We start from the raw sequence: 72,089 nt of genomic DNA on the forward strand, positions 1-72,089 counted from the left end.
GTTTGAATGCCATCATACATGCCATCACCCCAAATATTTAGCACCATGTGTCAAATTGCACTAAGTCTAAAGAATCTTGGGATATCTTAGAAACCGTATTTGGAGGAAATACTAGTGAGAAGGAATCTAGGCTTCAAAACCTTAATTCCGATTGGGAAAACCTTCGTATGGCAGATGAAGAAACATTTGATGAGTTTAATCACAAAGTGTCTGAGATTGTTAATGCATCTTTTGCATTGGGTAAGACTATTCCTGAAAAGGACATTGTGATGAAAATTCTCAGATCGTTGCCATCAAGATACGATTCTAAGAAGCATGCCATCGTTAAGGGAAATAACCTTGATAATCTCTCCATAAATACGCTGGTTGGGAAACTTAAGATCTTTGATCATGAACATTCATCCAAATCTAAGGATGTTGCGTTCAAAGCACTAAAGGACACCAAATTACTTGATAAAAGTAAAAAAGTGTATATCTCTGAAGACGATCACTCTGAGACAAATTCATAAGATGAAGATCTTGACAAATCAGTCTCGATGATCATAAGATAGTTTAGGGATCTTCTGCTGAAGAGAAGTAAACGGTTCTCCAGAGATAAGCCTAAGGCGTCATTCAAACCTCATAATCGTTTTCCTCCTAATAATAGGAATATTGATGAAACTGATGACGAGGATATTCCTCAGTGCTTTAAGTGTAAAGGTTTGGTCATTTTGCAAAAGAGTGCCCAAATCGTAGAAAATACACTGGGAACAAAGGTCTTGCTGCAACTCTTGATGAAATGTCTGACAATTATGATTCTAATGAAGACGAGAAATCAAGTGTTGCACTTCTTTTTGAAAATATTGATTTTGATAATTGTATCAATACATACATCAATGTTGATATTCTTTCAGAAGATAATCTAACTAATCTGAAAGATAAAGTTGACCTAGTCTTTGGAAACTCTGTTTGTAATGTTTAAGGTTCCACTATGTGCCTAGCTACGTGTACATCTCGGAAGCCTGATTTTTATCCAAGTTTGACGTGTTCATATTGTTCTCTAAAGGGTCATGAACTTTCAAGGTGTTACAAGTACAAACACCAACGAAGGCACGTCAACAAACTTCAATTAAGAGAAAATCATTTAGCAAGGAAGCTTAAACTTGTTCAGAAGACCGCTGAGGTATGTAGGATTTTATCTTCGTCTAAGAAGTTAGTTTCCAAGGATAAACCAAGACCATTAGAAAAGAAAGTATGGTCGAGTCGTTTTGATAGACAGAGGTCTGTAGATTCCTCACAAGAGGAAAATGGTGGAAAAATTGTTGTTCACCGCAATACAACTTGATTGTATTGTTGAAATCTTGTCTCATGTGCCTGATCAAAAGATACAATGATTTTGTACGTCTCAGGCTTTAGGAAAAGTTTTTTTTTTCTTTGTATTTTCTTCTTGTTTTTGTTTTGTCTATCAAACAAAAGAAAGGGGTATTATCGACAATTCTACTCTTCATAGGGTTGAGAGTTGGTCGTGTGCGAACCTTTTTTAAGGTTTCGAAACCCTACATTCCTTTTTCCTTCTCTGTAACCTCTTTTTATCTCAAGACTACTTGTTGAGAAAATTGTGATTTCCTCTCACAAACCCATACGTCTATGGATACTCCAAGCATGATGTCTTCTGATGGAAAATATATTAATATGATTGTTAAGCCATCAATCATGAAGGAAAAAGAAAAATCTCCATTATCTCCAACATTGAAAAGAAAAAGAAGGAATGTGAGGAAGCCAAGAGCCGTTATTTCAAATTCTCAGAAGTTTTCTGATGTTCTTGAAGTGTTGAAGGAGATGCGAAAAGAGATTCAACAAATAAAGGCTTTTGTGTATAAGACTCATGAGATTCAGAAGGCCCTGGTTCGACAACATCAGCCAATAAGGTTTATAGATATAAACTCCTACCTTAATGAACCTTATGTTCCAATGGGGGTTGACGACAAGGAGTTCGGGGACGATAAAGAATTCTTCAAAGGTCTTATTGCCTAGTAAATCTTCTATGTTTCTTGTTTTTATTTAGAAGAATAACTAGAGTTTGGAATAGCCATTATTGTGATTACACATAACTATGTCCAACGTTTTCATCTTCATGTTTTTAGGTTTATTTGTTTAAATTCTAAAACTGTTGGAAGATGATAATTTGCAGTATTAATCTTTATGGTTTCATATATGGCAATTTGTTGTGGGATATGTGTGTTTACATTCGTGAACTTGATTGTCCCATACCTTGTCAAAAGTAAAGTCGTTCATAAGTTGATATGCATGTATTGATAAAAGAATGAATTGACTTTTGACAAATACAAAAGTTAAGCCTATTATGTCAATTTTTGATGGAAGATAGGTTAAAATCTTTTGGACAAGGATTATGTCTATTAGATGTCATTGTGCAAATGGTGATGGAAAATAGAATGAGTCCTTGTTTATTCCACGGTATAAGGTCGATCTCCGATCCACAATTTTTGTGTACATACTGTGTTGTTCCATAAAGTGTCTTATGTTGAGCTCTATCGACTGGGTCATTTGTGTGGCCTAGTTTTTGTTCCATGATGTACTTTATGTCGAGCAAAATTCAACAAAATTAATCATATTTTTGGTTATTTAGTTGTTGCTCCATAAGTTTTCTTATGTCGATCATGACCAATTAAATTGATTACATTTTGTGGTTAATTTTGTTGTGTATTCCGATTAGATTAATTATGGGTTCTCTTGTGATAATTTTTAGTCTCCATAAGTTCACTTATGTTGAGCATTTCCGATTAAATTAATCATAGGTTCTCTTTTGGTTAATTTAATTGAGTATTTTTGGATTCAAATTCATACTCATATGTGATTTGCTATGTCCAAAGAAATCCTTCTTTTCTTTCGAAATTAAGGTCGCTCTTGTTGTTATTTCGGGAATGACATCATATGAGGGGGAGTTCTTAATTGAACTTGTGCTTAATTGCCAAATCTTTTTGTGGGGAGTGCGGCTGTGCAATATTATAGGCGTTATCTTGTATCTTTAAAACTCCTTGATGAATGCATTTATCTTGTAAGGACTCAAGATGATATATGCTTTCTTTTGGTCATGAAATGTCTTTTTCGGAAATTTCATTAGGATCCCATTCTTGTACCTTTTCCAATTTTATTGACAAAAAGGGGGAGAATTAATATGTAGTTCACACTACAAATACATATGATTTTCGGATCATTATGTAAGGGGGAGTGGTTTCCATGTGATATGGAGTGTTGACTAAGGGGGAGTGACATATCACCATAGTATTGTTGTTAAAGTTGTGATACAATTGAACTTTGACGCTGTGTAATGATACTATGATACTGTATGACAATGATTGAGAACTCTTGTTTTCTCGTTGTTATAGCTACGGATTTTCAACAACGATGATGCTAAGCTTACAACCTTTGGGATCATTGGAGTACTTGGAAGTGACGAAGATTTCGAGTAATGTTGAAAATTAGGCATGTGGAATAGGAGCTACAAAAGTTTATTTATATATTTTTTGTATTCCATATGTATTGATAGTTTTGTCACTAAGATTGACAAAGGGGGAGATTGTTAGAGCATTGCTCGGTCGAACTCGCATGCGTTGCTATCTCAAGCATATTTTTCAATGTTAGTGATCAAAACTATAAGTCTTGATTTCTAGTCTACTATAGCTAAGGTCTCGGACTAGGATAGAAAGTGTAATTGAGCTCAAGAACTCCATGGCAATCATCATACAATAGGAAGGACTACTCAAGGAACCGGTGGATCTTCATCGACTAAAAGGTACGTGGAGACTTGAACTTTTCTATCACTCAAAAGTATATTTATATCCTATCTTGAGACAAAAGTCGTTTTGCTATATAAACTTAGATTATACACATTTGGTATTTCGATCCGATTTTACCTCGCCTATCTATTTCTCGAAATACGTGTTGGTAAAGCTTTCGCTTTAGCCAAGTTCATCTTTTCCTAGTGACGAAAGTCATGTTATGTTTCCATCACTTTGAAAATTGCTTTGAAGAAAAATGGTTTGTGAATAACAACTATATAACGTCCTCTGATAATGTTTCAATGATTGAAATGAGAGTTTAGATTACATAACCATTGGAGGATATAAGCATTGTTGTGGAAACATACATACATATATATAAGTCCTTATTGCTTGAACCGAAGTTTGCGAACTTTGTTGATCAATTGAACCAGAATAGTGCGTGAGATAAGTCCGCGAACTGGCGAAGTTCTCAAACCCGAGAATTTCTGCTGGAGTTTGTGAACTCCATCCGGGAACTTAAGTCCGCGAACCCAGTCCGCGAACTTGAGTAGGTTATATCTAAAAACGATGTTTGTGAACTTATCTTTATATACTAAGGAATGCAATTGCAAACCGTGGCTATTTAGTTCATGAACCGATTCGAGTGAATCAAATCGTCTTTGCTTCAATTGTGTCTTGTGTAGTACATAAGATTTCCTTGCAATTGAACAACTCTCTAACTAGTTCATTTGAGTCATTTGAACTGGTTATGGTGAAGAAGAATATGGTTGATATGATGGATAACCTTTTGGTTAACTATTGTTGAACCAACTAATGTACAAGCTTGGGTACGGTTACACAAGCTTAAGAACGTGCATTTCATTTGTGTGTAACAAGCTATGTTTTCGATCTAACGGTTGGGAAATATTAGATTGAATCTAATCAGGTTTTCATCTAACGGTGAATATTGAATGCTTTGTTACTAAGCTAACATTGATTGCAAACCCTGATTTAAAAGACTATATAAGGGAAAACTCTAGCAACTGGGAAACCTATTCCCCACACATTCTGTGTGATACTAGTTGTGCTAAGCTAGAGTCGATTCTTCTTTAACCTTTGGTTTCTTCTTCTAAACCAGGTTAACGACTTAAATACTTCATTGGGATTGTGAAGTCAGACCGATACTAATTTCTTGTAGTTGTGTGATCTGATCTTGCTGTTCCTATCGTACGAGTAAAATTGTAATAATATGCTTGAGATTTCTATTTCCGATAGGGAAGATAAAAAGTAATCACAAACACTTCGTCTCATCGTTTGTGATTCCACAATATCTTTTCGCGGTGCGTCGATTAAGACTATTGTGAGGTGATTGATAATACTAGGCTGTTCTTCGGGTATATAAGTCCGGTTTATCAATTGGTTCATGTTCACCTTGATTTATCAAAAGACGGAACAAAACTCGTAGGTATATTCGTGGGAGACGGATTTATCTATTACCGTAGACTTTTCTGTGTGATACAGATTTGTTTATTAAAGTCTTCGACTTTGGGTCGTAGTAACTCTTAGTTGCGGGTGAGATCAGCTAAGGGAATCAAGTGCGTAGTATCCTGCTGGGATCAGAGATGTAAGGAGCGCAACTGTACCTTGGATCAGTGTGAGATTGGTTGGGGTTCAACTACAGTCCAGACCGAAGTTAGTTTGGAGTAGGCTAGTGTCTGTAGCGGCTTAATACAGTGTGTGTTCAATCTGGACTAGGTCCGGGTTTTTTTTTTTGCATTTGCGGTTTCCTCATTAACAAAATTTCTGGTGTCTGTGTTATTTCTTTTCCGCATTATATTTGTTTATATAATTGAAATATCACAGGTTGTGGGTTGTTCAATCAATTAGGATATCCGACCTTTTGGTTGTTGATTTTAATTGATTGACACTTTGTTTATGGGTAAAAACTGATTCTGCTGTTTTTGGTAAATTTGGGTGTGTTGATGAGAAACGAATTCAAACCCTAAACAATGCACTGCGCGGGAGTACTTTTAGATTCAAGAGATCAATCTGTAAGACTCTGGCCTAAACCAAGAAATGGCCGTTCCAGATTCAATTTGGTCACAAGGTGAAGGAGAAGGGTTGATCTTAGGGAGGGAAGCGAAGAAGGTGTTTGAGATTATGAAGGTGTTGGCTGTTTCTGACTTGTATCAGAATGTCGAACTGGCTTGCATAATGTAAGCTATCAGTTCTGAGTGTTTTTCTGTATGCTGTGTTGACAACACTTGTGTTGTTCGTATTGTTTGGAAATAGGTTGGAGAACCTATTTATACAAGTCATTTGAGCGCGATCCTCATCTCCTAGGAAGTGGAGGAAGTTGAGTGATGGAGTAGTGGGGTCGTGTAGGTGATTGTCACACGATCACGCCTTTGCCCACTTTCCTCATCATCGTTAATCGTACATGCTTCCTGACACGTTCTCGTAATGGGCGCGTCGCACGCCGCACGCTGTAAACCGCCAGACCAATAACCCAGTAAGTATCCCCCAGTTTGTGACATGTTTGATGTCTCGAATGAGTGGGTCAAGTCGTGGGACCTGCCGCAAGAAATAACATACGGTGCTATTAGGTTAAATAACTAAGTTATTTAAGGAATTGATATTCATGAAATATCGTGTATGCTCGATGCATGTAATGCATCGCTTTTAATCAAGAAACTCAAAACAATCGATATGTATGAAGCATCGTTGTTTTAAAGCTTGATTGAACAAGTCGCGGATTAAGCATCTTAAAATGGAAGCACGTCCAAATATCTTCGAGTGATCGTTTGGAGGCCGCATGGGCGGGCCACCATCTGGTCGATCACTCCCTGCGGCAGAGTGGCGGACGGTAATCATTGAGACACTTCATTGATCGCCTAACTTTAATCCAAGCGTCCGACCAAGATGGAAAAGTTGGACGGACGAGATGATTTACGACACATATTTGATGTCGTTGATGGATTTTAGGGTTTTTTAGAGGTGCGCAACATCCCCTCTTTGGCTTGATCGAATCCAAGCATGGGCACTAATTTTGGAGGGACCGACCAGGCATGCGGGGAGACGGCCCGCTGGCGTGCATGTCTACACCTCTCGGTCCCACAAAGATTCGACCTAGGCCACTCAATTTGACCGGCAAAGATGAGTGGTCGTGATCGATTTGCGACAGAAATACATTGCCACAAAGGTTTAAAAGTCGTGTGGCATGCCACCTTTGGGCGTGGGTTTCGAGGCGCCGTGCCTAGTCTGCATAGGCCGGTCGATCACACGCAAAGGTGGGTCCATAGTGATCATGTTGACATCCTTGGGACCTCTTGAGTCTATATCTACACCCTCCATTTAGGATGGAGAAGATGGATGGTCATGATCGAACTACGACAGATGTGCATTGCCGCAAACCCTAATTAGGGTTTTCAATCAGTCACGCACACATGACTTTGGCCAAGCGGTTTGGCATGCCGTGATCCTCCTATTGGGAGATCGATCAAGTGGGGCCCATGTTGGGCTGACGGTGAACGCATGTGCACCTTCCTGATGGTCCTAAATGCGATCTAAGCCATCCGAATAGGCTGGCTAAGTTGGATGGTTGTGATCGATTTAAGAAACTAGTGGACTTCCGCGACCCTTAGAAGCATCACGCCTGTCATGGTTCGAGCAAACGTTTCATTGGTCCATGGCCTTGCCATGAGAAACCAATTGGGTGAAGGAAAAGTGGGCCCACCAACGTGTGCGTTAGCGCTTCCTTGATCATTCATGGGATGATCTAATCCGTCCAACTAGGCTGGCGAAGTTGGGCGGTTGCGATAGTTTTAAGACTTCCCTGCTCGTCGAGCTTCTCCCAAAACAGCACGACCATCCTGCGTTGGGTAGGCGTTTTGACGGTGCTGGTAGATGTATGTGTGGTGTTCGCCGGCTAGGGCACTCGTGGGCCCGCTGGTGGTCACTATAGCAATTGCCTTGTTCTGCTAGGAATATGCCATGCTTATTAAATCGCGCGGCTAAACTGTGTTGCCGTGATTGTTTCTGAGACTGACATTAACAGTCTAGACTTTCTTTAAGAATAAATGTGTGTTCAGACACGCTAACTTTTATTAAAAGTATGTGAACGCGTTGATCTCTTTGTTAGAGAGATGTAGCTTGTACGAGTATTTTTACGCATATCCCAATACTAGCACTTCGGGAGATTCATGCTACTATGCTGAGAGTGAGCATTTATCGTCATGTCATGTCAGTATTTAGAGTTCGCTGAGAACATAGCATGGAAAAATACCAGGCGTACAATGCATTAAATGGATAATGCTATTAGGAAAATTCATAGAATATTCGGGATTATTGCACCATTCTGAATGAATTCCATACATATTGAATTGCTCAATGAGTGAAGAGGTTTTTTGCATTCATCACTTATTAGATGGCTTTATACCCTTGTAGGGCGTTAGCGCATTAAATACAGGGTTTCACAATTTTAGCCCTATTCGAAAAACCACCATCAACATTAAGTCCCCTGCTTAGCACGTAACAGTGACATTGTTGAGGGGTAAGCAATAGATGGTGACGGTTAAATATAAAACTTATTAGGCAAGGTAGATAGATGTTACCAGGATAGAGGCCGTCTAGGTCTTTGAGAAAGATACGCTTAACGAAGTATCAAGGCTTGCAGTGATTGTCCTCCTATCATACGTCAATTGCCTCCAGGTATATTTCAAAATTTGCTAAACTCCATTGCGCTCGATTGAGAGAGGCGTTGACTTAAGTTACTTGGAGTCCGGACTGCTGAGTCGCAACGAAAATCTTCTTTAAACTCCTGAACATTGACTGGAATGGAATTGCATTCATTCTGACCCTTTATATCATAGGCTCATTGTTTCCCTTATGATTGCGATGGTGAAATGCTTGTATCGGCAAAATCTTCCGGAGTCTTTGAGTGAAGTAAACGAGCTGAGAGGCATTCTGTTGCCGACGTGCTGCTATCAAGTCTTCAAGGACTTCGTTCTAAGCGACATCCTTTGAACCATCTTCTAAATCTTGGATGGTTGTATGGAATGGGATGCGATGAGCAGTCCCCAATTACACTTCATATTCGATGGCGTGGATGGATACGTTAAACCATCTCCGATTTGTACTTTTGGATTCTTTAATGCACATGTACGTCTTCATGTTGGGAATTTCTGCAGCTCGTAAAGCTTCAACAGTGATGATGTTGATACTAGAAATAAACCGGTTGAGGCACGTGAAGGCATCCTGGCATTCCCCAGGTGTAATTATCCCGAGATTATTTTCTCTTGAAAGACATAATTCCATTACATTCGCTGGTAAGGTTGGAGTGTCTTCAACCTCTGAAGCGGCTTCGGGGGAGAGTGCTGAAGCAGCTTCGAGACAGAGCGTTAAAGCGGATTCTTATGGAGAGAGCGTTGAAGCGGCTTCTTATGGAGAGAGCTCGTTGAAGTGTCTTATAGAGAGAGAGAGCGTTGAACAGGCTTCTTCTAGAGAGAGCGTGCGTTGAAGCGGCTTCTGGAGAGAGCGTTGAAGCGGCTTCTTCTTCAGTTTGATTTTCCCTTGCAAATTACATGCTTCTTGATTGACCGTCTCTCTTGTGTTGAAGAAGTCCTTGACTGACGGCGAAGGAATTTCATTCTGAGCCTCAGTCCCCGAGCTTGATTTACCTCTGTTCGTGGTGGTTGTTTCTATGGTGAAGCTCTGGCTGGTATCAATCAACGAGCAACAACGGTTCTTGGCAGAAACTGTGATCATAAGAGACTGGCAAGGAGAGGCGTGGTATCTACTTGCACGATCTTGGCAGTCTTCATATAATGGTAGAGATCGTCTCGTTATTAGAGGGAGAAGCTGATGATGGAACCGATAGCTTCCTTGATGTTTACTCATGGAACGGAAAGGAGGGAGACAGTCTCCTGACCACGAGTATCTACTGAGCTTTCAACTTCATAGATGTTGTCACGCTGGGTTTCTGAAGAAATAATTTGGGAGAGAGTTGGAGTTGAACCCAATGTTGATGAAGGTAGTACGAGTTGCTGATCATGAGGTCGTCTTTGCTCCTACATTGCGTTTCATAGAAATACAGGCATATCGCTGGTCTTTAAACAATACATCTGCTCCCTCGAATATGTCTACATCTTTGGGCATCTTGGAATCATAATGACAGCGGGCATGCGTCTCTCCAAATTCAGCATCTTTGAGATGGGTAGTGCTAAGCAGTCTCCAGCGACGCTCCTTTTACTTTATCATCTTTGGATCGTGTCTTTGAGGAGTAGGGAAGTCTCCTCATGCGAATGACTTAACTAATAGGTTCTGCAAATATGATGAAGCTCTTGACATGGAGAGTCTGTGTGTACCTCTTAAGTCTCAGGCGCAACCTCCTTTGGTGACGCAACTACTTTTTCTATGGGAGACGAAGTTCTGAAAGCGTCCCTCATAGATGTTTGCCGTCGAGCCAGATATGAAATATCTTGGACGTTGTTTTATCATTGTGGCAGTCGTGCATGTGATACTGGAGTTGAAGTGGGAGATTTTGGACGCACAGGATGTTGTGTCTCGGTGGTTTTTCTCTTGCTGCTGCAGTGAAACCGCTTACAGAAGGTTGAAGGTTGTATTGCTTGTGGGTCCGTCGTGCCGAATAAGCTTTATCCTCCATTCATGTCATGAGCAGCGTGACTAGGTGCACTGTTTCTGAGGAGGTGGTTTCAAACTGGGAGTTCTACTGAGATGTGTTCAATGCTTTCTGGTTTTATGAAGGATTTTCTAAAATCCATAAGCTGCAAGATTAAACAAGCAAAGTTCCCTCCGTTGACTTCATTGCTCGGCAAGAGGAGGAGATCGAGAGGCTATCCTTGGAATTGAAGCTGAAACAGGCTATTCTCCGCAAAATGAAAGGCGCTCTTTCCAAAAAGAATGAGTTGTTGCTGAAATAATTCCCTTGAATACTTGCACATTTTCTTTTATATTTCCCTTTTAGGTGTCTTGAGTGATGTAAGGAATTCCTTTCACAGTTTGATTTTCTGGTTTTTGAACTAGTAGATGATTGAAGTTTTGAATTGGTTTATTTTTGAGATAATTTTATAAATGACTTTCTGAAAGGAATTATGTTTGAATCGGCTGAAAGCCGACATTCTGGTTTTGAATACGATCATTCTGAGTATCTCGTAAAAATTGCAAATGTTGCATAAAAAGGGAAACATGTAAAAGGAAGATAATGTGGTGTCTAAGAACAACTGCATCATTGACTCCCTTCCTCGATGTGGGACGCATGCGTAAAATCCCCAAGATTAAAATGTAAAATTGTTTATCAAAACTTACCTGTTCACAAGATCTCGAGACTTGAATTCTCCAAGGATGATCGCTTCGAATCCAAGTTGTTATGGAGCGCCTCGAGAAACCCGTAGTTGGTTCGATCACTTGGATGAAACTGCGCACGTTAATCTTCGGAGAAAGGGGGTAACTCTCCTGAGTTAATCTTCTTTTGGAGAATATGCTTCAGGACGTTGCGTTCACTGGTAGAGCGATGAATGAATCTATGGCAGTGGCAGTACCTCGGGTCCGTCATCTCTTGATAATTTGGAGGACGCTATACGGGAGGTAACCGAACTTCCCCGTATCGCACCCAAACTTCTAGTAATTCCATAATATTCCTTGTTGGAAATGGGAAGTGCGGGTATTCCAGATCTGGTTTCTCTTGCGTTAACGACTGCCAACGTGAGAACTTCCGTGGACTTTAGTACGAAGCTCGTTTCAAGGGAGGAGTAGAGACGCGAGCGTATGTTGACGCAAACACAGATCGTTTAGCTTGGCGATCTTGTAGACGCGTAACTTTTCTCAAGGACTCTGCATAGGTAACAGTAGCACTATGAGGTGGTGGAACTAAGCACCGTTCATTAGTGCAATCTTTGTTTTCTTGAAGGCCTTGGTTGATTTCTCCTTCTTCAGGTGCTTCTGGCAGAGAGTATGAGCAGTTGAGGCTGCGCATTATTGAATAACCCTCCAGACTTCTGCGAGGGTCTCTTGATATAAATTTTTTAACAAATCTTCGTAAGCTGGGTGCTTATCTTTTATGTCGTCGGTACCATGACTCTCTTGGCGAGTCGTTTCCCCGTGAAACTGTTTCATCTCTTTGCTGTTGGTTGAATTTTGTGGATTGTTTCTTTTCTGCTCATGTTTGATGTCTGCATTGTTGATGGCATTCGCTGGGTGGATGCTTGCCGATTCCTCTTACATTCGGTTTACATTCCTTAGAATATGAAGCATCTCGCCTTGCTGTTTGGCGATGTTATCTTGATTCGAGAGAACATCTTCTAACATCCTGTCCATGTCTTTCATAATGATTGGATTCTGATCACTTGTAATTTTCTGAGAATTCAACTGGTAGGGATACATCACGGAGCGGAAATTGAGATAGGTAATTGGAATGAAATCAGGTTAATGACTGAGTTTTAGAACTAAGATCTACTCGTTCTCAATTTAGCAAGATTGAAATGAATATTGAAATCAATTTTTTGCAACCGAGAGATCAACCTCCCACTGTGGTCGCCAGTTGTTTGAGGGTGAAAACCGTTTTCTGCTGGTTTTGGTAAATTTGTGTGTGTGTGGATGAGAAACGAATCTAAACCCTAAACAAATGCAATGCACGAGAGTACTTTAGATTCGAGAGATCAATTTGTACAATTCTGGCCTAAACCAAGAAATGGCCGTTCCAGACTTGCTTCGGTCACAAAGTGAAGTAGAAGGGTTGTGTTAGAGCATTGCTCGGTTGAACCCACCAAGCGTTGGTATGTCAAGTTTGGTTGTCATATTTTGTGAATCAAAACTCATGTTAAGAGTCGCTTTATTATGTACTAGAGTTAAACTTCGTATAGGTTAGCTTGAAAGCATTAGGATATGAGACATTACAAGTATTGTGAAGTCTTGAAGATGTGAAGAAGCAAGGAGCTACAACGACAACAATCATCCTTCCACCTGAGGTTAGTGATATTTTACTTGAACTGTTTCATTCCCTAACATATCTTTCAAGTCGTGCATATTGAAAACATAACTGCGAAGCATATATGAACTCTAGATAGACATAGTATTAAGAAATACAATACGAGGTTTATTGCTTAACCATTAAACTTTGTAGATAAGACATCGCCATAATAATTTGAATGCTATTGTGATTATGTATGGTTATGAGGTGAGGATTTCATCCTAGGGAACAATGTTTACAAGTGTTCTAAGAAAGTAACTTCATAAACTTGTTTGTGAACCGAAAAGGAAATTGCCAGGAGTTCTTGGTTTTGTTATTCATTGCATATCTTATGAACAACCAATATCTGTGATAGAGTATAACCGCTCACAACTTGTTGTGTTCTTGGTAGAACTATTCACAAAGTCCTGACTTTTGTATTGGTATAACTTTTATTGGTAAAACCAATCTTAAGTAATCACCTGTGGTATGATCGGATTATGTCTGCCTCGGCGAAAGGGAACCGATCCTAGTAAGGGAAAGGGAACTGATCCTTGTAAGGTAAAGGGAACCGATCCTAGTAAGGAAAAGGGAACCGATCCTTGTAAGGGGTGCAGTACATCAAGGGGAACCGATCCTTGTATGGGGTGCAGCAAGGTTTATAGCAGAAAGGGGAACCGATCCTATGAACATGTGCAACACATATAAGTTAGATACCATATATATATATATGTGGGGAACCGATCCTAGTACGTAATCAACCGAATCTTTGGGAAGCTAGTGTGACTATGCGTAGTACTCACATGGAGGTAGAACCAAAACTTGTTTTGGTAGAACCGTAAACCCATGATTGTGATTGAATGTTGGTTTGATAAATCACATAGTTCTTGAAAGTCAGATGAACCAATTCTAAACTTGTTTGGAAGTGTGGCAAATCGGTTTCAAGGTTGTAAGTGTGAAAGAGAACTTACAAAGTAAAGATGTCGACAAACTTTGAACATGTGTTGTGAATGTTTATTTCTATAATTGTTCAAAGATATTCCTTAACGGCTAAGGGAAGAGAATCCCAGGATCGAAACATAAGTAAGTTAAGAATCTTTTAATTAAGGTTATTAATTTCACTTTGTAGGGAAATTACAGAATTAGTAATGTGCATTTACTAATTAGATTTTCCGAGAGATTTCAATTGTTATTTTTGAATAGAGCATTTCCAGGAATTATGGAAACCGAATTTGTACTTTAATGAATATCTTGAGAATATTTTCGGTTTTTGAAATTCCTTGGTGTCCAAACTTCCTTGACTATAAATACACGAAGTTTTCCTTTCTAGCAAACTAATCCTTCGTAACAACAGACTTCCTCTTTTATCTTTGTTACTGGTGTAGCCGCCTATCGGAGAGGAGAGTAATCTAATTAGGTGAAATCTCTTACGACCGCTCGTTTAAAAGTCTTCTTTGGTATTGAGAAGCTCTAGCGCGACCCGTTGGTGGGAAACTAGATAATTGCGGTTTATCTTTGTTTTCGATTTATTTGATTAACTAACGGTGGTTGAAATCTTATTACACCTAGTTTGTTTATTCTTGAGAATCTTCTCTTCTGATATAATATTCACTCAAACTAGTTCAGAGTTTTGACAGGGATCTTTAGACTGTTGTTAGTTCTAAAGACGATTTTGTGATAATCCATTGTTAACAGACTCCGTTCTGTGCGTGATTGATCACAAGAGATTCAAGTGATTATGTGCAGGTTTTTATTGAAGATTTGAAGACAAAGAAGATATTGAAGATCTGACTTGGGTTTTATAATCTTTGGTGTGCACAATACTTTTTTGGGTAAAAGAGGATCCAATTAATAACCAGTTTATCCTTGTGGTAGATTGGATTGATTAATTGAGTAGATCGGCATCAACACGGTCCTTCGGATTAAAGGAATTGTTGGCTTAATCTTAATCGATTACCTTTGGGTGATTGAACATAAGATAGATCTAGACCCGACGAAGGAGTTTATGTTAAGATAAACGGAAGAGCCTTTGTCCGACTCATATCACTTGGTTGAATAGAGTTGATACCAAACAGATTTCTTGTTCCTTTACTGTTTGGAATACGAACCAAAGGGATTGTTCCAAGTACGTGACTTATTCATAAGTCGGAGGCGTGGGAATACAGACAGAACTAGGTGAACTCTATGATTAGTTACTTGGTCTCAACTATACAAAGTTAAGTGTAATTTTGTGTAGCGTCTTAATCCTGAGAGTATTCAATTCTGGACTAGGTCCCGGGGTTTTTATGCATTTGCGGTATCCTCGTTAACAAAATCTTATTGTGTCATTTACTTTTATTTTCCGCATTATAATTGTTTTATTATAATTAAAGCAAATTACACAAACTTTAATTCATATTTACTTGATAAGCAATCTTATTGTGTTTGGTTAAGTCCGAACCTTTATATCAAGTAAACATACTTCGTTGTTGTATTGTCTCGATCTTGTATCCATAGACGATGACACGAAGTGTGAACCGTTAGTTGTATTGTCTTGACTCAGTCCATAGAAAATCACTTTTGGAGAAAGGACTTATAGGTAGGAAAAGTTTTAGCTTGAGGTATATTTGGGTACCCTCGCCTTTTCAGGTTGATCTTAGGGAGGGAAGCGAAGAAGGTGTTTGAGATTATGAAGGTGTTGGTTGTTTATGACTTGTATCACAATTTCGAACTGGCTTGCATAATGTAAGCTATCAGTTCTGGGTGTTTTTCTGGATACTGTGTTTACAATACTTGTGTTGTTCGTGTTGTTTGGAAATAGGTTGGAGAACCTATTTATACAAGTCATTTGAGCGCAATCCTCATCTCGTACGAAGTGGAGGAAGTTGAGAGATGGAGTAGTGGGGTCGTGTAGGTGATTGTCACACGTTCACTCCTTTGCCCACTTCCCTCATCATCGTTAACTGTCCATGCTTCCTAACACGTTCTCGTAATGGGCGCGTCGCACGCTGTAAACCGCCAGACCAATACCCTAGTAAGTATCCCCCAGTTTGTGACATGTTTGATGTCTCGAATGAGTGAGTCAAGTCGTGGGACCTGCCGCAAGAAATAGCATACGGTGCTATTAGGTTAAATAACTAAGTTATTTAAGGAATTGATATTCATGAAATATCGTGTATGCTCGATGCATGTAATGCATCGCTTTTAAGCAAGCAGCTCAAAACAATCGATATGTATGAAGCATCGTTGTTTTAAAGATTGATTGAACAAGTCGCGGATTAAGCGTCTTAAAATGGCAGCACGTCCAAATATCTTCGAGTGATCGTTTGGAGGCCGCATGGGCGGGCCACCATCTGGTCGGTCGCTCCCTGTGGCAGAGTGGCGGACGGTAATCATTGAGACGCTTCATTGATCGCCTAACTTTAATCCAAGCCGTCCGACCAAGATGGAAAAGTTGGACGGACGAGATGATTTACGACACATATTTGATGTTGTTGACGGATTTTAGGGTTTTTTAGAGGTGCGCAACATCCCCAATTTGGCTTGATCGAATCCGAGCATATACACTAATTTTGGAGGGACCGACCAGGCATGCGTGGAGACGGCCCGCCGGCGTGCATGTCTACACCTCTCGGTCCCACAAAGATTCGATCTAGGCCACTCAATTTTACCGGTAAAGATAAGTGGTCGTGATCGATTTGCGACAGAAATACATTTCCGCAAAGGTTTAAAAGCCGTGTGGCATGCCACCTTTGGGCGTGCATTTCGAGGAGACGGTCCCTAGTCTGCATAGGCCAGCCGATCACACGCAAAGGTGGACCCTAGGTGATCACGTTGACATCCTTGAGACCTCTTGAGTCTATATCTACACCCACCGTTTAGGCTGGCGAAGATGGATGGCCATGATCGAACTACGACAGATGTGCATTGCCGCAAACCCTAATTAGGGTTTTGAATCGGTCATGCACACGTGACTTTGGCCAAGCGTTTTGGCACGCCGTGATCCTCCTCTTGGGAGATCGATCAAGTGGGACCATGTTGGGCTGACGGTGAACGCATGTGCACCTTCATGATGGTCCTAAATGCGATCTAAGCCATCCGAATAGGCTGGCTAAGTTGGATGGTTGTGATCGATTTAAGACACTAGTGGACTTCCGCAACCCTTAGAAGCATCACGCTTGTCATGGTTAGAGTAAACGTTTCATTGCTCCATGGCCTTGCTGTGAGAAACTGATTGGGTGAAGGAAAAGTGGGCCCGCCAACGTGTGCGTTAGCGCTTCCTTGATCATTCATGGGATGATCTAATCCGTCCAACTAGGCTGGCGAATTTGGACGGTTGCGATAGTTTTAAGACATCCCTGAACAGTCTATGCTCGTCGAGATTCTCCCAAAACAGCGCGGCCATCCTAATTTGGGTAAGCGTTTTGACGGCGCTGGGAGATGTATGTGTGGTGTTCGACCGGCTAGGGCACTCGTGGGCCCGCTGGTGGTCACTATAGCGATTGCCTAGTTCTGCTAGGAATATGCCATGCTTATTAAATCGCGCGGCTAAAATGTGTGGCCGTGATTGTTTCTGAGACTGACATTAACAGTCTAGAATTTCTTTAAGAATAAATGTGTGTTCAGTCACGCTAACTTTTATTAAAAGTGTGTGAACGCGTTGATCTCTTTGTCAGAGAGATATAGCTTGTATGAGTATTTTTGTGCAGATCCCAATACTATCACTTCGGGAGATTCATGCTACTCTGTTGAGAGTGAGCATTGATCGTCATGTCATGTCAGTATTGAGAGTTCGGCTGAGAACATAGCATGGAAAAATACCAGGCGTACAATGCATTAAATGGATAATGCTACTAGGAAAATTCATAGAATATTCGGGATTGTTGCACCATTCTGAATGAATTCCATACATATTGAATTGCTCAATGAGTGAAGAGGTTTTTTGCACTCATCACTTCTTAAATGGATTTATACCCTTGCAGGGCGTCAGCGCATTAAATACATGGTTTTATAATTTTAACCCTATTCGAAAAACCACCATCAACACACTTGTATATTGGTCTTTGGTACCATCCAAGTTATCTCTCTAGTATTTGATGAAGACTCGCAGATTTCTATTTGCTTGAGTATATATCAAATCGAGAGATTGAGATATAAACTCTTTGATATACTTTTTATCTAGATTAAGTCTGACTGTCTAATTGATTCTCTAGAAAGTATATTGGAGTTTGTCCATGCATATTGCTAAGCGAAATATTGGGTGTGGATGTTAGACCCCAACTTTTTCAGTTAGTTAACTAACATTTCTTGTTAAGGCATTCGATTAGACTTGAATAACCGAAACCTCCACTTTGATAAGTCTAACTAAGATCAAATAACTTAGTTTCTCTTATTCGGAATCGAATTGGACTAAACAATTCATCCCGAAAACCCTTTTTGTTAAGCCATAAACAATTCATTCAAACCAAATAAATCAACTTGCATAATTATTTACCTCAACCGGAAGCAATTGAAACAAACATAGACATTAAAGTACCACAATTGCACCGTAATTTTGTAAGCCTAAACAATCTATACCAAACCATAAAGCAAGATAGCAATAGTTTTTCTTAACCGGAAACAATTGAATCACATACACATCCATACACAAATAATGGAATAAACATCCATTGTACCGAAATTTTGTTAAGAAAAAGCAACAGATATATGCAATAAAGTCAGGGTTTTCTTAAACCGGAAAACGATTAACCAAAAAATTCGTTACCTCAAGTTCCGTATCCTCTTCTCCCAGAAAGATATGTCATTAGAGGAGAGAGAGGGTGTTTGCGACTCGGTTAGAATCGGCGATCGAATCAAGTCAAAATTTTCTATTTTTTTTCGTTTTCTTTGTGAATCAAAACCATAAATTCAGGTGAATCTCTTCAATTTCTAATGATTGGTGTTACAAATATGAAGATTAATGATTGATAGGCTGCAGAAATCATCAAAGATCGATCAGAAGAAAAAATTTCTGAATCGAAAAAAAAAAATTGTTTCTGAATCTAGTTTTAGTTCTGGAAAAATGAGTTATAATTTTGAGAATAATCCTAAATGTTTTATTTCTGATGATAACATTGAAGAAAGTTTGAGTGAATGGAAATACCGTTTGATTGGAGGGTTAGATTTCGTTAAATTGAAAATTCAAACAACGGATTCGATTTTGAGATAACAATGGAAAACCAAAGGTTCAATTTAGTTAATTCCATTAGGTAAAGGCTTTTTTGTTATTAAACTGGATAATGAAGAAGATAAACTTCATATTTGGGGAGGAGATTGGAAGGTAGAAAATCAGAGTTTGAGATTAAGAGCACGGGAACCTAGTTTTAAACCTGAAGAACAAAAAACTACTTCTGCATTTGTCTGGGTGCAATTTCCATGTCTTAGTATGGAATACTGGAAAGAAAAGATCATTCTGAACATGGGAAATTCTTTAGGAAGATCTATCAAAGTAGATGAAACTACGTTTAAGAGAGAGATCGGGTATTATGCAAGTGTATTAGTTGAAATAGATATGTCAAGAATGATACCTAACAAGATATGGGTTGAATCCAAATATGGTACTTTTAAACAAAAAATTAACATCCCTAAGGTTCCTAAATTATGCATTCATTGTCAAGTTGTTGGTCACTCTGTAACAAAAGATCAAAGAAGAAAATTCCTGAACAAGCAGAGACAGTGCCTGTGGGTCAAACTAAGAAAGCTTGGAGAAAGGTTAATTCAAATAATAATAAACCATCTGATTTTGATATATGTTTTAGTGAAGAAGAAAGAGATCAGAATACTATGCATTCTCATATTCTAGATAGTGAAGGTGAGATTGTTGATACCATTGTTCACCAAATATCACAAGGTGGTGGAGGAGAATCTTCTCTTGATAAGGAATCTCATATTAAGGAAGTAGAAGTTAATTCAGGAAAATTTAAAATTCTCCAAAATCTGCCTGAAGAAATAGTGAGTTCTCCAACTTCATAAAATGGTGGAGGTAAAACCTCTTTTGGTAGTGCTCCTAAGGCAGAAGAATTTTTGAAATCTCCAAGTTCTTTTCCAGTCTTATATGCAACAAAAATATTGGAATTGGTATCTAGTGCTCCATCAGTTAATGAGGTTATTAATGTGATCCCTCCATTGGGAAATGGTGGTTTAACTGTAAAGCAGAAACCTGGAACCAATGTGACAACAAGAAAACATGCAGCTAGTTTAGTTTTAAATAATGGTAAAAAAGAGAGTCTGAGAAGAGCAAATTCTTCTCAATCTCAAATTTCTAAATGAAGATTGTATACTGGAATGTCAGAGGCCTGAGAAGAGTAAAGGACAAAGACAAACTAAAGAGTTTAGTTCATTCTTTTAGTCCAACAATTTTAATTCTTGCAGAACCAAAAATAAGGTATTCTTCTGATTTCATAAAAAAAGTAAAGTTATCTTGTGTGCACTATGAAATAATTCATAATTCTACTGATGAGAATAAAGGTAATATCTGGATTCTTTGGAGTGCTTCTATAAAACCTCCAACAATAATATCATGCACAAGACTAGAAATAACAATTGCAGTGGGAGGTACTTTAATTACTGGAGTCCATGCTGCATATTTGACTATAAATAGAAGGGAACTATGGAAAGATATGGAAGAAATAAATGTTCTAAATAAACCATGGCTTGTACTTGGTGATTTTAATGTAGTAACTTGCCTGGAGGAGAAGAGAGGTGGACTTAAGCCTTTAAGAATCTCAATGTTGGAATTTAATAATTGCTTAAATAGTTGTGTTTTGATTCAAGCACCAAAAACTGGCTGAGAATTCTCACGGTGTAATAATAGATCTGGAAAGAAGAGGATTGTATGCAATCTTGACAGGGAAGTGTTTAATTACAAGTGGCTGGAAATTTACCCAAGTTGGGGCTACAAAGTGGGAGCAAGAGGCATTTCTGATCGTGGTGTTCTTTATGGTGCTAATGTTGTTTTACCAAAGCCAAAAAATGTTCCCTTCAGAGCTCTAAAGGTTTGGAAAAATCATCCTTCGTTTAAAAAAATTGTTATAGATTCTTGGAATTCGGATATAATTGGAAATCCTAGTTTCATCTTTATGAGTAAACTAAAAAGACTCAAAAAAGATATTCAAAATTGGAACTGGAATTTTTTTGGAGATGTCACAAAAAAACTGAAACAAGCAGAACAAGATGTTATGAAGGCTTCATTATTATCTGACAAAAATCCTTTGGATTTAAATCTTTTGAACAATCTAGTAACAACAAGAGGGCATCAAGAGTTATTTTTGGATGAACAAAAAAAAATCATTCAGCAGAAATCCAGAGTTCAATGGTTAAAAGAAGGAGCTGCAAATACAAAATTCTTCCACGTTAATCTCAAGATAAGACAAGCTCAGAATGTAATAATGGAATTTGAAAAACATGGAGGTGGTATTACTTCTAATCAAGAAGAGATAGCTGATATTTTAATCAAGCACTTTGAAGAAAAGTTCACATTTCAGGAAGTTCGTTTTATTTCAGATATTTTTAAGGATATTCCTATGGTGGTGAATGAAGATGATAATATTCTACTTGAAACTACCCCAGAAGCAGAAGAAATAAGACAAACAGTCTTTGAATTAAATCCAGATAGTGCACCTGGACCAGATGGATTTGATGGTTGGTTTTACCGAGAAGTATGGGAGATCATTGGTGAAGATTTTATAACTGCTATTAAATTTTGGTGGAGTAGAGGTTTCATACCTAATGGCTTAAATGCAAATTTCTTACTACTCCTCCCAAAAGTCAAAAATGCTAAAAGCGGAAAGCAATTAGGCCAATTGGATTGATGAATTTCAGCTTTAAAGTAATCACAAAAATTATCACAAAAAGACTAACTGAAATGATCAAGAAGGTGGTATCTCCTCAACAGGGTGCTTTCATCAAGGGAAGAAACATCCAAGAGAAGATTGCATTGGCATCTGAATTAGTTAATGAAATGGAAAACAAGAGAAGAAGTGGAAATATGGGATTAAAACTTGATATTACCCAGGCATATGATTCTCTGAGTTGGGAATTTTTGTTTCAAGTCATGCAGAAGTTTGGATTTTCAAGAAATGTCATAAAATGGTTACATACTCTTCTCAAATCTGCAAGGATTTCTATTTTACTAAATGGTGGACCTGTGGGGTATTTCCAAGTGAGTAGAGGGTTGAGACAAGGTGACCCACTGTCTCCTCTTCTTTTTTTTATAGCTGAAGACCTCCTCAGCAGAACTTTGACAAGAATGATGCAAGAAAATCAAATCCATCCAATGGTTTCTAGAAAAAATATAAATCCTTCTCATATATTTTTTTGTAGATGACATATTTATACTCTGCAATGCTGATAAGAAAAATGTGAGAAAACTGTTAAAGGTTTTAAAAAACTATCAAGATGCTTCTGGTCATGTAATTAACTTAGAAAAAAGCGAATGTTTTATAGATGGTACAAGTGAAGCAAGAAAACTCCAAATAACATAATTGTGTAATATGCCTCTCTCAACATTCCCTGACAAATATTTGGGAGTCATACTGGAACCAGGGAGAGTAAAATCTATTCAATTATGGAGCATAGTGGAGATGATGCAAGAAAGTTTGGATGGATGGAAAGGTAGATTACTCTCATTCCAAGAAAGATTGATTTTAGTAAAATTTGTACTTTGCAGTTTTCCCATTTATACAATGGCAGTTTATAAGTGGCCTAAAACAATAATAAAAGAATGTGAAAGAATCATCAGAAACTTTCTTTGGACTGGTGATTCTTCCACTAGAAAGGTGATAACTTTAAAATGGGATTCATTTTGTACCCCATTGGATGAAGGTGGTCTAGGTTTGAAAAGATTGGAAATTCTTAACAAAGCCATGCTAATGAAGCTTTATTGGAAAATTTTAAAGGGAGAAGATGAGATGTCAAGGTATTTTCAAGATAAGTATCAATATAAAAATGGTACATGGATTAATATTATAACAAATCCTCTATATGGCCAGGTTTACAATGGGTGGAAAATGATGTATTACAACATTCTAGATGGCTGGTGGGGGAAGGGAAGAGTATTTCAATTTGGAAGGATAATTGGATTAAAGAAAAAGCTTTGGTAGAATTGTACCCTGAAAATGAATTCTTGAAGCTATTTCCAGATATGAAAGTGTCTGACATTCTCTTAGATGGTGTCTGGGTTATTCCTACTGAAATGTTAGAGATGTTTGATATTAATGAACTCCCTGTTACTGATAATCAAGAAGATAGAAGAATTTGGAGTGCTAATCTAAATGGAGAATTTACAGTGGCTTCAGCAGTGGAGAGTATCAGAAAGAAACAACCAAAACTTCAGTGGACTAAAAAGGTATGGTCTCACTCAATCCATCCATCTATATCCAGTAATGTTTAGAAGCTGAAAAGAAATATTTGCCCTTGAAAATGCGAAGGTACCCAAATATACCTCAAGCTAAAACTTTTCATACCTATAAGTCATTTCTCCGAAAGTGATTGTCTATGGACTGAGTCGAGACTATGCAACTAATCGGTTTACACTTCGTGTGATCATCTATGGATACGAGATCGAGACAATACAACAACGAAGTATATTTACTTGACAAAAGGTTCGGACTTAACCAAATACCATAGAATTTCTTATCAAGTAAATAGGAATTAATGTTTGTGTAATTTAGTTTAACTATAATAAAACAATTAAAATGCGGAAATATAAAGTAAATGACACAACAAGTTTGGTAACGAGGAAACCGCAAATGCAAAAAAACCCCGAGACCTTGTCCAGAATTGAATACTCTCAGGATTAAGCCGCTACACAAAATTAAACCAACTTCGTATAGTTGAGACCAAGCAACTAAACCTATAGTTCACCTAGTTCCGTTTGTATTCCCACGCCTCCAACTTATGAATAAGCCACATACTTGAAACAATTCCTTTGGTTCGTATTCTAAACAGTAAAGGAACAACAAATCTGTTTGGTATCAACTCTCTTCAACCAAGTGATGTGAGTTCGACAAAGGCTCTTCTGTTTATCTCAAATAAACTCCTTCGTCGGGTTCTTAGATCTATCTTATTCTCAACTACCAGAGGTAATTGTTAAGATTTTGCAATCAATACTTTTAACCACAAAGAATTGTATTGATGCCGATCTACACAACTAATCAATACAATCTACCACAAGGATAAACCGATTATAGTTGGATCCTCTTATACCAAAACAAGTATTGTGCACACCAAAGATTATGAACCCCAAATCAGAAATCTTCAATATCTTCTTTGTCTTCAAATCTTCTTAGATCTTCAATAAACACCTGCACACAACAACTTGAATCTCAATCACGCACAGAACGGAGTCTGTTAACAATGGATTATCACAAGATCGTCATTAGAACTAAAAACTGTCTAAATATCCCTGTCGAAACTTCGATCTAGTTTGAGTGAATATTATATCAAAAGAGATGATTCTCAAGCATAAACAAACTAGGTGCAATCAAATTTCAACCACCGTTAGTCAATCAAATCAATCAAAAACACAAGATAAACCGCAATTATCTAGTTTCCCACCAACGGTACTAATAGAGCTTCTCAATCCCACATAAAAAGTTAAGCTGAGCGGCCGTAAGATATTTCGCCTAATTAGATTACTCTCCTCTCCAAATAGGCGGCTACACCAGTAACAACACAATCGAGGAAGTTTGCTGTCACGAAGGATTAGTTTGCTAGAAATGCAAACTTCAAGTATTTATAGACAAGGAAGTTTGGACACCAAGGAATTTCTAAAACCGAAAATATTCTCAAGATATGCAATATATTCCAAATTCGGTTTCCATAATTCCTGGAAATGCTTTGTCCAAAATATTGAAATCTCTTTGGAAAATCTTTAACTAGTAAATGCACATTACTAATTCTTGTTTTCCTAAAATAAAAGATTCTTAACTTATTTATCTGTCGATCCTGGGATTTTCTTCCTTTAGCTATTAAGGAATAACTTTGAACAATAAAAGATAAACATTACTGTACGTGTTCAAAGTATGTCGACATCCTTACTTTGTAAGTCATCTTTCATACTTACAACCTTGAAACCGATTTGCCACACTTCAAAACAAGTTTAGAATTGGTTCATCTGACTTTCAATAACCATGTGATTGATCAAGAACACTCAATCACAAATCATGGGTTTAACGGTTCTACCAAAACAAGTTTCGGTTCTACCTCCATGTGAGTACTGTGCATAGTCACACTAGCTTTCCAAAATTCGGTTGACTAGGTACTAGGATCGGGTCCTTTTGATGGTGGTTTTTAGTTCAGGGTTAAATTTATAAAACCCTGCATTTAATATGCCGTTACTCTGCAAAGAAACGGAGCCATGTAAAAGTGACGAGTGTTCAACCTCTTCACTGGCGTATTTATTGAGCAACTTAATATATTCACATGAAATTTATCCAGAATGGTGCATGTAGCAACAATCCCAGATATTCTGTAAATTTTGGCACCTTGCCTGTATTACTCAGTTAATATAAAGTTTCTTTGAATGCTTTCTGTGCTATGTTCCCCGGCTGAGCCCTTAATGTTGATATGGCATGACAATTTGTGTTCACTCACAGTAGAGTAGCACGAATTTCCAAGTATCAAGGTTAAGGTCCTTGCATAAAGTATTTAATTGAAAGCATACTGCTCTCGGGCAATGAACTTAAAGAACTCTTGTCAACACATAAAACTCAATCAATTTTGTGATAATTCACAAGATTAATATGTTACCGTGACTAATTTGCAAAAATTAGGGTTTTGCGCTCTGCGCAGTATATTAGACCTTGCATGTCGAAATTTAGCCTAGGCGGACTAGGTAATAATCCGCCATGGATTAGTTGGTGCAAAATCCTACCTAAAATAAAAAAACAAGGAATAAAAGGAGCCTCAGAATAGGAGCAGCAACAAAGGAAGGTGTGGCCATGCCATAGGCCAGCCGGCGCCACTTGCAAGTGGCCACAACCCATGCTGCTCGAACCGGCCCTTATTTCCTGTCGACCAACCAGGTCACCTTAAACCCGCCACACGCACATGAGTTGTGGCTGTGCCCAAACTTGCCAGCCCTATTTCCCATCGAACAATCAGGTTGCTTTAAATCCTCCACACGCACACCAGAAGTGTGGCCACGCCCATGCTTGGCTGACCCATCTTTTTTCGACCAATCAGATCGCTCTAAACCTGTCACAGTATCAAAAGAGGCAAAGTTGTGCCACAAGGTCACAATGCCAAATTGGCTTTCCAAAATCCGCACCAATAGGCTAATTGGCATGCCAAACGTGCCACTTTTCCGCAGTAGCATGTCGATCGTGCCAACGTGACGTAAATAGCTCCCTACATGCTAACCTACCTCTTGTACGTGGCCAATGCCATGATGTTCTTAAATTAGGGTTTTCTAGTCAGAAGCACGACTCTGCTTTAGGCGCATTAACCAAAACCCTAATTTCCAGTTGTGTCTCAAATCACGCCACTTTGGGCCCCACAACATGCCACGAGCCATGCGGGACCCAGGAAACCCAAGAATGGCGCCATATCATAGCCACTCATAGAAAATCTTGCTCTTTAGGCCGTTTCCACATTATGGCCTTACTATAGTTCCTTTGGAATGACTATGGCGCCGTTTGCAAAAAAAAGCGTCACCATGCCGCAGTCGCATGCCACACGCACTAATTAGGGTTTCGGCATGCCAACCCCTAATTTAGGCGAATTTGCTGCGCCAACCAAGACAAATAATGCTACCCATAGCACTGGGATTGATGTGGCAACTAGAACCAATGTTTCCAGAACCATATTTGGGTATAACACCAATATGCCAAAATAGATGCCGTGGCTACGCCAGGCTCCACTATGCCACTGACATGCCGCTACATGCCACTACACCATTGGCATGTGAGAATGACACCACTGTGCTACCATCAGGCGCCAGAAGAATGTGGCCATAATCAATGGCCACCCTTTCTCATGAGTTACGATCTCAGTCGTCCATATTCGCCACATAATTGACAGACTTGTGGAAAGTTTTGGGCGACCAACTAAGACAAGCCAAATAACATCACGTGCTATTCTCTCGTGGAAAGTCTCCTGACTTTGACTTGCCACACATAGTAACCTGCTACATCTTTTCCATGAAAACACTCGAGACATCAAACATGTCACAAACTGGGGGATGCTCATCAGGGTATTGGTATGGCGGTTTACAGCATGCGACGTACAACATGCCCATTATAAGAAAGTGTCATAAAGCAAGGCAGTTAGTGGCGGAAAGAAGTAGTGGGTGTAAACTAACCCGTCTCCTTCATAGTGGGAACCTGGTTTTCTGGCATTTACACACGACCCCACTTCTCCATCACTCAATGATTCCCACTTTCTACGAGATCAGGGTGCGTTCAATATGACTTGTATAAATAGGTTCTACCTATTTCAACCAAAGAAGAAGAGTTTTGGTTAACAACAACACAATATCCAGAAAACACTAAACAACTGATAGCTTACATTCCGCAAGCCAGTTCCAAATTCTGATACAAGTCATAAAATAGCCACACCTTTAGAATTAACCATTCTGGTCTCAACACCTTCTTCGCTTCCCTCCCTAAGACCAACCCTTCTCCTTCACTTTGTGACCGAAGCAAGACTGGAACATCCATTTCTTGGTTTAGGCCAAGATTGTACATATTGATATCTCGAATCTAAAATACTCCCGTGCAGTGCATTTGTTTAAGGTTTAGGCTCGTTTCTCATCCACACACCCAAATTTACCAAAACTAGCAGAAACAGTTTTTACCCACAAACAACTGGCGAACACAGTGGGAGATTAAATATCTCGGTTGAAAATTCAATTCTGAATTTCATTGCCATCCCAATTGGTCTTAGGCCCAATTCAATTGTTAATTGAAACCCATTTCAGTCAAAGATTATTTCCAGATGTATTCGGGTCATTCGAACCTTGCAGAAGCAATGAATAGCTGGAAGCCAACTACCATGGAAGACATGACAAAATGCTAGAGGATATAATTGCCAGCCAAGTCGATATTATCAGGCGGTAAAACGAGACGCTTCGTATCCTGAAGAGTATAATAAGCCGATTGTGGAAAGAATCAGCAAAGGCTTATCCGGAGGATCCCGCCAATTTCAAGAGTAATACGAAGTATGTTAAATATTTGGCTAAATCATGCGCCTCTACTAATGAGGATGCCGACAGAGCACGTAGATACATCATAAAGGAGCAGCAGAAGAGCGGCCAATTGGATTCTGCCAACACAAAGAGCCAAGAAAATTTCACAAGACCGGAGGAGGAGACTTTCCAGGTGCGCCACAACATCTGCAAGACAAAGGTAAAGAGCCTGCCTATGAAGACTTGCTAGAAAACATTTATATCCAAACCCTCGCAGAAGTTCAAAGAGTTGTCCAACAGTCCACAACCACGACTGCTTTGATGAAAAGAGAAGCACCTGAATAGGGGGAATCTACCAAGACGCTTATGGAAACGAACACTGCACCAATGAACAATATCCAGCTCAGCCACCACGTGTCGCCGTTGTTGACGCATGCCCTAAATAGAAATTACCTTTCAGCAACACGGTAGAAGTAAATGGTCCGTTCATGAATCAATGATCTCTCAAGCTTCAGTTCCGCCCTCAAAGAGAGCTTCATGCCAAAGCCTGCAAGAATTTCCTCCACAACAACTACTGATGCGGAATAAGCCAGACTCAAAATATCCACGCTTCCCGTTGTCTATCGAAGAGTTATAGAGTTACTGGAAATTTGGGTACGAGAGGGAGTAGTCCAACTACCCCCGGTAGAGCGTCCACCAACTGATCAGGAGTCGCTCCAGAAGTCGCTTCAACGTTCTCTCCAGAAGTCGCCACTCCTCCCTGTCAAGGATCGTGATCACAACCAGCTAAGGTTCGTAGTTGTGTCCACTTTTGATCCATCTCTCCAAAGCTCGTGGTCGTGGATAGTTTACTCGCCTACGCATCCAGTCAATCCTTTTGCATCCATGGACGCCCATGCAATTCCATCCAACCAATTTTTGTTCCCACGACAATGTAGTTTCTTCTGCTGCTAAGAACTGTTGATGTTCGCTTGTTGATACTAGCCAAAGTTTTACCATAGCAACAACCACTATAAAGGTAATCTATACTTCTCCATATTTTAGTTTCACATGGAAGAAGTAATGGAATCACCAGTACGGATGCAAGATGATATCTTTATCATGGTCAACCGACCGACCATACAAGATAGAAACATGTAAACAAAAATTGGGGACTGAGGCTCTACACGGAATCCCTTCACTGTCAAAGCTCAGGAGACACGCTCAACCCAAAATTCATAGCCACGACAAGGTCATCTACTCTTCAAAGGTGTAACATAAGGATATCATCACCTCTCCATATAGAAGGCGCCTGCAACACTTTACGAGGCCCACAGCAGATCCCAAGCCTACTTAGAGAAACCAACTTCAGTGACCGAAGAGAGGTACGACTGGGGACTGCTCATCACGTTCCATCCCCGACAACAATCAAGCATTCATGAGATAACTCCAGAGACGCGGCTGAATTTTTTTTATTGAAAAGACAGAGGGAGCCACAATTAACGACATAACTCTCTCACTTCCACCTTTTCGTTATCCAGAATGTTTCTTCCATGTGATGTACCAAGCATCCCAGCATCATATCCAGGAGAGTACAATAAGCTTGTATCAAATCTCATAGGAGTGTATTCAAGGAGATGCAATTAAAGTAGGCTACACTTAGGGACTGAAGCCTCCTTCAGGTTTAAAAGTTTAAACACAGTCACCACCTTACCAGTGAATGCAGTAGAAGAACATCTTTTTCGAGAAAATAGGATCAAGATAATTACACATGGGGACTACCAACATGGGATGCCTTCACTTCCCTCATCCAGGTTATTTCTGATTTCAACATCATCACTGTTGAAGCTTTATGAGCCGCAGGAATTTCTCAACATGAAGCCGTACACGTGCATCAAAGACTCCAAAAGAACGCCACAGAGATACATTCATAAATCTGGCCACGCCATCGGATCTAACAGAAGTATAACTGGGGACTGCTCATCGCATCCCATTCCATACAATAGTCCAAGATTCAGAACAAATTCCTTGAAGACTTGATAGCAGCACATCGACAACGGAACACCTCTCAACTCATCTATTTCAAACTGGGAGGTGGTTTCAAACTGGGAATTCCACTGAGATGTGTTCAATGCTTCCTGGTTCTATGAAGGGGTTTCTAAAATCTAGAAGCTGCAAGATTAAACAAACAAAGTTCCCTCTGTGGACTTCATTGCTCGGCAAGAGGAGGAGATCGAGAGGCTATCCTTGGAATTGAAGCTGAAGAAGGTTATTCTCCGCAAAATGAAAGGCGCTCTTTCCAAAAAGAATGAGTTGTTGCTGAAAGACTTCCCTTGAATACTTGCGCATTTTCTTTTATATTTCCCTTTTAGGTGTCTTGAGTGATGTAAAGAATTCCTTTCACAGTTTGATTTTTTGGTTTTTGAACTAGTAGGTGATTGAATTTTTGAATTGGTTTATTTTTGAGATGATTTTATGAATGACTTTCTGAAAGGAATTATGTTTGAATCGGCTGAAAGCCGACATTCTGGTTTTGAATACGATCATTCTGAGTATTTCGTAAAAATTGCAAATGTTGCTGTTTGAGGATGAAAACAATTTCTGCTTGTTTCTGTAATTTCGTGTGATGTAGGTGAGAAACAAGTCTAAACCCTAAACAATGTACTGCAAGGGAGTACTTTAGATTTGATAGATCAATCTGTACAAGTCCGTCCTAAACCAATAAATGGCCGTTCCAGAGTTGCTTCGGTCACAAATTGGATGAGAAGGGTTGGTTTTGGGGAGGGAAGCGAAGAGATGTTGAGACCAAGATAGTTGATTCTGGAAGAGTAGTTGTTTCGACTTGTATCAGAAAGCGTAAGCTAACAGATGGGAAAGTTAACAGGTGATTTCTGAGTGTTGTATGCTCCTGACCAAAACTTGTTGTTTGGTGGAAATAGGTAAGACCTATTTATATAAGTCGAAGTGAAACATACTCTAGTCTCGTAAGAAATGGAAAACAGATGAGTAAATGGGAGGAGGTGATAACCGGTAACGCCTGGAACTGATGTTCCATGATGAAGGAAAGCGTTTCACCATTACTCCATGTATTTACTAACCGCCTCATCCTTATGACACTGTCTTGTAACGGGCGTAGTGTACGCTGCATGCTGTAAACCGCCAAACCAATACCCCAATGAGCATTCTCCAGTTTGTGACATGTGTTGATGTCTCGAGTGTTTTTGTAGAAAACACGTAGCATGTTGCCGCTATTTGGCAAGTTGATCTTGGGAGACTTGCCGGCTCGGTGGTGACCTTCGACGGTCGAGATTTTGCATCTTGAGAGGATGGGTAGCCGTTGATTATTGCAACCCTTCATTTGGTAGCCAGCGGCATGAAAGCATGGTCGGCATGGCTTTAACATGGTTAGGCATGGCCAAGCTAGGATTTTGGCATTGTTTGGGCGCGACCAAAATTTGGGCTTGGCATCAGTCTAAAGGTGGCCATGCGTTAGCTGGTAACCTTGGACGGATAAGATCTGCATCTTAGATGGAAAGGTATCTGTCGATTGTTGCAACCCTTCGTTTTGGAAGCCAACATCGTGAAGGAAAGGCTGGCACGGTTCCGACACAGTGGTGTGTTTGGCATGGTTAGCATGCCTTGTATCGGAGATATGGCTGGCACGGCATGCCATAGGCACATGTGGCATGGTTGGCATACCTTGGCGTGGAGATGTGGCTGGCTCGGCATTCCATTGGCACATGTGGCATGGTTGGCATGCCTTGGCGTGGAGATGTGGCTGGCACGGCATGCCATTGGCACATATGGCATGGTTGGCATGCCTTTGCGTGGAGATGTGCTTGGCTTGGCATGCCATTGGCACATGTGGAATAGTTGGCATGCCTTGGCGCGGAGAGGTTGCATGGAATGCCATTGGCACATGTGGTGCGGCATGGTTAGCATACCTTGGGTGGCGAACTTGGACGGTTGAGATCTGTATCTCATATGGAAGGGTGGCCGTTGATTGTTGCAACCCTTTGTTTTTGCAGCCAGCGGCATATAGCGGGGCTGGCATGGCTTTGGCATGGAAACGTGGCCAAGCTAGGATTTTGGCATAGTTAGGCGTGGCCAAAAACTAGGGTTTGGCATTAGTTTTGGGCGCGACCTAAATTAGGGATTGCCATTGGGCCAAAGGTTACCACGCGTTAGTTGGCGACCTTGGACGACTAAGATCCGCGTCTCAGATGGAAGAGTATCCGTTGATCGTTGCAACCCTTTATTTTGGCAGCCAGGGGCATGTAACGGGGCCGGCATGGCTTTGGCATGGAAACGTGGCCAAACAAGGATTTTGGCATAGTTAGGCGCGACCAAAAATTAGGGATTGGCATTAGTTTTGGGCGTGACCAAAATTAGGGCTTGGCGTTGGGCCAAAGGTTACCACGCTTTAGCTGGCGACCTTGGACGGCTAAGATCTGCATCTCAGATGGAAGGGTGGCCGTTGATTGTTGCAACCCTTCGTTTTGGCAGCATGCGGCATATAACAGGGTCGTCATGTCTTTGGAATGGAATCGTGGCTGGCATGGTTTTCCATTGGCACAGTGGCGCGACTGGCATAGTTGGCATGCCTTGGCGCGGAGATGTGGCTGGCACGGCATGCCTTTGGCACATGTGGTGCGGATGGCATGGTTGGCATGCCTTGGCGCAGAGACGTGGCTGACATGGTTTGCCATTGGCACGGTGGTGCGGCTGGCATGGTTGGCATGCCTTGGCGCGGAGACGTGGCTGGCATGGTTTTCCATTGGCACGGTGGTGCGGCTGGCATGGTTGGCATGCCTTGGGCGGAGACGTGGCTGGCATGGTTTTCCATTGGCACGATGGTGCGGATGGCATGGTTGGCATGCCTTGGCGTGGAGACGTGGCTGGCATGGTTTGCCATTGGAACGGTGGTGCGGCTGGCATGGTTGGCATGCCTTGGCGCGGAGACATAGCTGGCATGGTTTCCATTGGCGCGGTGGTGCGACTGGAATGGTTGGCATGCCTTGGCGCAGAGACGTGGCTGGCATGGTTTTCCATTGGCACGGTGGTGCGGCTGGCATGGGTGGCATGCCTTGGCGTGGAGACGTGGCTGGCATGGTTTGCCATTGGCACGGTGGTGCGGCTGGCATGGTTGGCATGCCTTGGCGCAGAGACGTGGCTGGCATGGTTTGCCATTGGCGCGGTGGTGCGGCTGGCATGGGTGGCATTCCTTGGCGCGGAGACGTGGCCTGCATGGTTTGCCATTGGCACGGTGGTGCGGCTGGCATGGTTGGCATGCCTTGGCACGGAGACGTGGCTGGCATGGTTTTCCATTGGCACGGTAGTGCGGCTGGCATGGTTGGAATGACTTGGCACGGAGATGTGGCTGGCACGGCATGCCATTGGCACATGTGACATGATAATTAGGGTTTTGCATAGATGATGTCGGTCAATGCTAAGGGTTCTTCCGTGGAACATGACAGATGTATATAAAAAAAGGTACCCTGGTAATTCTTACGTAGGCATGCTGATTGATTCAATAAATGCGCTAATGGTCATAGTGACGTCAAGTCAGATGTGCAGTTTTATGATTTTAACCCTAAGCTAAAAAACACCATCAACATTAAGTCCCCTGCTTAGCTCGGAACAGGAGCATTGTTGCGAGGTAAGCATAAGATGGTAACATGCAAGGACAAAATCGAAATGACCAGTCGTGAAAGAAATTGTGAAGAAGACCCGACTAACCTTTTTCGAGAGGTAAGGAGAGTTCGTGATTCTTGTGTTGGCGGCCTTGTGTAAATTCTACTGGTGGTGTTGCTGGATAGACCGTGAAATGGTAGAGGCGGTTGTTGGTTGAGATGCAGACTGTTGCCATCAGCTTGGAAGGGAGCCGCTAGCATAGACTTGGCGTGAAATGGAGCGTTGGCGTTGGTCGGCTTAGAATGGAGCCGTCAACATAGGTCGGCTTGGAATGGAGCCGTCAGCATTGTTCGGCTTGGAATGGAGGAAATGGTGATGACGCTGGAACTTCGGATATCAAATGGTGGTGATGGCGCTGGATCTTCGGCCACCAAACGGTGGTAATGACGCCTGGCAACTTTGTCGAAATCAGGGTTTGGGATGCCGAAACCCTGATTAGCGCTCCTTACTAAAATCGTTGTACAACTCTCGTACGAACTCGGATTTTGACGGTCCGCCCCCTCCATCTGACCGGAAAAGAATTTCCTATCTCCTTACTTGGGAATATTTAGGTTTTAAGCTCGGTAGGTATGTGAAAACAACCCGACAGTAAAATTCAGGAAGAATTCAGGAGGGATGTTGCGGTCCCGAGGTGGCCGCGCGCAGTCATCTATTCCCGTTCATGGAGCAAGAAGGAATCTTTATTCTGTTCAAACTATAGAAACTCCGTATGTATGAAAAGAGGTATCGACCCTCTTCCGTTTTCTACTGCTCGTCTGGTCCGTGCTTTCGTCTGCAGTGTCTCTCCAGTGGATTCAAAAATTTACCAAACTCCATTGCATTCTTGGGATGGATGGATGAAATATATGCTCGGCAACGATCATGTCAAGGCTAATCTTGGAGATTGTGGTTGCGTTGTCGGTCCATCCTTGACTTTAGGTTGTTCAGTGTCTAGACCTTCTGATTGCGATGGTGATATGTTGTGGATGATTGTATGGTAGAAATCTTTCTAAGCCATAGGATGAAATAAATGAGTTGGGAGACATTCTGTTGCCGATGTGCTGCTATCGAGTCTTCAAGGACTTTGTTCCAAGAGACATTCTTCTAACCAGCTTCTGAATCTTGGGCTACCGTATGGAATGGGATGCAGTGAGCAGTCCACAGATATATTTCCGTTAGATATAATGGCATGGCCGAACATGTGAATGTATCTTTGTGTAGTATTCAATGTATATGTACATCTTTATGTTGAGAAATTCCTGCGGCTCGTAAAAATTTGGCAGTGATGATGTTGAAATCAGAAATAATCAGGCTGAGAGGGATGAAAGCGTCCCATGCTGGTAGTCCCCATGTGTACCTTACTTTCATTGCATCGCCTTCAATCCATGTCCACGGGATTTGATACAAGCTTATTGTACTCTACTGGATGTGATGCTGGGATGCTCAAGATATCACATGGAAGAAATATTCTAAATAGCGAAGAGGTAGGAATGAGAGAGATATGTTGTTTATCATGTCTCCCTTTGTTTCTTCAAGAAAATGTTTCAGCCGCCTCTCTGGAGTTACCTCATAAGTCTTTGATGGTCGTTGGGATGGACTGCAATGAGCAGTCCCCAGTCGCATTTTTCTTCAGTTTCCGAAGTTGTTTTCCTCTAAGCAGGCTTGGGATCCTCCGCGGTCTCGTAAAGTGTTGAAGGCGTCTTCTAGACAAAGAAGTGATGATATTCTTGCGTTGCACCCTCGAAGAATAGATGACCTTATTGTGGCTATGGACTTTTGGTTGACTGTGTCTTCTGAGATTTGATAGTGAAGGGATTCCGTGTATATCCTCAGTCCCAAAGTATGTTTTACATGTTTTCATCTTTGTAGCGATCGCTGCTTTGGTGAAGCTCTGGCTGGTATCAACAAATGAGTGGCAACAGTTCTTGGTAGGAGATGTAATCAGAAGAGACTACATTGTCGTGGTAACAAAGTAGGTTGACTGGAATTGTATGGGCATCCATGGAAGTAAAAGGATTGGCTGAATGCGTAAGCGAGCAAACTGTCCACGATCATGAGTTTTGAAGGGATGGATCAAAAGGCGGTCATGACTACGAAGATTGGCTGGTTGCGATCATGATCCTTGACATGGGGAGCGTGGTGGTCCGAACATTTGCAGGAAGGGGTGGCGGCCATGGTACGATCCTTGTCAGGAGGAAGCGGCGTTTAAGCGGATTCGGCTCTTGGAGAGGATGTTGAAACTTAAGAAGCCAAACGCTGAAGCTCCGGCTTCGGATCCTGGAGCAGCTTATGGAGAGAATGCTGAAGCGGAGCGGCTGCTGGAGCGAACGTTAAAGCGGAGTGGTAGCTGAAGCGAAGGTTGAAGCGGAGCCGCTGCTGGAGGACGTTGAAGCGGAGAGGCTGCGTCAATCAGTGCGCTGTCAAACTGGACACACTTCAAGCGAACAGTTGTTAGGATTCCCCAGTTCCATCTATCGTGCTTTCCAAGAGAGATAGGGGTTTGGGAACGGCTTCTTGGCGGGAAATAGTTGCTTTCCTGACGCAGGCAGTTGAGGGTTGCAAATATGTCTTGACGTTGCGCCTTGGGAAAATATAGAATCTCTTGTAAATGTTTCATCATAGAATGCACGATTTTGTGGGCGAAGTCCCCATAAATCATGCATCTCCTGACAGGAAGAGAGTCTTTTTGGACTCAAGGAGGTTGCTGATTTCCTTCTACTGAGCGTTCAAGAGCAACGCTGGAAGGATGTAAGCTGCTGGCACTGGGAAGATGCAAGTTGTTAGCGCTGGAAGGATGCAAGCTATCAGTTGGAAGGGATGCAAGTTGTTAGCGCTGGAAAGATGCAAGCTGTTAGCGCTGGATCTAGCAAACTAATCCTTCGTAACAACAGACTTCCTCTTTTGCCTTTGTTACTGGTGTAGCCGCCTATCGGAGAGGAGAGTAATCTAATTAGGTGAAATCTCTTACGACCGCTTGTTTTAAAGTCTTCTTTGGGATTGAGAATCTCTAGCGCGACCCGTTGGTGGGAAACTAGATAATTGCGGTTTATCTTTGTTTTCGATTGATTTGATTGACTATCGGTGGTTGAAATCTGATTGCACCTAGTTTGTTTATTCTTGAGAATCTTCTCTTATGATATAAGATTCACTCAAACTAGTTCAGAGTTTCGACAGGGAACTTTAAACTGTTGTTAGTTCTAAAGACGATCTTGTGATAATCCATTTTAATAGACTCCGTTCTGTGCGTGATTGATCACAAGAGATTCAAGTGATTGTGGGCAGGTTTTTATTGAAGATTTAAGAATATTTGAAGACAAAGAAAATATTGAAGATCTGACTTGGGTTTTATAATCTTTGTGTGCAAAATACTTGTTTGGGTAAAAGTGGATCCAATTAATAATCAGTTTATCCTTGTGGTAGTTTGGATTGATTAATTGAGTAGATCGGCATCAACACAGTTCTTCGGATTAAAGGTGTTGTTGGCTTAATCTTAATCGATTACCTTTGGGTGATTGAACATAAGATAGATCTAGACCCGACGAAGGAGTTTATGTTAAGATAAACAGAAGATCCTTTGTCCGACTCATATCACTTGGTTGAATAGAGTTGATACCAAACAGATTTCTTGTTCCTTTACTGTTTGGAAAACGAACCAAAAGGATTGTTCCAAGTACGTGACTTATTCATGTCGGAGGCCTGGGAATACATACGGAACTAGGTGAACTATAGGTTTAGTTACTTGGTCTCAACTATACGAAGTTAAGTGTAATTTTGTGTAGCGGCTTAATCCTGAGAGTATTCAATTCTGGACTAGGTCCCGGGGTTTTTCTGCATTTGCGGTTTCCTCGTTAACAAAATCTTGCTGTGTCATTTACTTTTATTTTCTGCATTATAATTGTTTTATTATAATTAAAGTAAATTACACAAACGTTAATTCATATTTACTTGATAAGCAATCCTATTGTGTTTGGTTAAGTCCGAACCTTTATATCAAGTAAACATACTTCGTTGTTGTATTGTCTCAATCTTGTATCCATAGACGATCACACGAAGTGTGAACCGATTAGTTGTATTGTCTCGACTCAGTCCATAGACAATCACTTTTGGAGAAAGGACTTATAGGTAGGAAAAGTTTTACCTTGAGGTATATTTGGGTAACCTCGCCTTTTCAGGTTGATCTTAGGGAGGGAAGCGAAGAAGGTGTTTGAGATTATGAAGGTGTTGGCTGTTTATGACTTGTATCAGAATGTCGTCTGGCTTGCATAATGTAAGCTATCAGTTCTGGGTGTTTTTCTGGATACTGTGTTGACAACACTTGTGTTGTTCGTGTTGTTTGGAAATAGGTTGGAGAACCTATTTATACAAGTCATTTGAGCGTAATCCTCATCTAGTAGGAAGTGGAGGAAGTTGAGTGATGGAGTAGTGGGGTCGTGTAGGTGATTGTCACACGATCGCGCCTTTTCCCACTTCCCTCGTCATCATTAACCGTCCATGCTTCCTGACACGTTCTCTTAATGGGCACGTTGCACGCCGCACGCTGTAAACCGCCAGACCAATACCCCAGTAAGCATACGGTGTTATTAGGTTAAATAACTGAGTTATTTAAGGAATTAATATTCATGAAATATCGTGTATGCTCAATGCATGTAATGCATCACTTTTAAGAAAGCATCTCAAAACAATCGATATGTATGAAGCATCGTTGTTTTAAATCTTGATTGAACAAGTCGCGGATTAAGCGTCTTAAAATGGCAGCACGTCCAACCATCTTCGAGTGATCGTTTGGAGGCCGCATGGGCGGGCCACCATCTGGTCGATCACTCCCTGTGGCAGAGTGGCGTACGGTAATCATTGAGACGCTTCATTGATCGCCTAACTTTAATCCAAGCCATCCGACCAAGCTGGCAAAGTTGGACGGACGAGATAATTTACGACACATATTTGATGTCGTTGATGAATTTTAGGTTTTTTTAGAGGTGCGCAACATCCCCTCTTTGGCTTGATCAAATACAAGCATGGGCACTAATTTTGGAGGGACCGACCAGGCATGCGTGGAGACAGCCCGCCTGCGTGCATGTCTACACCTCTCAGTCCCACAAAGATTCGATCTAGGCCACTCAATTTGACCGGCAAAGATGAGTGGTCGTGATCGATTTGCGACAAAAATACATTGCCGCAAAGGTTTAAAAGCCGTGTCATGCCACCTTTGGGCGTGCGTTTCGAGGCGCCGGGCCCTAGTATGCATAGGCCAGCCGATCACACGCAAAGGTGGGCCCACGGTGATCACGTTGACATCCTTGGGACCTCTTGAATCTATATCTACACCCTCCGTTTAGGCTGGCGAAGATGGATGGTCATGATCGAACTACTACAGATGTGCATTGCCGCAAACCCTAATTAGGGTTTTGAATCGGTCACGCACACGTGACTTTGGCCAAGCGGTTTGGCACGCCGTGATCCTCCTCTTTGGAGATCGATCAAGTGGGCCCATGTTGGGCTGACGGTGAACGCATGTGCACCTTCCTGATGGTCCTAAATGCGATCTAAGCCATCCGAATAGGCTGGCTAAGTTGGATGGTTTGTGATCGATTTAAGACACTAGTGGACTTCCGCGACCCTTAGAAGCATCACGCCTGTCATGGTTCGAGCAAACGTTTCATTGCTCCATGGCCTTTCCGTGATAAATCGATTGGGTGAAGGAAAAGTGGGCCCGCCAACGTGTGCGTTAGCGCTTCCCTGATCATTCATGGGATGATCTAATCCGTCCAACCAGGCTGGTGAAGTTGGACGGTTGCGATAGTTTTAAGACTGCTCTGAACAATCTATGCTCGTCGAGCTTCTCCCAAAACAGCGGGGCCATCCTGTTTGGGTAGGCGTTTGACGGCGCTGGGAGATGTATGTGTGGTGTTCGACCGGCTAGGGCACTCGTGGGCCCGCTGGTGGTCACTATAGCGATTGCCTAATTCTGCTAGGAATAGGCCATGCTTATTAAATCGCGCGGCTAAACTGTGTGGACGTGATTGTTTCTGAGACTGACATTATCAGTCTAGACTTTCTTTAAGAATAAATGTGTGTTCAGTCAGGCTAACTTTTATTAAAAGTGTGTGAACGCGTTGATCTCTTTGTCAGAGAGATGTAGCATGTATGAGTATTTTTGCGCAGATCCAAATACTAGCACTTCGCGAGATTCATGCTACTCAGCTGAGAGTGAGAATTGATCGTCATGTCATGTCAGTATTGAGAGTTCGGATGAGAACATAGCATGGAAAAATACCAGGCGTACAATGCATTAAATGGATAATGCAACTAGGAAAATTCATAGAATATTCGGGATTGTTGCACCATTCTGAATGAATTCCATACATATTGAATTGCTCAATGAGTGAAGAGGTTTTTTGCACTCATCACTTCTTAAATGGCTTTATACCCTTTCAGGGCGTCAACGCATTAAATATAGGGTTTTACAATTTTATCCCTATTTGAAAAACCACCATCAACACACTTGGATATTGGTCTTCGGTATCATCGAAGTTATCTCTCTAGTATTTGATGAAGAATCGCAAATTTCTATTTGCTTGAGTATATATCAAATCGAGAGATTGAGATATAAACTCTTTGATATACTTTCTATCTAGATTGAGTCTGACTGTCTAGTTGATTCTCTAGAAAGTATATTGGAGTTTGTGCATATAGATTGCTAAGCGAAATATTGGGTGTGGTTGTTAGACCCCAACTTTTTCAGTTAGTTAACTAACATTTCTTGTTAAGGCATTCGATTAGACTTGAATAACCGAAACCTACACTTTGATAAGTCTAACTAAGATCAAATAACTTAGTTTCTCTTATCTGAAATCGAATTGGACTAAACAATTCATCTCAAAAACCCTTTTTGTTAAGCCATAAACAATTCATACAAACCAAATAAATCAACTTGCATAATTATTTACCTCAACCGGAAGCAATTAAAACAAACATAGACATTAAATTACCGCAATTGCACCATAATTTTGTAAGCCTAAACAATCTATACCAAACAATAAAGCAAGATAGCAATAGTTTTTCTTAACCGTAAACAATTGAATCGCACACACATCCATACACAAATAATGAAATAAACATCAATTGTACCGAAATTTTGTTAAGCAAAAGCAATAGATATATGCAATAAAATCGGGGTTTTCTTAAACAGGAAAACGATTAACCAAAAAATTCGTTACCTCAAGTTCCGGATCCTCTTCTCCCCAGAAAGATATGTCATTAGAGGAGAGAGGGTGTCTACGACTCGGTTGGAATCGGCGATCGACTCGGTTAGTAAAATCTGTACTTTGCAGTTTTCCCATTTATACAATGGCAGTTTATAAGTGTCCTAAAACAATAATAAAAGAATGTGAAAGAATCATCAGAAACTTTCTTTGGACTGGTGATTCTTCCACTAGAAAGGTGATAACTTTAAAATGGGATTCAGTTTGTACCCCATTGGATGAAGGTGGTCTAGGTTTGAAAATATTGGAAATTCTTAGCAAAGCCATGCTAATGAAGCTTTATTGGAAAATTTTAAAGGGAGAAGATGAGATGTCAAGGTATTTTCAAGCTAAGTATCAAGATAAAAATGGTACATGGATTAAATATTATAAAAAAATCCTCTAGATGGCCAGGTTTACAATCGGGGAAAATGATGTATTACAACATTCTAGATGGATGGTGGGGGATGGGAAGAGTTTCAATTTGGAAGGATAATTGGATTACATAAAAAGCTTTGGTAGAATTGTACCCTGAAAATGAATTCTTGAAGCTATTTCCAAATATGAAAGTGTCTGACATTCTCTTAGATGGTGACTGGGTTATTCCTACTGAAATGTTAGAGATGTTTGATATTAATGAACTCCCTGTTGCTGATAATCAAGAATATAGAAGACTTTGGAGTGCTAATCTAAATGGAGAATTTACAGTGGCTTCAGTAGTGGAGAGTATAAGAAAGAAACAGCCAAAACTTCAGTGGACTAAAAAGGTATGGTCTCACTCAATCCATCCATCTATATACAATAATGTTTGGAAGCTGAAAAGAAATATTTTCCCTTGAAAAGGAAGGTACCCAAATATACCTCAAGCTAAAACTTTTCCTACCTATAAATCCTTTCTCCGAAAGTGATTGTCTATGGACTGAGTCGAGACAATGCAACTAATCGGTTCACACTTCGTGTGATCGTCTATGGATACGAGATCGAGACAATATAACAACGAAGTATGTTTACTTGATAAAAGGTTCGGAATTAACCAAACACCATAGGATTGCTTATCAAGTAAATATGAATTAACGTTTGTGTAATTTAGTTTAATTATATTAAAACAATTACAATGCGGAAATATAAAGTAAATGACACAACAAGATTTTTTTAACGAGGAAACCGCAAATGCAGAAAACCCCCGGGACCTTGTCCAGAATTGAATACTCTCAGGATTAAGCCGCTATACAAAATTAAACCAACTTCGTATAGTTGAGACCAAGCAACTAAACCTATAGTTCACCTAGTTCCGTTTGTATTCCCACACCTCCAACTTATGAATAAGCCACATACTTGGAATAATTCCTTTGATTCGTATTCCAAACAGTAAAGGAACAACAAATATGTTTGGTATCAACTCTCTTCAACCAAGTGATGTGAGTTCGACAAAGGCTCTTCTGTTTATCTCAAATAAACTCCTTTTCCAGGTTCTTAGATCTATCTTATTATCAACTACCAGAGGTAATTGTTAAAATTTTGCAATCAATACTTTTAATCACAAAGAATTGTATTGATGCCGATCTACAAAAATAATCAATCCAATCTACCACAAGGATAAACCGATTATAGTTGGATCCTCTTATACCGAAATAAGTATTGTGCACACCAAAGTTATGAACCCCAAATCAGAAATCTTCAATATATTTTTTGTCTTCAAATCTTCTTAGATCTTCAATAAACACCTGCACACAACAACTTGAATCTCAATCACGCACAGAATGGAGTATGTTAACAATGGATTATCACAAGATCATCTTTAGAACTAAAAACAGTCTAAATATCCCTCTCGAAACTTCGATCTAGTTTGAGTGAATCTTATATCAGAAGAGAAGATTCTCAAGCATGAACAAACTAGGTGCAATCAAAGTTCAACCACCGTTAGTCAATCAAATCAATCAAAAACACAAGATAAACCGCAATTATCTAGTTTCCCACCAACGGTACTAATAGAGCTTCTCAATCCCAAAGAAGACTTTAAACTGAGCGGCCGTAAGATATTTCTCCTAATTAGGTTACTCTCCTCTCCGAATAGGCGGCTACACCAGTAACAACACAACCGAGGAAGTTTGCTGTCACGAAGGATTAGTTTGCTAGAAATGCAAACTTCAAGTATTTACAGACAAGGAAGTTTGGGCACCAAGGAATTTTCAAAACCGAAAATGTTCTTAAGATATGCAATATATTCCAAATTCGGTTTCCATAATTCCTGGAAATGCTCTGTCCAAAATATTGAAATCTCTTTAGAAAATCTTTAACTAGTAAATGCACATTACTAATTCTTGTTTTCCTAGAATAAAGGATTCTTAACTTATTTATCTTTCGATCCTGGGATTTTATTCCTTTAGATATTAAGGAATAACTTTGAACAATAAAAGATAAACATTACTGTACGTGTTCAAAGTATGTCGACATCCTTACTTTGCAAGTCCTCTTTCATACTTACAACCTTGAAACCGATTTGCCACACTTCCCAATAAGTTTACAATTGGTTCATCTGACTTTCAAGAACTATGTGATTGATCAAGAACAATCAATCAAAAATCATGGGTTTAACGGTTCTACCAAAACAAGTTTCAGTTCTACCTCCGTGTGAGTATTGTGCATAGTCACACTAGCTTTCCAAAATTTGGTTGACTAGGTACTACGATCGGTTCCTATTGATGGTGGTTTTTAGTTCAGGGCTAAATTTGTAAAACCGTGCATTTAATATGTCGTTACTCTGCAAAGAAACGGAGCCATGTAAAAGTGACGAGTGTTCAACCTCTTCGCTGGCGCATTTATTGAGCAACTCAATATATTCACATAAGTTTTATCCAGAATGGTGCATGTAGAAACAATCCCAGATATTCTGTAAATTTTGGCACCTTTCCTGTATTACTCAGTTAATATAAAGTTTCTTTGAATGCTTTCTGTGCTATGTTCCCCTGCTGAACCCTTAATGTTGATATGGCATGACAATTTGTGTTCACTCACAGCAGAGTAGCACGGATTCCCAAGTATCAAGGTTAAGGTCCTTGCATAAAGTATTTAATTGGAAAGCATACTGCTCTCTGGCAATGAACTTAAAGAACTCTGTTTCAACACATAGAATTCAATCAATTTTGTGATAATTCACAAGATTTAGATGTTACCGTGACTAATTTGCAAAAATCAGGGTTTTGCGCTCTGTGCAATATATTAGACCTTGCCTGTCGAAATTAAGCCTAGGCGGACTAGGTAATTAATCCGCCATGGATTAGTTGGTGCATAATCCTACCTAAAATCAGAAAACAAGGAATAAAAGGATCCGCGGAATAGGAGAAGCAACAAAGGAAGGTGTGGCCATGCCATAGGCCAGCCGGCGCCACTTGCAAGTGGCCACACCCCATGCTGCTCGAACCAACCCTTATTTCTTGTCGACCAATCAGGTCACCTTAAACCCGCTACACGCACATGAGTTGTGTATGGGCCCAAACTTGCCAGCCATATTTCCCATCGACCAATCAGGTTGCTTTAAATCCTCCACACGCACACCAGAAGTGTGGCCACACCCATGCTTGGCCGACCCATCTTTTTTCGACCAAGGTCGCTTTAAACCTGCCACAGTATCAAAAGAGGCAAATTTGCGCCAGAATGTCACAATACCAAATTGGCTTTCCAAAAGCCGCGCAAATACGTTAATTGGCATGCCAAACGTGCCACTTTGCCGCAGTAGCATGCCGATCGTGCCAACGTGCTGTAAATAGCTCCATACGTGCTAACCTACCTCTTGTTCGTGGCCAACGCCATGATGTGCTTAAATTAGGGTTTTCTAATCAGAAGCACGACTCTGATTTAGGCGCATTAACCAAAACCCTAATTTCCAGTTGTGGGTCAAATCACGCCACTTTGGGCCCCACAATATGCCACGAGCCATGCGGTACCCAGGAAACCCAAGAATGGCGCCATATCATACCCACTCATAGAAAATATTGCTCCTGAGGTTGTTTCCATATTATTTCCTTACTATAGTTCCTTTGGCATGACTATGGCACCGTTTGCACAAAAAGCATCACCATGTCGCGGTTGCATGCCACACACACTAATTAGGGCTTCGGCATGCCAACCCCTAATTTAGGAGAAGTTGCTGCGCCAACCAAGACAAATCATTCTACCCAGAGCATTGGGATTGATGTGGCAACTAGAACCAATGTTGCCAGAGCCATATTTGGGTTTAACACCAATATGCCAAAATAGCTACCGTGGCTATGCCAGGCGCCACTGTGCCACTGGCATGCCACTACATGCCACTACACTATTGGCATGTGCCAATGACGCCACTGTGCTACCATCAGGCGCCAAAAGAATGTGGCCATAATCAATGTCCACCCTTTCTCATGAGTTACGATCTCAACCGTCCAAATTCGCCACAGAATTGACAGGCCTGTGGAAAGTTTTGGGCGACCAACTAAGACAAGCCAAATAGCATCACGTGCTATTCTCTCGTGGCAAGTCTCCTGACTTTGACTTGCCACACATAGCAACCTGCTACATGTTTTCCATGAAAACACTCGAGACATCAAACATGTCACAAACTGGGGGATGCTCATCAGGGTATTGGTCTGGCGGTTTACAGCGTGCGACGTGCAACACGCCCATTATAAGAAAGTGTCAGATAGCAGGGCCATTAGTGGCGTAAAGAAGTAGTGGGTGTAAACTAACTCGTCTCCTTCATAGTGGGAACGTGGTTTTCTGGCATTTACACACGACCCCACTTCTCAACCACTCAATGATTCCCACTTTCTACGAGATCAGGGTGCATTCAATATGACTTGTATAAATAGGTTCTACCAATTTCAACCAAAGGAGAAGAGTTTTGGTTAACAACAATACAGTATCCAGAAAACACCAAAGAACTGATAACTTACATTCCGCAAGCCAGTACCAAATTCTGATACAAGTCATAAAATAGCCACACCTTCAGAATTAACCATTCTGGTCTCAACACCTTCTTCGCTTCCCTCCCTAAGACCAACCCTTCTCCTTCACTTTGTGACCGAAGCAAGACTGGAACATACATTTCTTGGTTTAGGCCAGGATTGTATAGATTGATCTCTCGAATCTAAAATACTCCCGTGCAGTGCATTTTTTTAAGGTTTAGGCTCGTTTCTCATCCACACACCCAAATTTACCAAAACCAGCAGAAACGGTTTTTACCCACAAACAATTGGCGACCACAGTGGGAGATTAAATCTCTCGGTTGCAAATTCAATTCTCAATTTCATTTCCATCCCTATTGGTCTTAGGCCCAATTGAATCGTTAATTGAAACCCATTTCAGTCAAAGATTATTTCCAGATGTATTCGGGTCATTCGAACCTTGCAGAAGCAATGAATAGCTGGAAGCCGACTACCATGGAAGACATGATAAAAATGCTATAGGATATGATTTCCATCCAAGTCGATATTATCAGGAGGCAAAACGAGACGCTTCGTATCTTGAAGAGTATAATAAGCCGATTGTGGAAAGAATCAGTGAAGGCTTATCCGAAGGATCTCGCCAATTTCAAGAGTAATACAAAGTATGTTAAATATTCGGCTAAGTCCCGCGCCTCTATTAATGAGGATGCCGACGGAGCACGTAGCCACATCATAAAGGATCAGAATAAGAGGGGCCAACTGGATTCTGCCAACACAGAGAGTCAAGAAAATTTCACAATATCGGGGGAGGAGACTTGCCAGATGCGTCACAACATATGCAAGACAAAGGTAAAGAGCCTGCCTATGAAGCCTTTCTAGAAAAAATTTATATCCAAACCCTCGCAGAAGTTCAAAGAGTTGTCCAACAGTCCCCAACCACGACTGCTTTGCTGAAAAGATAAGCACCTAAGGAGGGGGAAATCTACCAATACGCTTATGGAAATGAAAACTGCGCCAATGAACAATATCCAGCTCAGCCACCACGTGTTGTCGTTGATGACGCATTCCCTCAAGAGAAATTATCTTTCAGCAACACGGTAAAAGTAAATGGTCCGCTCATGAATCAATGATCGTTCAGTTCCGCCCTCAAAGAGAGCTTCATGCCAAAGCCTGCAATAAATTACGCCACAACAACTACTGATGCGGGATAAGCCAGACTCAAAATATCCATGCTTCCCGTTGCCTATCGAAGAGTTATAGAGTTGCTGGAAATTTGGGTACGAGAGGGAGTAGTCCAACTACCCCCGGTAGGGCGTCCACCAACCGATCAGGAGATGCTAGATTCAAGATATTGCCACTATCACAGGTTTATTCATCATCTTACCAACGAATACAACGCTCTGAAGCGCATTGTCCAAGAGAAGATTGATTCAGGGGAATTATGCCTGGGGACTGGAGGTTCTCCGCCTTGCCGCGGATCGACATATAGATGTTACATAGACAATAAAGGATGACTGGGGACTTCTCGCGGCCAGGATTGCATCACACAGTAAACTCTGATTTGCAACCTGAAAATTCAGTTTTGTAGAGAGACCCCTAAACGAATAGAGTATGTGGATGTATTGGGAGAGAGAAAAAAAGGAATTGCCAACACCAATGTACCATCCGTAAGCGCAGTCAACGTGTCCCATGACGTTACATCCTCTACCACCAACACCAGCAGCACCGGAAGCATCCCCTCTGACGTGACGCCTCTTATTACCAGAGCCAGAGCCGCCGCTACTCCTAATATTTATTCGAGCATGACACCTCCAATCATCACCAGGGATCCCACCACTTCTTCTTCAGGACGAGAGACTGGAGGAGCCAGAGGAAACCAACCTTCCCATTACCATTATCGATTTAATGGAAAGACAGGAAGTTCTTGCCAAAACTCAGACGGACATGGACACAACTCAGAAGAATCCTCTTCAACGTTTTGCTCCAGAAGACGCTCCGCTTCAACGTTTCGATCCAGGGGCCGCTTCAACGTTTCGCTCCAGGAGCCGCTCCGCTTCAACATTTCGCTCCAGAAGTCGCTTCAACGTTCTCTACAGAAGTCGCCACTCCTCCCTGTCAAGGATCGTGATCACAACCAGCTAAGGCTCGTAGTTGAGGCCACTTTTTGATCCATCTCACCAAAGATCATGGTCGTGGATAGTTTACTCGCCTACGCATCCAGCCAATCCCTTTGCATCCATGGACGCCCATGCAATTCCAGCCAACCTATTTTGGTTCCCACGACAATGTAGTCTCTTCTGCTGCTAAGAACTGTTGATGTTCGCTTGTTGATACCAACCAGAGCTTTACCATAGAAACAACCACTACAAAGGTAATCCATACTTCTCCATATTTTAGTTTCACATGGAAGAAGTAATGAAGTCACCAGTACGGATGTAAGATGATATCTTTATCATGGTCAACTGACCGACCATACAAGATAGAAACATGTAAACCAAAATTGGGGACTGAGGCTCTACACAGAATCCCTTTACTATCAAAGCTCAGGAGACACGCTCAACCCAAAAGTCATATCCACGACAAGGTCATATGCTCTTAAAAGGTGTAACGTAAGGATATCATCACCTCTCCGTCTAGAAGGCGCATGAAACACTTTACGAGGCCCACAGTAGATCCCAAGCCTACTCAGAGAAAATAACTTCAGTGACCGAAGAGAGGTGCGTCTGGGGACTGCTCATCGCGGTCCATCCCCGCCAATAATCAAGAATTCATGAGATAACTCCAGAGATGCGGCTGGAACATTTTTCTTGAAAAGACAGAGGGATCCACGATTAACGACATAACTCTCTCACTTCTACCTTTTCGTTATCCAGTTAGTTTCGTCCATATGATGTTCCAAGCATCTCAGCATCACATCCAAGAGAGTAAAATAAGCTTGTATCAAATCCCATAGGCGTGGATTCAAGGCGATGCAATTAAAGTAGGCTACACTTGGGACTGAAGCCTCCTTTAGGTTTAAAAGTTTAAACACAATCACCACCTTACCAGTGAATGTAGTATAAGCACATCTTCCGCGAGAAAATAAGATCAGGATAATTACACATGAGGAATACCAACATGGGATGCCTTCACTTCCCTCAGCCAGGTTATTTCTGATTTCAACATCATCACTGTCGAAGCTTTACGAGCCGCAAGAATTTATCAACATGAAGCCGTACACGTGCATCAAAGACTCCAAAAGCACGCCACAGAGATACATTCACAAATCCGGACACGCCATCGAATCTAACATAAGTATAACTGGGGACTGCTCATCGCATCGCATCCCATTCCATACAATAATCCAAGATTCAGAATGAATTCCTTGAAGACTTGATAACAGCACATCGGCAACGGAATGCCTCTAAACTCATCTATTTCACCCAATGGCTCTGGAACATTTCGACCATACAAGCATCCATAGAAGATCATCATCGCAATCAGAAAGTCCAGGCACCAAATAACCTAAAGTCAAGGATGGACCAACAACGCAACCACAATCTTCAAGATTAGACTTGACATGATCATTGCCGAGCTTATATTTCATCCATCCATCCCAAGAGTGCAATGGAGTTTGGTAAATTTTGAAATCCACTGGATATGTTAGATACTCATTCTTCTGGAGTCAGAATCTTATTACACATTCTAGAGAAGATCGATGGTACTGTTGGGTGGCTACATGCGCAAAATAGGAGAGAACATCTACCTTGAGTTCTCCTGGATCGCCTTGCTATTGATTTTAACTATTGGAGATTGCTTTGTTGCCGTTAATGATCGCTCTACCACCGCTAAAAAATGATGAAGAGGAGACAAATGCTGCAGACGAAAGCACGGAGTCGGACGAGCAACAAAAACAGAAGAGCGTCGATACCCCTTTTCATACGAACAGAGTTTCTAGAGTTTGAACAGAAGAAGGATTCCTTCTTGCTCCATGAACAGGAATAGATGACTGGGCGCACCACACTCACGCTCCATAGCCGAACAAGCAGCGCACGAAGATTGCCGCTCCACGACCTAACTAGCAGCGTGCCAAGATCACCAACCACTCAGACTTGTAACGCTCGACAGCGCCATCATTACCGCTCTGTGGTTGAAGTAGTAGCGCCATCATTACCGCTCTGTGGTTGATGTAGCAGCGCCATCATTACCGCTCCGTGGTTGAATTTGCAGCGCCATCATTACCGCTCCGTGGCTGAAGTTGCAACGCCATCATCACCGCTCCGCTGCCAAAGTCGCAACACCAACATTAATGGTCCCTGGCCGAAGTTACAGCGTCAGCATCTGCACCATGGCCCAAATTAACGCCAATGTTCCGGGAAGCAAAGCTCTACGGACAAATCAATGCCAGCACCATGTGTCCAGTCCGGAAATACGCCAAGCCGCCAGCACAAGGATCATAGACTACTCATGCCTCCTGCCAAAGGTTAGTCGAATTTTCCTGGCAATCTCTTCATGTCTTTCCCTTTCGATTTTACTCTTATCTGTCACCATCTCATGCTTACCCCACAACAATGCCACTGTTACGTGCTAAGCAGGGGACTTAATGTTGATGGTGATTTTTAGTTCAGGGCTAAAATTTGTAAAACCCTGTATTTAATGTGCCTTCACTCTGCAAAGAAACAGAGCCATGTAAAAGTGACGAGTGTTCAACCTCTTCACTGGAACATTTATTGAGCAACTCAATATATTCACATGAAATTTATCCAGAATGGTGCATGTAGCAACAATCCCAAATATTCTGTAAATTTTGGCACCTTGCATGTATTACTTAGTTAATATAAGTTTATTCCAATGCTTTTTGTGCTATGTTCCCCGGCTGAACCCTTAATGTTGATATGGCATGACAATTTGTGTTCACTCGCAACAGAGTAGCACGAATTTCCAAGTATCAAGGTTAAAGTCCTTGCATAAAGTATTTAATCGGAAAGCATATTGCTCCTTGGCGATGAACTTAAAGAACTCTGTGTCAACACATAGAATTCAATCAATTTTGTGATAATTCATAAGATTCAGATGTTATCCTGACTAATTTGCAAAAATTAGGGTTTTGTGCTCTGCGCAGTATATTAGACCTTGCATGTCGAAATTAAGCCTAGGCGGACTAGGTAATTAATCTGCCATGGATTAGTAGGTGCAAAATCCTACCTAAAATAGAAAACAAGGAATAAAAGGAGTTGCGGAATAGGAGCAGCAACAAAGGAAGGTGTGGCCATGCCATAGGCCAGCCGACGCACTTGCAAGTGTCCACACCCCATGCTGCTCGAACCGGCCCCTATTTCCTGTCGACCAATCAGGTCGCTTTAAACCCGCCACACACACATGAGTTGTGGCTGGGCCCATACTTGTTGGCCCTATTTCCCATCGACCAATCAGGTTGCTTTAAATCCGCCACACGCACACCAGAAGTGTGGCCACTCCCATGCTTGGCCGGACCCTCTTTTTTCGACCAATCAGGTCGCTCTAAACCTGCCACAGTATCAAAAGAGGCAAAGTTGCGTCAGAAGGTCACAATGCCAAATTGGCTTTTCAAAATCCGCGCCAATACGCTAATTGGCATGCCAAACGTGCCAATTTGCCGCAGTAGCATGCCGATCGTGCCAACGTGTCGTAAATAGCGCCCTACGTGCTAACCTACCTCATGTTCGTGGCCAACGCCATGATGTGCTTAAATTAGGGTTTTCTAGTCAGAAGCACGACTCTGCTTTAGGTGCATTAACCAAAACCCTAATTTCCAGTTGTGGCTCAAATCACGGAACTTTGGGCCCCACCACATGCCCCGAGCCATGCGGGACCCAGGTGTTGATGGTGGTTTTTAGCTTAGGGTTAAATTTGTAAAACCTTGCATCTGATGTGAGGTCACTCTGTAAGGAAACAGATCCATGAGTTTTAACCTCTTCACTGACATATTTATTGATCTGTTCAATATATTTACATGATATTTATTAAGACTGGCGAATGTAGCAACCATCCCAGATGTTCTGTAAATTTCGACGCCTTGCCTATATTACTTATTAATATAAGATTCACTGAGTACTTTTCCTGTGATATGTTCCCCGGAAGAACCCTTAATATCGGTATGGCATGACGAATTTGTGTTCACTCGCAGCAGAGTAGCACGGATTTCCAAGTACCAAAGTTAAGGACATTGCAAAAAATGCTCAGACAGAAAGCACACTGCACTCTGTAAATAAGGAATTTTGTGGCAGCACACAAAATCCAACTAATTTTCGTGATAACTCACAAAAAACACATGAACCTGACTAATTTACAAAATTAGGGTTTTTCGCGCCTTGTGCAGTATATTAGACCCCGTTGGTCGAAATTACGCTTAAGCAACTAAGCAATTGGTCCACCGCGGATTAATAGGTGCAGAGTCCTTCCCAAAATCAGAAAACAAAGAGTAACAAAGCCGCAGAGAAGGAGAAACAATGAGATGAGGCGTGGCCACGCCACAGGCCAGCCGGCGCCACTTGGCCACGCCCCATGTTACCTAACTGGCCCTACTCCTTTGTCGGCCAATCAGGTCGCCTTAAACCTGCTACTTTCCCATGAGTTGTGGATGGTCCCATACTTGCCGTCCCTATTCCCCATTGACCAATCAGGTCGCATCAAACCTGCCACGTGCACTAAAAGGGTGGCCACGCCCATGCTTGGCCGGCTCCCTACTTACATTGACTAATCAGGTTGCTCTAAACCTGCCACGGCCTTAAAAGAGGTGGAAATTGTGTCAAGAGGTCGCCATACTAATTTGGCTTTCCAAAACCATGCCAACATGCTAACTGCATGCCAAACATGCCAAAAGCATGCCAGTCGCACACGCCAAACATGCATGCCAAGTACGCATGCCAAACACGCCACTTACCGCGATAGCATGCCAAAACTTTCCCACCCACTCTCCGTGCGTGACCAGCTTCACAACGGACTTCAATTTGTCTAGCCTGAACCCTAGACGCGGCCATTCTCTAGTGGCGGTGGATGAAACCCTAATTTATATTCGTGGCCCAAAACTATGTCACCTCGGGCCCACAACATGCCGCAAGCCGTACGGACTTAGGAAACCCTAAAAAAGGCGCTACACCATGACCAGTCGTGGAAATATTTGTTCATGTGGCCGTTTCTACATGGTGGCCTGCCTATGGCTCCTCCAACATGACTCTAGCATCGTTTGTATAAAATGCCATGTCGCGGCCACCTACCGCATGCTACATGCCATATATGCTAAATTAGGGTTTCGACATGCCAAACCCTAATTTAGGAAAAGTTGCCACGCCAACCGAGCCAAACAATGTTCCATATACATGGGGATCAATGTGGCCATTAAAACTGATGTTGCCATGCCACGTTTGAGTCTAACACCAACGTGCCAAAATTTCAGTGGCCATGGCTACGCCAGGCGCCACTAACACCATCGCGCTGCTTGCATGCACAAACTATGTTGCACTATGCCACTGGTATGCAAGAACTATGCCAGCCATGCCGCAATGCCACTGGCGTGCACTAAGGGATCCACTGTACCATTATCAGGCGCCAACAAAAGGTAGCCATAATCAACAACTACCCTTCCTCATGAGATGCAATCTCAGCCATCAAAGTCTGCCACCGAGCTGGCAGGTGTATGGCAAGTTTTAGGCGACCATCCGCCTAAATCTAGTGGCCATGGCTACGCCAGGCGCCACTTGCACCACCGTGCCACTGGCGTACATCAAAACGCCACTGCGCCATTATCAGGCGCCAACACAAGTGTAGATGGCGGATTTTCCGTAAGGGTTAAAATCATAAAACCATAATTGTAATGCTCCTGATCCAGCAATCAGGTGAGTATTGAGGCTCATGTCTCTCACCGAAGCATGAAAGCTCATTCCGCATGAATCTCTGACTGAGAATACTATCTCTCAGAGTATATGTAGATGTACAGTCTCCCAGCTGAGGCAACATCGTATCTCATGAATACTGAGCAATTTCAATAATTACTTCGATATAGAATCGAAATATTAGACGGCTCCTAGACGACTTACCTGCTAGTATCGAGAAATAACGTCTTCAGGATATAACAATGTTTTCCCTGACTATGTAAAGAAAATATGACGCTTCAACAAGCTCATATCGCTCAATTCTCAGATAGTTAATGCTCCTAGACAACATGCTGCTAGTATAGAGCCATCAGTTAATTATTTATAATCTTTAAATTCATTAGCTGAATATTTGGAAACATTCTATGTTCTTCATAATATTTCATTACTTGAATTCATGGTTTTCCCAGCAGAATTCCATGGGTTAGTAATAGATATTCAACGAACGGGCGTCTAAGACGCTATCGAGTAAGACCCGACCAAAGTGGTAAAAGTGTACTCAGCAATAATGCACAAACGAACACCTGAATCCACGAACGAGCATTCCAAAACACGAAGGAACGATGAACCTATGCAAAATGGGACGAATTTTTTTTTTAGCAAAGGCGCTAGGGGGACTGGGCCCACCGGCCGGTCACCCGTGGCCAGTCCCATGCCCAATTATATATTTTATCATATTTTATTATTTTTCCCTGATCTCATGAAAATCCCTTCATTTGAGTAAATCTCCTTCATCTCAAGGAAACTCCTCAGTTTCATGGTGTTTTCTTGTATCAAAGAAATAATAAAAATTAGGAAAAGTGTCGTGGGACCGGGCCTACTAGCCGGACGACCATGCCCTAGCCGTGGCCGGTCCCACACCTCATGATTCCTTATTATTTTATTATTATTTCCCTCATCCCATGAAAATTCCCTGATTTCATGATATTTCCCTCAACTCATGAAAATAACATAAAATTAGAGAAAAACTCACGGGACCGGGCTCATTGGCCGGCCGGCCATGCCCTAGCCGTGACCGGTCCCACACGTCCTTGTCTCATTATTTTAATATCATTTGTTTCCCTCATCTCATGGAAACTCCTACACTTCAAAGAAAATCCTTAGTTTCAACAAACTCCTTGATTTCATGATATTTCACTAAAATCATGAAAATAATATAAAATTCGGGGAAGTGCCATGGGACCGTGCTCATTGGCCGGCCGGCCATGCCTTGGCTATAGCCCGTCCCACACTTCATGACTCCCTATTTTATTATTTCCATAATCTCGTGGAAATTCCTTGACCTCATGAAATTCCCCAGTTTCATGGTATTTCCTTCACATTATTAGGGAAAATACATAAAATTACATATAATTGGGAAAGGTGTTGCGGGACCGAGCTTGCTAGTTGGCTGACCATGCCCTATCCGTGTCCGGTCCAACACCTTGCAATCCTCTATTTTATTAATTATTTTCATCATCTCATGAAGATTCCTCAGTTTCAGCATCACCCTGAATCCTTCATATTTTCTCAAAATGTTGCTCAAACGCGCATCAGAAAATATCGAAACTCTCAGGACTGAGACGCGGACATTGTGGTGACACGGGCATGTCTCCTTGACCGACCAAGTCCGGCCCTAGGGATTGGAAAGAGCCGGTCCCACATGTTTTAACAATTTTGACCTAATTTGCTCAATTGCTCATATTGGGTCCAAACTCTTCTCAAACAACTTGGAGTTTGCTCAAACGACCATCACTGGTCCCACGACTACAAAGGGATGGTCTCATGCCCTCTTGTACGGTCCCTCATCTCTTCATAATTAGGTTTCATCACCTAAACCTGGGACGAGCAGTATTTTAATAAATGATTAAACCAGCATTTGATCATCTTTTCACCTGGACTTCAAGAGACTTTGGTATTTGCTCACTCGAGCATACAAGAACTACATGGAAGGTACATCATCCCATATAGGTGGTCTCTCCTTCACTCCGTGATTGATTTTCAATAAATCATCAATTGATCAAAAATGAGGGTTTCGAATCCAGAGCTCTGCTAAAACATAATTCTGAGCAGGTTCAAACACTAATAATTTTACGTTGTTCCCGTGATCAATACTTTAATTATTTCTCATATGTCAGGATCTTAAATTAACATTTTCATTTGGTCCCGATACAAACAATTCATCAAACGAGCAACATTTTATCAGACTAAGGAATATTGGTTCAACTGTCAATATTCAACAATTCAACAACATTTTCTCACCTTAAGTTATCAACATTTATTCGATAATGACACCTTCGTCTCAACAGACATGTTCAATTCATGAGTCTCAGAACATTTGAAAATCACGTTCGACTCAGCAATACAAGGACTCATCGTTCTATGAAGTCAGCAATTGACTCCATAATCACGAGACATCAATCGTGTCACATGGGGGATATTAACTAGGGTTTTGGTCTGACGGTCTACGGCACGTGTGTTCATACACACGACGAGAATGTGAGCAAGTCGTGCAATCAGTTGGAGGAGTTAGCAAAGTAAAGGGCAGAAAGTCAACCAAGTCTCCGCACGATGAACAATTGGTTTTAACACGATTTCCACTTCCCCACTCTTTGACTCCAGCAACTGTCACACTTCATGGGATCAAGGTGTTTACAATTCTTGCAATATAAATAAGTCTCTGAATCATGATTGAAAGAACGGATAATCTCTTGTCAAGCAAACAAACAAGAAATTAAGAACTCAATATTCAATCAATCAGAACTTATCTTATTTTCTTCACGCAGAATACACAACACACCTACAATCTTTGATCACCATTGATCTCACACATTTCTCAGCTTCCCTCCTACAGATCGACCCATCCTCTCTTGTGGCCGAATTGACTTTGGAACGGCCATTGTCTTGGTTTAGGCCGGAGACTTACAGATTGATCTCTCGAACTTAAAGCACTCCCTTCTTGCAGTGCATCTGTGTGAGGTTGAGAATTTGTTCGGTTCAATAATTCTCCTCCGCACGGTCATCTCCTCAATTTCGTAAAAACCAGCAAATCGTTTTTCCCCATCTACAGATTGGCGACCAAAGTGGGAGATTATTCTTTCGGTTGTAATCTCACATTTTCACAAGATGGTTGGTCTTAGGTCTGGGTTAGTTAAGAATGCAAACGACGCTAGCACTAGCAACAATAACAATGATGGTATTCCAGAAACTATTCTTGCTTCTGACAATGGTGGCGATGTTACTCCTCCTCAGCCCAATGCTGAAAATCATCCTCTCTTTGGCCGGCATCCTTAGGAAGTTAGAGAAAATATGCCTACCATAGGCGATCTCATAAAAGTGCGGTAAAATCTTGCCAAGAATCAGACTGATATGGATTCCACTCAGAAGGTATTATTCAATTATCTCAAGACTCTTACAGACAAGGTGTCAGAGAAAACTCAGGAGAAAGGAAAAGCTAAAGAAACAACTTCGGACGCTGCTCCTGAAGTCACTCTGATCCATGAAGTAGATGATGAAGAGGTTCCTAAAGCTAAAGCTACATAGTCGAAGGAACCGCCCAGTTTCATCACCCGTGAAGACTTGGAGCGCCTCTTGGAAGATCGTGTAAAGGATAAGGCGTCCTCTTTTGTTCACCGTCACCAACCCCCATACCCTGCCACTACACAAAGGATTCCTCTGCCAAAAGGTTATGTTTCTCCAACGTTCACCCTTTATGATGGAACAAGCAATGCTCGAGAACATGTTTCTCGGTTTATGGAAGCTTTGGGTGAACATGAACATAACCATGTTGTCCGCCTCAAGGAATTTTCAAAATCTTTGAAAGGCAGAGCATACACCAGGTACAACAACATCGTACCAGGAACTATTAAAAGTTGGGGAGAAATGATTAATGCTTTCTACAGAAAATATTTCTTCGTTTCAGAGAAAATCATTCTCTCTGACCTCAGAAGGATGTTTCAGTGAAGCAACGAACATCCTAATGATTATGTGAAAAGGTTTAGGGTTCAAGCCCTGGACTGTCATGATCCAAATGTCACGGAGCAACAACTTGTGAACTTGTACATCAATGGAATGATCCCGGTCTACAGAGATTCACTGGAAAATCTACGCTTCCAGACCTTTTCAGAAATTCATGAAGCGGCTCAGAGATCGGAAACTACAGCACCCGCTTTACTAGAAAGGGCTAAGGATACAAAAACTGAAGAACCACGAGAAACTCGAGGTAGCAGACGTTTAATACAAGCAGTACAATCTCCAACCCTCCACAAATGTTGTCGCAAAAGGGAGAAAACGGAAATCCGAGCCGCTCAAGTATACTTCAGCTCCTTCAAAAGCACAAAGGAACAATAAGCAAGATGCACAAGCCCCTGACCAATGCACAGGAACTGATTAAGAGGCACCTGAATTCCCCTTTTCCATTGAAGAGGTGATCGAACTTCTGGATGTTTGGATCCAAGATGGTGCAATCAAGTTGCCATATTTCAAGAAAGAACCAACTGAAGAGGACATGGAAAGTCCTCGTTACTGCCGCTTCCACAGCTTCGTCAATCATCCCACAAGTGACTGCAGAGTTTTGAAATACGTACTCAGGGAAAAAGTTGAATCAGGAGAGCTTAACTTGGGGACTAATGGAGTACACATAGACCCCCTCCCAGTCAGAACTTTCACTCTCTCTGAACCATCTGTCAAGAAAGCAGTTCATCCTTAATTGAACATGCATGTGAATTGTTGTACCTATCAAAGTCTCAAAGGAAAGACATGTTTGCCGCATTAAATCACATCGTGTCAAGAAAGAGTTTGGTGATCCAGGAGATGCTCCCTGAGCCTTCAGTAACGGACAAATAAATGTATGACTGGGGACTTCTCGCCACAGTTCATCTCAAAGAAAACGAGTTCAAACGAGCGTTGATTGATGTTGGCACTGCTGTCAATGTTATCCCTCTAAAAACTCTCAGAGCTGCGGGTATCACTCGACAAGAAGCTATCCATGCTCCAACCTCAATTATGGATCATGAAGGGACTCCCAGAGACTCCTATGGCTACATTACTCTCAAGATGAAGGTGGACTCAACCTGGACAGAGACCAAATTTTACATAATTCGGGAAGATCTAGGATATGATATGATCCTTGGGCCTATGTGAATTCATACTGGAAAGGTAACTCCAACACCTTCAATTGCACATTTCTCCGTTGAAGAAAGCTCTGATTCGGAAAAAACAGAGGATGCTCCACCATTTGAGCATGTCAAAGCTTTAATGGAACTGACACAAAATCCGGAAGAAAGTGCAAATGCTTTCGTCAAAAGGTTCCGCGCTCATGCAAGTCTTATTCCTCCTAATGTGTCCATTTTGTCAGTTTTCAACTATACTGCTTGGGTCAGAGGGATTCGTCCTATCAACAACTTAGCCATTGAAAAATTCTATGAGTGGATGACCTCACCTCAGCAATATTACGCCAAATGGCTGAATACAGAGCTCCTTCAAATTGAACACATCAGAAATTTTATTGCTGAAGACATGGATGAACATGACAAGCAGTATTCTGGATACTTTCCTTTGCGTGAATGTCCATATGTGCCGCAAGACTGGAAGACCCCAAAACCATGGAGCTCCAATTTATGAGGAATTCCTAATCAACAGAAGATATTCAAGGCGCGAACGATCAAGCCTAACAAATTTGATGAAGGAGATTTAGTTCTTAAAGCAGCTAAGTGCAACCTTCATTCCGCAAGGAACTCTAATTGGGAAGGACCTCTTATGGTTGTTAATTCCATAGATGGAGGATACTACAAGATAATCAACACGGATTAAAGGGTTGTACCAGTGATACATGAAAATTGGCTCAAAGCATTTGACACCTAAGATCATTAGATATTTGAGGTATTAGACGTTTGAACATTCATGACGTCTGGATTTGGCATCTAGGATTTCCTTTCATTGTATTTCAATTCCTCCAAAACGTTTGCAATACTTGCATTCAATATTTGAATTCAACAATTTATCAAAGTTCAGTTCAATTTACTTAAAGAAAATCTCTATCAGATCCAAAATCCTCAATCATCTACCTATCCAAAACCAAGAAATAAAATCTTACATCTCTCAGAAGTTCAGAAGTTCAAGAGATTATGAAAAATAAATTAAAAAAAAATCAGCAGAGAAAGATTTTCGCTCCTCTGCATCCTTCAAGGCTTGCAAAGCCGCCTTCTCCGAGCCTAGCAATCTTGTCTTCCTTTTCCTTCACAGCATCATTGGGAAAGGGTATGTTGCTCACGCATGAGTGATAGCATATATCTTCTTACGAATCCATTTCACGTTGAAGCCAAGTCTTTCAGAATTCTCCAAGTTGAACTCCCAATCAAAGAGTACATCTAGAGTAACAGTATTTCTGGCCCTGGTGCATATATCATTTACAACACGCAAGATAACACTTACTTGCATGGTTAAATAATAAGCACGCTTAGGGTCTCTAGTGACGATGATGTGTCCAAACTTCTTCCATATCTTGTCATACAAACCGGCATATCCAATAGGAACACTGAATCCACCAACTAGTTGGTGATACGGGAGTGACGCGTCAAATGGAGGATCAAAAGCAATTCCCGCACTTGGGTATTCATGCACCACTATAAGATTCTAAATTACTGGAGCAACTTTTACAGTCATGTCGACAGCTTCCTCAGTCTCTTCTACCCGCGGCTCAGATTCTTCAGTCACTGAAGCAACAACAATCGAAGTCTCGGTTTCCTTAATGGCTTCGATAACGACCCTCTCATGGCCTTGAAGTGCAGATATGGTTGTCCCTTCAACAATAACCTCTGTGCTGCTCGAGTTATCATTGTTGGTTTTAGTATTCCCTACTTCTGTATTTGGCACCTAATATGAAGATTACATAAGATTAGAGTAATCTAAACGAGGAAACCAAATGGAATCATAAACTATAGCATGTAAGTGGTCCAACATTATAAAAGTTCACCATTATACATTCAAGGAATGAAAAAATAGCGTGGAAGTCATAAAACACGTTTTGGCAACAAACTCGTCTGAAAAGATTCACATTGCCATGCATAAGATGACGAACTGGGAGCAATTGGTGTAGAATTTAAAGTTGAATTAGATACCGTTATCTTAGTATGGATGTTCTCTACAATATATCAAAATTTCATAGCTATTGGATGAGCGAGTAAAACGATGTGGCCAAAGCATCGAACTACACGCCAGCTGAGAAATTTCTGAAAGTCTCCTGGAAGTTTACTGTTTCGCTGATTTCGACCCCTAAATGTGCTCAAAACCTCAAAAGCTTCTCTGATAAAGATGGGACATTTTCTGGGCATGAAAATACATGGGTAGATCGCGAAAATCTGACATCAGACAAAGATTTTATGGCGTTTTTGCTAAAAGACTGAGTTCTGAATTTTCTGGTGACGTATTTCGGCAAAGTTTTTCGTGTATTCAGATGGATTCTCATTCTTTCATTCATAAATCAACAATTTTATGCTTCTATGGATAAAATTCAAGGGAAATACTTACTTGGGTGGTCCTTGTAACGTTCAAAGAATCAGAATTGCCCGTGTCAATATCAAGAGTATCATTACTTCCATTCGGTTTTGAACCCCGGGAATTTTCTTTATATCCATCCTCCGAAGATGAACGAGCATCAGTACTCTCCACCTCCATGGCTACATCCTCCTGGATATATTCTCAAACAATTAGCATTTTATCTACGAAGCATCATATTTGATTATATGAAGAGGACTCACGTCATTCTCTTCTTCAGCACTCAAGTCAGGAACCGTTTGCTCAACAGCAGAGAATTGAAGGCTGTCAATACTCGATGGAGCAAAATACTATAACCAAATAACGAATATTGGTTTTATGATCCTAATAAAACGGATAGGAAAGGGTCACGGCGGAAAAGGTATTGACGACTCACCAAAGAAACAACTGGGGACTTTATGGCGTTAGGCAACAGCTTGCAATTCTTGTTCTTGCCCTCTCCACCGTGAATAAATGTTTCTGCTTATGAGAAGTTTACTTTAATTCGAGGTCTCACAGTACGACCATCCTGCAAAAAGAAATTGATGTGATAATCAAAAAGCAATTATTTTAATTTTATGAAGATTACGCAAAAGATACATACTGGTGAACATCCTGGAGATGCCTTTCTCTTATCGCCTCCAGAGATATGTTTCAATCTTGGTTGAGAAGCAATCATCTCATCATAAGGAGGCTCTTTCACTAAAGGTTGGCCAACCATTACGAAATCGTGTAAACGCTCAAGCTATTGATCCCAGAAATCTATGTAACCTGGAGTTACATATGTAATTCGTTCAGAACAAGGGAACCAGTAAGAGCTTCCTTCCACATGTGTGCGATCTAAACAGGTCTTAAGCTGTTCCACTGATGGTTTCCTCCTTCGAAAAGTTGGAACACATTGATCCATACCCATTTGACGAGATGCTCTATCGATGTTGTATTCTTCTACTGAAAAGTCTCCATACATTACTGATATCAAATGACCAGGAGTACAACTCAACATGAAGGATATCTTACCATCACTCAAGTCAGCACCAGATTTCAAAGTCATACTTTCTTCAGTATTGAAGGTTGACAACTGAGAAACATAAGAAGGAATTGACACCCAGGGGGGAAAATTAAACTCAGATTCATTTTCTAACACATCAATGAGATGTGTCTTGGATTGAGGTTGCTTTGTAGACCAGCGCATAATCCTGGCATTATCCTTCTCAAGAAAAATACGGCGAGCATCAGCAGCATTCAGTCCTTGCAAGATATTACGAGGAATATGTGCATAATTCTTGAAGCGTTCCCACATCAAGGCCTGGAGAAATATCGTGTTGGCGTAACATTTAATCTTCATAAAGCCATTCGAAACACTGGAGTCTATAACCAACGAGTCTAGGTTAGAGTACAAAGAACCTAAGAATAGACTACCTATGGGAAGTTGTTCACCTTGAGCCATCTTGATGGCAAAAGAAATTACAAATGGCTTTAACAAAGTTCCAATGTCTTCAAACACGTCCCTGGACATCCATAAACACAAGAAAGCAGCGATAGACAACATACCGTCGACAGGTCTATCAAGAGAGGTATCTCTCGGCCACCAGTGTGTTAACCAGTGGGCATAACAACCTTTGCCAGACGCTTTATTAATTCTCTCCATTTCGGCTATCAAGATGTTAGAAACTGCTGTCTCCTCTGCTGAAAGACTTTCAGATGAAAAGTTACCCGTGATTGGGAGATGTAACAAAGCAACTACATCCTCCAAAGTGATGGTAAACTCTCCGCATCTGCATATGAAAGTATGAGTTGGAATGCACCGGCGAGCAAGTAGAGCTACAATACCTCACGCATCATGAAAAATGAACAAGTTTCCATATGTTTGGATAGCCCTGGTCACCTGTGCACTATCCAACATGGCTCTAACACGAAGAAAACCCAGCATGTGTCTCGCCCATCCAGAGAATTTTTCTAAAGGTCATCGAGAAAGATTGAATTCTATAACCGACGCAGAAAAAAGTACTCGTTCAAGACAAAATCGAATGGCTGCTCGAGGAGTCACCAATTTCTTCTGAACAACCTCTCTGGGATTTATCAGAAGACGAAATTACGGAGTTTTGAGGCGCTTTTCAGTTCCCTGCTGAACCGCGAAGAATGCATCATCTATATTTGGAACGTTTTTTATTCCAGGTGTTTCTTCTTCTTCATCACCAACGGAAGTTTCATCCATACATGTGTCGTCTCTGGAGGCATCATTTTCTTGGGAGTCAGACATCCTTGCGAAGTAGCTGTAATGTGTACAAGACACTCTACTTCAGTACATCATCATACAAGATGCAAAATTCGACAATATGATGGAGTTATACGATCTGATGAAAAAATGCTCATGCAAGCATCTACAAAATGGTAACTCTTAACTCTTACCTTTTTACGATTCCACTAACAGTAGTGATTGTAATGCAAGAGTTAGCACTTCAAAACTTGCCCGTTTTTTCGAATCTACAAAAGACGAGCAAAACTCAGGTTCTCATAAAATCATGAACACTTCCATCATACGAACATTAATCATCGAATTATGAAAACTAAACAAATATTTCATCATAAATAATTGTTTGCTTTTAAATATTGTTCAAAGTCAGGCTTTGATTTTCGAAAAAAAAAAATATATATATACATATATATATATAATCAAAAACGTGATTAACTCACGTAAATGTTTTAAAAAGAAATTGACGTGAGCAAAAAACTTAGTGATTTTATCAAAAATTGTGGATACTCCACGGCTCGATAAAAAATCTCTTTTCCTTCGTACGATCGTCTTTCTTTGAAACGAAGGTTTATTTCGGTTTTGTGAAAAGTTCACACCTTTTAAGATAAAGTTTTGATTTCCATGACAGCTCATAAACAAAATGTTATCACTGGACACAGGTCTATTTCAAAAGAAAAAATCTCTCAAGCTAGGGATCATTGCTAGTTTCTTGAACTAACGATCGAACGAACATACATTTAATAAAATAAGGGTTTTCTACAAAACTCACACTTAATATATGCACATATATATGATTTTAGCATGAACAACTCATGAACAAATCCCCAAACTTCTGATTTTTTTTTACCTGGTCGGTGCCGGAAGTTGGCCAGACGGTGGCAGCGCCGGTCGGACAGCGACGGAGCTCCGGAGAAAATTTTCTAGCGTAATCCTCTGCTCTGACGTGAGGGAGATGGAGGAGCAAGGTGGTGGTCGGTCGTGGAGAAGAAAAAAAAATGGAGAAGATTAATTCCTTTTATATTAAATTTTGTTTCCAAAACCTAATTTCACAAGGATTTCTTTTCTTGGGCCCGGACCCGTGAATCCTAAACTGACCAAGGTTCTATCACCAAATCAGCGGTCCTACATCAATTTAGACTCAACGCTCTATCATGCCACTGGGATCTTCGTTCAATCCATGGTTTGCTCACGCAATCGAAAATCCGATAACACCTTATCTTACGACTAAGTTCAATTACTTACTTCAGTTATAATTAGAAAATCACCACCCAGTGCTGACTGAGGAACATGACTATCCCTCACTAAGCAGGGGACTTAATGTAGATGGCGGATTTTTCGCAAGGGTTAAAATCGCAAAACCATAATTGTAGTGCTCCTGATCCAGCAATCAGATGAGTATTGAGGCTCATGTCTTTCATCGAAGCATGAACGGTCATGCCACATGAATCTCTGACTAAGAATACTGCCTCTCAGAGTATATACAGATGTACAGTCTCTCAGCTGAGGCAACGACATATGTCATGAATACTGAGAAATTTCAGTAATTACTTCTATATAGAATCGAAAGATTAGACGGCTCCTAGACGACTTACTTGCTAATATAAAGCAATAACGTCTTCGGGATGTAACAATATTTTCCCTGACTATGTAAAGAAAATATGACGCTTCAACAAGCTCATATCGCTCAAATCTCAGATAATTAATGCTCTTAGACAGCATGCCTGCTAATATAGAGCCATCAGTTAATTATTTATAATCTTTAAATTCATTAGCTTAATATTTGGAAACATTCTATGTTCTTCATAATATTTCATTACTTCAATTCATGGTTTTCCCAGCAGAATTCCATGGGTTAGTAATAGATAATCGATGAACGCGCGTCTGAGCCGCTATCGAGTAAGCCCCGACCAAAATGGTGCAAGTGTACTCAACAATAATGCACAAACGAACACCTGAATGCACGAACGAGCATTCCAAAACACGAAGGAACGATGAACCTATGCAAAATGGGAAGAAAAATAATAATAAAAAAATATTAGCAAAGACGCTAGGGGACTGGCGCCACCGGCCGGCGGTCACGCCTTGGCCAGTCCCATGCCCAATTATATATTTTTTTATATTTTATTATTTTTCCCTGATCTCATGAAAACCCCTTCATTTGAGCAAATCTCCTTCGTCTCAAGGAAACTCCTCAGTTTCATGGTGTTTCCTTGTATCAAAGAAATAATAAAAATTAGGAAAAGTGTCGTGGGACCAGGCCTATTAGCCGGCCGGCCATGCCCTAGCCGTGGTCGGTCCCGCACCTCATGATTTCTTATTATTTTATTATTATTTCCCTCATCCCAGGAAAATTCCCTGATTTCATGATATTTCCCTCAACTCATGAAAATAACATAAAATTAGGGAAAAACTCACGTGACCGGGCTCATTGGCCGGCCGGCCATTCCTTAGCCGTGGCCGGTCCCACATGCCCTTGTCTCATTATTTTAATATTATTTGTTTCCCTCATTTCATGGAAACTCCTTCACTTCAAGGAAAATCCTTAGTTTCAACAAACTCCTTGATTTCATGATATTTCCCTAAAATCATGAAAATAATATAAAATTAGGGAAAGTGCCATGGGACCGTGCTCATTGGCCGCCCGGCAATGCCTTGGATGTAGTCGGTCCCACACTTCATGAATCCCTATTTTATTATTTCCATAATATCATGGAAATTCCCTGACCTCATGAAATTCCTCAGTTTCATGGTATTTCCTTCACATTAGGGAAAATATATAAAATTACATATAATTGGGAAAGGTGTTGTGGGACCGAGCTTGCTAGCCAGCCGGCTATGTCATAGCGGTGGCCAGACCCACACCTTGCAATCCTATATTTTATTAATTATTTTCATCATCTCATGAAGATTCCTCAGTTTCAGCAAAACCCTGAATCCTTCATATTTTCTCAAAATGTTTCTCAAACGCGCATCAAAAAATATCGAAACTCTCAGGACTGGGACACGGACATTATGGTGACACGGGCATGTCTCCTTGACCGACCAAGGCCGTCCCTAGGGCTTGAAAAGATCCGGTCCCACATGTTTTAACAATTTTGACCTAATTTACTCAATTACTTATATTGGGTCCAAACTCTTCTCAAACAACTTGGAGTTTGCTCAAACGACCATCACTGGTCCCACGACTACCAAGGGACGATCTCATGCCCTCTTGTACGGTCCCTCATCTCTTCATAATTAGGTTTCATCACCTAAACCTGGGACGAGCAGTATTTTAATAAATGATTAAACCAGCATTTAATCATATTTTCACCTGGTCTTCAAGAGACTTTGGTATTTGCTCACTCGAGCATACAAGCACTACATGGAAGGTACATCATCCCATGTAGGTGGTCTCTCCTTCACTCCGTGATTGATTTTCAATAAATCATCAATTGATCAAAAATTAGGGTTTCGAATCCAGAGCTCTGCAAAAACATAATTCTGAGCAGGTTCAAACACTAATAATTTTACGTTGTTCCCGTGATCAACACTTTAATTATTTCTCAGATGTCAGCATTTTAAATTAACATTTTCATTTGGTCCCGATACAAACAGTTCATCAAACGAGCAACATTTTATCAGACTAAGGAATATTGGTTCAACTGTCAATATTCAACAATTCAACAACATTTTCTCACCTTAAGTTATAACATTTATTCGACAATGATACCTTCGTCCCAACAGACATGTTCAATTCATGAGTCTCAAAACATTTGAAAATCACGTTCGACTCAGCAATACAAGGACTCATCGTTCTATGAAGTCAGCAATTGAATCCACAATCACGAGACATCAATCGTGTCACATGGGGGATATTAACTGGGGTTTTGGTCTGGTGGTCTATGGCACGTGTGTTCATACACACGATGAGAATGTGAGCAAGTCGTGAAACCAGTTGGAGGAATTAGCAAAGTAGTGGGTAAAAAATCAACCAAGTCTCCGCACGATGAGCAACTGGTTTTAACACGATTTCCACTTCCCCACGATTTCCACTTCCCCACTCTCTGAATCATGATTGAAAGAACGGAGAATCTCTCGTCAAGCAGACAAACAAGAGATTAAGAACTCAGCATTCAATCAATCAGAACTTATCTTATTTTCTTCACGCAGAATACACAACACACCTAAAATCTTTGATCACCATTTATCTCACACATTTCTCAGCTTCTCTCCTACAGATCGACCCGTCCTCTCTTGTGACCGAATTGACTCTGGAACGACCATTGTCTTGGTTTAGGCGGAGTCTTACAGATTGATCTCTCGAACTTAAAGCACTCCCTTCTTGCAGTGCATCTGTGTGAGGTTGAGCATTTGCTCAGTTCAATAAGTTTCCTCCACACGGTCATCTCCTCAATTCCGTAAAAACCAGCAAATCGTTTTTCCCCATCTACAACAAGGTAGCCATAATCAACGGCTACCCTTCCTCATGAGATGCGATCTCAGCCATCGAAGTTCGCCACCGAACTGACAGACTTCTGGTAAGTTTTAGGCGACCATCCAAATGAGACTAATAACATCACATGCTATTTTCCTGCGGAAAGCCTCTTGATTTTAACTTGCCACACGTAGCAAAATGTTACATGGTTTCCACGAAAACACTCGAGAAATCAAACATGTCACAAGCTGGGGGATGCCCATTAGGGTATTGGTCTGGCGGTCTACAACATGCCGCGTGCAATACGCCCGTTACAAGAAAGTGTCATAAAGCGGGGAGGTTAGTAATGACAAGAAGTAATGGTGTAAATGGATCTACCTCCTTCCTTATGGAAGCATAATTCCTGACATTACACGTTACTCTTCCATCATTCAATCGTTTTCACTTCCTACGAGACCAGGTTACGTTTTATTACGACTTGTATAAATAAGTTTCACCTATTTCCACCAGCCAACAAGTTTTTGGTCGGCAACAACATAGTATCCAGAAATCACTAAGAACTGATAGCTTTTCACTCTGCAAGCCAGTTCCACTTTTTGATACAAGTCATAAAACAAGCCACATCTTCAGAATTAACCATTTTGGTCTCAACACTCTCTTCGCTTCCCTCCCTAAGACCAACCCTTCTCCTTCACTTTGTGACCGAAGAAAGCCTGGAACGGCCATTTCTTGGTTAAGGCCAGGATTGTACAGATTGATCTCTCGAATCAAAAGTACTCCCGTGCAGTGCATTGTTTAGGGTTTAGATTCGTTTCTCATCCACGCACCCAAATTTACCAAAATCAGCAGAAACAGTTTTCACCCACAAACAATTGACGACCACAGTGGGAGATTAATCTCTCGGTTACAATATCAATTTCAAATTTCGTTTTTCAATCCCGATCCCAATATGTTAGAAGCAAACAATCCGCTCGGGAATCAACGGCTCAGTTATCGGTCGGCTCAGTTATCAGTCATCACACGACGAGGAATGACTGGGGATTTCTCGCAGCAAGGAGGGCGTCACATAAAGACTCGGATTTACTCCCTGAAGATTCAGTTTTGGTGAAAGACCCTAAAGTGAGTAATTTTTGTCAGACAATGTTTACATGATCTATTGTTTAGGTTTTCACATTTACAATGGAAGTCGATAACCCAATCATCCTAAGATTTCATATATTTCCCTTTCTCATGCAATATTCACGGTTTCACAATTTTCCCGAATGATTTTTCTACTTACATTCGCAATTCAGATTTTGACATATTGATTGATCAAAGGGCCATTATTCCAATATAATCCAAAAAACTCTTATAAGAAGCAATCATCTATCAATCCAAAAAACCAGAAAACTAAACCATAAACTAGGCGTTTCTTTTGCCTTTCAAAAAAAAAAACCCTAAGAAAAGGAAGTTCAGAAAATAAAAACATTCAAGGAAAATTGCCTAACAACGACTCGTTCTTCTTGGAGAAAATGTCCTTCATGCTTTGAAGAGCCGCCTGTTTCAGCTTCAACTCCTGAGACAACCTGTTGATTTCTGCTTCCTGTTGATTTCTGCTTCTTCCACACGCTTGACCAACGCAAATCGGCTAGTGATATTTTTGGTCGTGGCAATATGTCCGTACTTTTCCCATATCTTAGTATACATCGCCACATACTTAACTGGTACACTGAAACCTCCAATCAACATATGGTCTTCATAAGAAGCCAAGAATGGAGGGATGAAAACGGCGCCCGCAGGTGAACCCACGACCAACAAGGGTTCCTTGGCAACAATTGCGCCAGCAGCCGCAGAAGCGTTTCCACCATTTGAGACGCAGAAACATCTTCATGACGATCAACCTCCATCTCCCGATTACCAGCGGGCACGACTTCCATGATTGGAGACGAAACTATATCTTCATTGTGACGAGTCTCTATCTCAGGGTTTTCTCCAGGAATGGTTTCCCTCTATAACATCACAGATTGAGTATTTATTCAAGATAAGAAAAAGAGAGAAAAGAAGGGAAACGTGCAGAAAACTCACCGACTCATTTGTGGACCCACTGGAGTAAGATTCGACATTGCTTTCAGAAGAACTATTCTCATCACCACTGGATTCTGAACTTTCCTTCCCATCAGATTCTCCTTCACCGTGGGGAGGCTTAGTGTAGCTGATAGACACATTTCTGTGACTGAATTGTCCTCAATTTTCAATATTGTTGGCACTCGATTTTGTAATAATTTTGGCATTTTATGTGTTTGTAGGCATTTTTGGAAAATTCGGCTCGAAAAGTTGATTTTGGCACCCAGAGGGCGCATGTTATTCGGACTTTCAGTTTTGGATAAGAGGCACCTCAATTTATAAGGGACACCTCAGTTGGACACATGCTATTTACACTCCACAGATGGTTAAGGGGCACCCATCTACTCCAATTCAAACTACGGTTTTGGCGGGAGGGTTTTGCAGCCGAAGAACATAATTAGGGTTTGCGATTTGAGCGTGTTTTAGGTAGATTAAAAGGCTGAAAATCATTGGGTATTTTCCTCTGGACTAGACATGAGTGGTAGGGTCGTTGGAATCAATCCAGTTGGGATGGATAATCATTTGGAAGAAAAACAGGGAGTGAGGAAAAACTCGTGTTTTCCTGCATTTAATATGTGAAGATTGATGAAGATATTTGGCGAGATTCTTGGCTTGAAATGGATTGGTATTGATCTGTTATGCTAAAACAGGGGTGATCACTGCATTTGATTCAGTAAAGGAAGGTCGATTCTCTCATTTGAAGAAAACAGGGCCCATATATTCTTTGTGAAATATTCTCGGGACTTCTCGTTATTTTGGGAAGTTATCTTGTGGTAGAGGCGTGTTTGATGTTATCTGGTGCATGTAGAATCTTTTTGGAGTATGTTACATATCTGCAAATGCATGAGAAGGCAAATCATGGAAGAAAATATTCCCGAGAACATTTTTCTTCACTGCCGTATAATCGGAGATTTCGTGGAGTAATGAGGAGTTATTATTGGCCCCGTTGAGTATAAATACGACTCGGGGGGTAGCATAGAAGGGGGGTGGAGAGTTTTGGGAGATTACTGAGCATCACAGAGTCGAGAAAATCAAGTTGCAGAAATCACAATTTCTGCTGCTGTGAAGAACACGGAGAACTTTAGACGCACAGAGACAGTCGTATATCAACAGTGACAACGACAGAGGGGTGAGGGTCGTATGATATAGCATCAGTGACAGTTCACATATATCGTTCTCTTTAACAGCTGGTTTGTAACACTTATAACTGTTACAAACCCGGTTTTAAATTATTTTCTCCCATATTATCATCCTTGTAAGCACCTTTTGAGCAATGAATTATCTTTTTGAGTGTGTTTGCATCATGAGAAGCTAAACCCATCACTGGGATGATGGAGGAAGCTGTTTTTCACCCATCTGGTAATTAAATTAATTCTTTTATAACTATGTGCATATAATTTAATTGTTTTGTGATTTCAATTAATTATTTGTTATTTTGTCTGATGTCACATGCTTAGTTTTGATTACTTTTGATGCGTCATGCTCACAAATTACAATTAATGTTTTATGAAATCTACTTTGGAAAAGAATAAAGTTAATATTTCTTTTATTTTGAGCTATAATTGCCTAGGATTAATTTCTGAACCACTTGAATATGAAAAACAGTGAAATCCTGAGTCCTAGTAAATTCTTCATCCTGTGACATTTTTTGTATATATTTTCTTATTTTTAGTATTTAAGCCTAGAATCAATCTCAACAAAGTCCGAGTGAACGACAACCTTATTTACCACTATCTAAAATTCGATCGCCACCCACTTTTTCGAGAGACGCCATCTTATAGTTATCCGCGAGTTGGGCAAAGGCATTCATGCCGTCAAGACCCTGAGTTTCAAAAAAAATAATAGAGAAGATCAGCAACAAAACAGAAGATTTGTGTAATCCAATCAAGTTAATAAGGAGTTCATGCATACCCGTGTGTTGGAAGAACTGAAGGTCACAGGAGCTGTCGAACCCGATTGGAAGCCGCCTGCACGATTTTTCGACCTTCGCTCTTTTTTCTGGGGACTGCTCATATCCGGACTAAGAGATTTCCGCTTAATTGTGGGAGGATACCTCAACAATGGATGTTTCGCCAAAATCGCAGGAGAAGGATTTCCACGGGGGTCCTTCACCACGTCATTCACGAACCAGTGAATGGCAAGAAACTCATCCTGCCAAAATGTGTTGTATCTGGAGGTAGTCAATGGATGACGTTCTGGAGGCAGGAAAGGAGGCTTTTACCCGACGCAAT

At 41.1% G+C, this 72,089-nt stretch overlaps 1 protein-coding gene across 1 annotated transcript; it reads left to right on the forward strand.

The window, feature by feature from the left end:
- The first annotated feature begins 19,344 nt into the window (after positions 1 to 19,344).
- On the forward strand, positions 19,345 to 21,554 carry LOC113316010. The gene is made up of 4 exons (XM_026564244.1): positions 19,345 to 19,699; positions 19,793 to 19,957; positions 20,116 to 20,473; positions 20,558 to 21,554. Exons 1-4 carry the CDS (start codon positions 19,345 to 19,347, stop codon positions 21,552 to 21,554), a joined length of 1,875 nt encoding a protein of 624 aa, XP_026420029.1.
- The last annotated feature ends 50,535 nt before the right edge of the window (positions 21,555 to 72,089 follow it).

This window comes from Papaver somniferum, chromosome 10, assembly GCF_003573695.1.
Source record: "Papaver somniferum cultivar HN1 chromosome 10, ASM357369v1, whole genome shotgun sequence".
Lineage (NCBI taxonomy): Eukaryota > Viridiplantae > Streptophyta > Magnoliopsida > Ranunculales > Papaveraceae > Papaver > Papaver somniferum.

What these genes read in the sequence shown, in the direction of transcription:
- LOC113316010 (XM_026564244.1), top strand. Translation starts at nt 19,345, where the DNA reads ATGCATTCATTGTCAAGTTGTTGGTCACTCTGTAACAAAAGATCAAAG. An exon ending in TCTGCCTGAAGAAATAGTGA is followed by an intron (nt 19,700 to 19,792) that starts GTTCTCCAACTT and finishes GTTCTTTTCCAG; the next exon opens with TCTTATATGCAACAAAAATA. An exon ending in AAGCCTTTAAGAATCTCAAT is followed by an intron (nt 20,474 to 20,557) that starts GTTGGAATTTAA and finishes GTGTAATAATAG; the next exon opens with ATCTGGAAAGAAGAGGATTG.